The following is a 71,863-nucleotide window of genomic DNA, read 5'->3' on the forward strand; positions in this document are numbered from 1 at the left end:
GTGTCCCCAGCTCTGTGAGTCTCTCCCTGTTCTTCACAGGGACCTGTGGTCCAGCTATGAGGTGTAATGTGGACTCAGAGCAAGGCTGTGCCTGTTTGCACAAAGCAGCTGGTACTCACCCAGGTCTCGGGAGAAGCCCCTACTTCAGAATTCTGTGCGGTTCCTGAACTTAGGGAGGAAAAGAGTTACATCTCCATTGTCAGTAACCTCTACATGAAATTCAGTATCTTCTTTCACTATGGATGCAGGCAACAAACCACAACGGTATTAGCATTTACCTGGGTTTGTCACCAATAGAAAGAGAAATAGAGTAGAATAGAAATAGAAGTCAATCGAAATCAGGTACATTTACACCACATTACAGTTGAGGCAAATAACTTGAAATTTTATTTATACTCTTTACTTCTTGAAAAATCACAACTACTAGATCTATTTAATGCATTAATGAAGAAGCCCTTACATCACCATATTTAAATTGGTTTTAATATTTTGATAAGTGTATCACAATAGAATTATCATTTCATTATAATCCTATGTATTCTACTCTATGATTTAAAGACATTATTCTGAGATGGCGTCTATAGGCTTCAGCAGACTGGTGGGGGGTCCATGGCACAGAAAGGGTTAGGAACCCCTGCAAGTAACGTGTGCATTAGCTCGGGGGTAAGAGTGGGAACTGCCAAGTAATTCTCTGGCTGGAGTGAGGGAAGGATGGTGCCAGGTGAGGTTCAACATGTAGGAGAGGCCAGATGCCCTGCAGCCTGGTAAGTTACTCCATAGAAGAGCAGGAAGGGTCAGGCCCAGAAGGATTTTGGCAGGGGTGTGTGTGTGTGTGTCTGTCTGTCTGTCTGTGACAGGGAGACAAGCCTGGAGGGAGGGAGGAGGTTGCAGCAATCCAGGTATGAGGTGATTTGAGCCTGAACTGTGGTCATAGCAGCGAATCAGTGGCTATAACTGAATGAGCAATGATAAGGTGGTGGAAGGCAGGGGAGGCTGGAGGAAGGCAGGTTTGCTAGGGGTAAGAGTTGGGGTTTTATATTTGGATATGTTGACTCTCAGATACGTATTGTGCAGGGTTCCTGGAAGAAACTCCACTCCATCCAGCTTGAGCGAGAAAAAAACTGACTGGGAAGTCCAGGGGCCAATCCTACAGTCAGGCCCGGATTTAGAGATGCAAAAGAAGTCAGTCACAATGCCTCGCTCTCTCCATATCTCACCTCTTCACGGCTTTTCTCTGAACATTTGGAATTTTTTTCTCCTGGAGTAGGTTTAGCTGCACATGGCAGAAACATGGCCAGTGGTGGACTTGAGTTTCTGGTTTATTAGTTTATTTTCCAAAAGTAAGAGAGACTTTTTATGAAATTTTAAGGAAAAAAACTCGAATTGGTCCTGCTTGGGTTAAGTGCCTACCTGTGGACCAAGGACTGTGTCCAGAGGACCTAGCACCCTGCTTGAGTCCACCCAGACCAGGTGAGCAGATCACATGAGCCACCATCCCATGAAGACCACGCAGAGAGGGGAAGCATGGGGTTCTCTAGGAAAGACATTCTGGGAGACAAAACAACATGCCCACAATGGGGTGGCTATGGAACATGGGGTGGGGGGGTGGAGATGTCCAATGGGCAGATGAGTTGGTTCCGGAGTTCAGACCCCTCTGAGGCAGAATGGTGCTCAGAGTTGATCAGGAGATAAGGCTTCAGTCATCTCCTGGGGGCAATTACAGGCTCACCTCAGTCCACAGCTTTTAAAAGGAACCTGGTCCCTCAACTTCTCCCCTCCAACCCCAGAGGGCAGACACATAATAATGGTTTTCTCTTCAGGATCCTTAAGAGGGTAGTTAGGAGTGGCAGGGCAAACCACAGACCTCAGGATATCTATTATAATTCAAAAGTGCCAGAACAGCAAAAAGCAATCACAGGCAACCATATGGGCAACACGCATTCTGGTTAGGTGACTTTCTATTTCTGCCCAACAGGCTGACGGCACTTGTCTCCTAAGTCAGTTTTAATTATATAGCTTCCCAAACATGCCATTCCGATCCTGTTTTAGCTGTGCCCATAACCCTGGGCAGTGTTTCTGAACTCTGGGGAAGTGGGAAGGCTCTGGGCTAATTAAATAGCTGGTCTGGCAAGAGGCAGAGCAGACACCTGTTAAGTATGATCCCCAGGGCGGACAAGACCAAGTAACCCCACATAGGACCCCGACCCCCTTCTTCATCTTCACCAACAGCAATGTGGCTTGAGGATAGCAAGAGATCTAGATTCCAGTCCAGCCTGGCCTACCTAAATAGCTGTGTGGCCTCAGGCAGGCTGCTTCGTCCCCAGGAGGCTCAGTTTTCCTCACCAGCAGAGTGGGTATAATACTTCCCTCTGAGGGCTGGTGTGAAGTCCAGCACATGAGAAAATGTGAAACACTCGTGTATGTTCACAATTAGTGGTTCTCTGTTTCTTTCTCCCATAACATTGAATCTGAGGCCATGGTGCCTCTTCTCCCAGGAGATGGCTGATGCAGGTGGTCCAACGTGTGACCTTGACTTTGGCATGCTAGGACATCATCTCTGTGATGTTCACACACTTCCTTCCTAGGAGGCTCATCACCACGGGGGCCAATCCACTGGCTGGAATGAGTCAGGGTGGGAGATGGCACTGGAGCAGGGGTGCCCCTGATGGTGCCCATAATCCCTGAGGACGTGTGGCTCACCGGTGACACTTCACCTCCAGCTGATCTCTGCATCGCACCAGGCGCGCCATCTTGCCTCCTGTCTGCTGGCGTCACTTCTAAGGATCTTGCTGTGATGGAGTCCCCGGGTCTAGCTTCTGAAGCCCCCACGCCATCTTACCTCCAGCCACCACACTGGTTCAAGAATTTCCACCACATATGCCCCCGTCTGAGGCCGGGAGCGGCAGTCAGCCAAAGCCTCTCCACCCCATGATTCAGAGAAGGGTAGCTAATTATTTAGTCTTCAAGAAGGAAAATCTGAGGGTGATTTAATAATGGGCTGCAAACATCTGAGGAGCTATTGGCAGGGCGCTGGTGACCACCTGTTCCTCTCTCTGCCACAGCTAGGAGAAACAGAGATGGAATTTAGCTGCACAAATAGAACCGAGAGCTAGGGTAGGCACCCATGTGATAGCACATAAAATCTACTTTTCTAGGACTTATGACAAGGAAAGAGCTTTGGGCCTGATGTGTCATTTCCCCCCAGAGGCCAGGAGCAGGGTCTGATGCTCTGCACAACTTCGAGGGAAGGACTTTGTCTTCCTCGTCCCTGCACCCCGGCACCAGGCACACTGTGAGCCAGTGGTTCTCAAAGCGTGGTCCCTGGACCAGCAGTGTCAGCGTCTCTGGGACCTTGCTAGAAATGTGGAATCTCAGTCCTCACCCTGCACCTACTGGATCAGAAACTTCTGGGGGATGGGGGAGGGGACCGCAAGCTGTGTTTCAACAAACACTCCAGGTGATTCTGACGCTGGCTGCAGGGTGAGAACCACTGAGGTTCCAACTGTACTGTGCATGCCATTGGCCTGGGGATCTTGTTAAATGCAGTCTCTGATTCACTAGGTCTGGGCTGGGTCCTGGGATTGTGCATTGCTAACAAGAGTTAAGGGTGATCCGCAGACCACAGTTGGAGGATCGAGGATCTAGAAGAAATGTCAGCTCATGTCATTCCTCTGCTCGGAACCCTCCAGTGACTCATCTCACGTAAGGGGAAAGTCAAAAAGGTGCCACATAACTTGGCCCCCCATTACCTCCTCTGCTGTCCCCATCTCTACTCCCCTACCCCTTGCACATTCCACTCCACACCAGCCTCCTCACTGTTTCTTGAACACTCCAGACAAGCTCCTGGCCCAGGGCTTCTGTGCTTGTTTTTTCTGCCTGTTACACTCCTCCCTCTGAGTTCCCCCATGGCTCAGTCTGTCACCTGTATGACAGGCAGCATACAAGACGGTCCATAATGATTCTGCCTCCTGGTATGGACCCCCTCACATAATCTCCTCCCATTGAGTATGGGCAGAACTTATCACAGGTGATGAGACGTCACTTCTGTGATTAGGTTAGATAAGGCAGTAATTTCTACCTTGGTAGCCAACTCTTTCTGTATGACCCAAGCTCCCATGTTGGAGAGACCCATATGGCAAGGAGATGAGGGTGCCCTGCTAGAAATTGAGACCCCAGCCCAATAGCCCTAGAGGAGCTAAAATTCTGACAACAACCATGTGAGCTCGGAAGTGTATCCTTCCCTGGTTGAACCTTCGTGTGAGACCCCCACCCAGCTGACCCCTTGATTAAAGACTTGAGAGAGACCCTGAAACAGAGGATCCAGCTAAGCCGTGCCCAGACTCCTGACCCATAGAAACTGTAAGATAATAAATATGTAAGATAATAAATATGTAAGATAATAAATAATTATTTTAAGCAGCTAAGTCTGTGGCAATTCATTAGTGCTTTAGATAATACAACCTCCTTTAGGTTTTGCTCAAATGTCACCTTTTCTATCTGATCTTCACCAACTTTCCTCTACAAAATAGCAACCTCTCCCCTCTCCCAAGAACTCCCTGTTCACCGTCCCTGCTAAATTTTCTCCATAAAACATATCACCATGTTACATATCTTATATTTTTCCTCTTTTTAAATGGTCTGTCTTCCCAACTAGAAACAAGCTCTATGAACTCAGGCTTTTTTGTAGTTTTTTGGTCTGTTTCTCCCACACCTCTATCCCTAATACCTAGAGCAGTGCCTTGCATATGGAAGGTGTTCAACAGTATTGTTGAATGAATGAATGGATTTTGCCAACAGTCTCCTTCCATGTAGAGGACAAGGGGCACTCATGGGCGCCAACTTTACATTTTCTCAGCATCGCCACCCCAGTGAGAAAAGAGATTTTTCCAGACATCCATACGTCTGTCAATCCAGGGAGAAACTAATGGGCCCCACCTGGGTCTTATCCCACCTTGTTAAGAGAGACATGGGGAAATCTCCTGTATAGGGACTGAGACCTTCTGATAGTCCCTATAACAATTTTGCCTTCTTTGGGGTAGCAGATGAGTTTGAACACGTTATCCATTATTCAAGGCAAGGTTCATGAAGGCCTATGTACTCTTCCAAGAAAGAGCCTGTTTCTCAGTGGTGAAGAAGAATTCAACATCATCTAAAGGGCCATTGCTCTGCATGGAAACTTATATGTGATCCTCCACAACAGCATTTTTCATAATTGCCCCAAAGTGGAAACAACGCGAATGCCCATCAACGGGTGAACGCATGAACAAAGTGTGGTAGAGCCATACAATGTAATACTTTACAGCAATAAAGAGAAATGAACGATCGGTACATGCCACTATGTGGGTAACCTCGAAAACATTTGTCTTAAGTGAAATAAACCAATAAGCAAGACCATTGATATGATGTGACTCCATTCATAGATGTCCAGAAAGGGCAAATCTATAGAGACAGAAAGGAAAGTCATGGTTGCCTGGGGCTGGGGGTGGGAGTGGGAATGTGCAATGGATGCAGATAGGCACAAGAGAGTTTTGGGGAGTGACAGGAATGTTCTAGAAGTGCTTTGTGGTGACAGTGGCATGACTCTGTGCATTACTGGAAATCATTGAATTGTACACTCAAAATGGGTGAATTTTACAGTATGTAAATTACATATCAACAAAGCTATTTTTAAAAAGAAAATAAAATGAAATCTCTTGCCTAAAGGTTTTTTTTTGTTGTTGTTATTGTTGTCCTATGTCTAAAGGCTCTCCTCTCAAATTCACTTTGAGAATTATGTTTCCTCACTTTTTAGATATATATTTCTATGAAAGATCAATGATGGGGCGCCTGGGTAGCTCAGTTGGTTAAGCATCTGCCTTCGGCTCAGGTCATGATCTCAGGGTCCTGGGATCGAGCCCCGCATCGGGCTTCCTGCTCAGCGGGAAGTCTGCTTCTCCCTCTCCCTCCTGGCTTGCACACGCTCTCTCTCCCTCAAATAAATAAATAAATAAAATCTTAAAGAAAAAAAAAAGATCAATGAAAATACCCATTGGTGTCCCAGTTAATACAAATGAAGGGTTATAAATAGCCTTATTTCTGCCCTGAGTAAGACACAAAAGGGTTCATAACATTCTGACATTTTAAAGTGGTCTTCTGGGGGGTGCCTGGGTGGCTCAGTTGGTTAAGTGTCTGCCTTCAGTTCAGGTCATGATCCCAGAGTCCTGGGATCTAGTCCTGCATCAGGCTCCTTGAGCAGCGGGGAGCCTGCTTCCCCCTCTCCTCCTTGCTTGTGCTCTCTCTCACAATCTCTGTATCTCTCTCTCTCTCAAATAAATAAATAAAATCTAAAAAAAATAAAGTAAAATAAGGTGGTTTTCTGGTCATGTTTGCAGACCCTTGGTTGTCTGACCCCATCACTGAGTAAACCGCACCAGCCCCAGGGATCTGTGCGCATCAGAGCAAGGGATAAATCTCACATTCATGTGGCAAGTAGGAATAGTATGAGTAAAATCTAACATGGTGGGGCACCTGGGTGGCTCAGTCGGTTAAGCGTCTGCCTTCGATTCAGGTCATGATCCTGGGGTCCTGGGATCGAACCCTGCATCAGGCTCCCTGCTCTGCGGGAAGCCTGCTTCTCCCTCTCCCACTCCCCCTGCTTGTGTTCCCTCTCTCACTGTGTCTCTCTCTGTCAAATAAATAAATAAAATCTTAGAACAAAACAAAACTTTAAAAATCTAACATTGTGATGCGGGGAATGGAGGAAGCATGAAATACTCCGATTGGTCTGTTTCCAGATGACCTGTCATTTCCATCTCCATGCAATCAGAGTACGGAGGTAGTTTCAGCTTTGGTGGCTCCTAAATGGCCACCGCAGGTCCATCGGGTCCATCGCAGAGGTGAGGGCGGATGGAGCACTCTGAGTGGCCCAGCCCGGGTCACGTGCCCATGCCTGTGGGGGAAGACAGGACACCACGAGTGGTAGACCCACTGGAAACACATGGAAAAGCAAAAAGCAGTTCCCACAGAGGCAGTAAGAATGGTAGAAAGGCAGAAACACCAGATAGCCATTATATTACCCCATTGGGTGGAAAAATCCTAACAGGGCATGATGGCCCATGGGGGAGGGCAGCCAGCGTGGACTTCAGAGTATGTAGGTGACAGTCTCACCGGTGTTCATAGGGAAATGCCTTCCTGGTTATATTCACATCCACTCTGATCAGGGGCAGCAAGATCTTCCCTTTTTAAAGACAGTGCCATCCATGTCCACATCCTCTCTCTTCAGTCAAGAGGACTTACAAGTGTTGAGTGATTCTGGGAAAGCACGTGATCCAAAGGGGACGGTCACCAGATGGTCCACATGGACAGGCAGCTCGGCATCTGCTGAGCCCCCTCCGCTCCTTAGCCCTCCGCTTATACGGGACTGGCCGTGCATAATTTTCAGGGCTCAGTGCAAAATGAAAATGTGGGGCCCCTTGTTCAAAATGTTATTAACAATTTCAAGGTGACAATGACAACAGATCTTCAAACCAAGCTCAGGATCTTTCCGAGCATGGGGTCTGTAGCACTGCCCCGAAAGCCAGCCCTTGGGACATAAATCTCTTTTTCCTTGTCCCGCCTGGAGGACGCCAGTACACCTCTCCTTCTCTGAGTCCCTCCTGCGCCCCCTCCTCCTTCACCCCCACCCACACTCCTATCCAGGATTGAAAGCTGAAAAACAAAAAACCACCTTCCCTTGCAAGCTTAAATCCAAATGATCTCTGAGGCTGGAGAGCTCTAGGAGGAGAAAGAGATTTTTATTTTAAGAGTTTTATTAAAAAAGAAAAAAGTTTTATCCTTAAAGCGTGTCTCATGGTGTTTACTCTCATCCTTGCCCAGAAATAGCCCCAGTATCTTTCATGGGCCTTGGGTTGAAAATATCAAGTATTTGATACAACATCCCAATCACTAGGACTTTCACCGTGGGATGGTATTCAATAACTATTTATTGAGCCCTTATTATGTGACTAAGCACTGCCCTAAACACTTAAATATGTGTCTTCCTTACCATCCTCACAACTCTGTGAGCCGGACACACAGGCAGTACCTAGTTTTCAAGAAAAAAACTGAGACCAAGAGATACTCAGCAAATCGTTCCAGGCCAGACAGCTACTAAGGGGCAGAGCTGGGATCTGAATGGTGTCTGATAGTGAGCTCTTTCTGTTATACCAAACAATGCCTGATCATTCCATTTCTGACCCCACAGAATCCTGGAGACTGAACATAGGACGAATGAAGGCATTATTATCTTAGGATATTCATGTCTTTTACAGTGCTCTAATTCCATTAAACCCGATCAACTTTGAAGGTTATCATGGGAAAAAAAAAAAATCAAAGATGGGCCAACCACAGTGCTTTGGGTGAGGACCAATGTCAAACCCTAGTAGATGACCCATTGTTCTAGGTATTTGTGGGTTCAGCGATAAGATCTGTGAAGCCTGAGCGGCTAATCTCCCTGAAAAAAATCGAATGTGCGATCAGTAGAAATAAACGCAAAGCATCCTGCAGAGGAAGGGTGGGTTGGAGATTGCTTTAGGACAGTGGAGAAAGAGGCTGTGCTAAAATAGTGGAAACTCACCCAGTTCTTCCTAAAACACTGCACAGGTCATTTATTCTACCAAGCGTATTGAGTACGAATTTCTACAAGCCAGGCATGGTCTGGGGTGAAGGTATGGGAAACACTAGGCATGCCAGTGCCCCGCTCAGAAGCCTTCCGTGGCCCCCACTGCCTGCAGGATAAATACCAACCCCCTCCCTGGCACGCAAGGCCTCCCCTAACCTGACTTCCTCCCGTCTTGCAGAGGGAATGCACACAGCACAGGGAAAACTGGAGAAGGGGAGAGATCATCCAGGGAGAGCTGAATTTAAAAAGTGAAGTCAGGCATTAGGATGGGGAAGTGTCTCCTGCCTGTCACACCCAGGTTAACAGTGGATCCTCTTTGTGGCCGGGCTAATTTCACTCTCCTGGGGACCACGTTTTTCCTCCCTGACTCCCGGAGCCACAGACTTCCCTGAGAAGGGGATCAGGTGCCTCACCAGAGTCTCAGACACCCAAACGTGTGCCCCTTTGGAGGGGGGCTAAGTTCAGCTGTGAAGTCTAGGCTTCCCCCGCCTCCAATCTGGCATGACCCAGAGAGTGTCCCTGCCCATCAGGCCCCCTCCCTCTCCAAAGTAAATGCTGCAGAGTGAGTAACAATGTAATTACTGGGTGGGACTGGTCCCCTCAATTCTAGACCTGTCTTCACTCTGTAGGTTCAGCCAGTTTCTCAGAGAGAGGCGTCTACCCACCCATTGCCGGGCTTCATCAATCTTAACGGATCTCCATGACGCCTCTGAGCCTCCTACCCAGCCAAGTTCTTATGAGGCTCAAACCCTTTCTTTTTTTTTTTTTTTTTTTTAATATTTTATTTATTGGGGCGGCTGGGTGGCTCAGTCGTTAGGCGTCTGCCTTCGGCTCAGGTCATGATCCCAGGGTCCTGGGATCGAGCCCCGCATCGGGCTCCCTGCTCAGCGGGAAGCCTGCTTCTCCCTCTCCCACTCCCCCTGCTTGTGTTCCTTCTCTCGCTTTGTCTCTCTCTGTCAAATAAATAAATAAATAAAATCTTTAAAAAAATAAATATTTTATTTATTTGTCAGAGAGATAGAGAGAGAGAGAGCGCACAAGCAGGGGGAGCGGCAGGCTCCCTGCTGAGCAAGGAGCCCCGATGCAGGACTCAACCCCAGGACCCTGAGACCATGACCTGAGCTGAAGGCAGATGCTGAACCAACTGAGCCCCCCAGGCGCCCCTCAAACCCTTTCTTGTCTCAGACAAACCTTCATTAAAAACTTTTGATGGCGTGTATGCCAACCATGAAATATCCCGGAGCAAACTTGACAGTATGATTCAGTTGTGCAAAACGAGCAAGTTTCTTTGTTTCCTTCCATTCTTCTATCTGGATCTGACATTCCCTTTCTGGTTCAGGAAATTTTACCTGTTAATGATAACCTAGTCTCTTCTGATCTCAAATAGTCTTTTTCCAGGAAACGGAGTGAATAGAACTCGTTCCCTCAGCTGTGAGCCTTTTCCATGATGGATGCAGGGAACGTGTCAGGATTCTCAACAGTAGGGTGGGCAGACTGTGAAGTCTGTGGGACCTCAGTGTAGGGGGGTTTCATTCCTCTTGTCTTTGAGCAGGGACTGGGGCTAGGGTGAATGCTGACCCTGCATTTGCACTACCCTGAAATTTTGTGTCCCACGTACCTCCCTCGCCTGACCTTAGTCCTGGCCCTGCTTTGCAAGTGGGCTTCTGTGCTTTCTCCTTTTCGCCGAGGAGTGGCAGGTCTGTGCTGGTCTGGACTGCGTTCATTCCTGGATTTCCTGCTGGAAGCCGTTCCCCATGACAATGGGTCCTGTTCGTGTTCCTGTGATCGCTTTTGCTTCTTCCCAACCCGACTTCGAACGATCCATAGTAACCTTGGCACGCCCCCAACCCTGGGAAGCGGGGGATTGTTGTAGACCCCAGGGGATTTTTCCCATAGCAGGCAGGACTCTGAGAGGCTGCCCTCGAGGCCACCCTCACCCCAGATCTTCCCTCAGTCTTGGTTAAGCTACCATTCCCATGCCACACTGATGTGGTACCATGCCAAAGTGGGTTTCTCTAAGAGAATTGCAATCTCCCTAGGCTGTGTTATGCTAAACTGAATACCACCTCCAACTCTCTCAGATTCCCCAAAACTGTGCTGGCGATTCCTACAACTCACTGTCCTTTGCTACTTCCTCCAGGAAGTAAGAGTGAGGACTTTTAAATCTAATCTCTTACCTCACTTCCTCTTTCTCTCCCCTCCTCCTCCCAGCCCAGATGGAACTTCTACTTCTCTATCCTGTCTGGTAGGAATCCCCACTCCCCATTACATCATAACTGTTTTCTTCCTGCTCAGTAGTTCCCAAAGCGTGGTCCCCAGACCAGAACATCAGCATCACCCAGGAACTTGTAAAAAAAAAAAAAAAAAAAAGCAAACTCTTAGGGCCTAAACCTTCTGAATTGGAAAGTCTGGGGGGTGAGGCACAGCAATTTCTATTTTGATAAGCTCTCCAGGGGGTTCTGATGCACGCTCAAATTTGAGAACCACTGCTTTAGGGTCTGAATCAATGGTTCTCCATCCTGGCTGCATTAGGATCACCTGGGAGCTTTTAAAATGTATTGATGGCTAAGCCCCATCACGGACCAATTAAATTTGAGGCCCATGAAGAGACACAGTCAAAATCTACCCAGCCCAGTCTAGATCAGCAAACTTCCCAGATGACCCACAGACACGTAAGCACGATTGTTGTTTCAGGTGACTACGTTTCGGGGGTGGTTTATTATGCAGCAGTAGCTAGCTATGCAGCGTGATACACACGCATATGAACATCTGCTGAGATGGTGATGGATCTCTTTTCTTTCCTCAAACCTAGCCCTCACTTCCGTTCCATGCCTGCTCTCCTAGCTGCTCCAGCCTCCAGAAGCAGACCCTGGCATAGGTCCCCAGAAGTAGGTCCCTACTTCTCTGCCCTAGCCTTGGCAAGGGAACCCGACTGGTGGCTCCCAACAGGTGCTGGCCAATAGAAATATAATGCAAGCCACATATTTAATTTTAAATTTTCTACTAGCCACCTTTTTGAGAAGGTGAAAAGAAACAGTGAAATTAATTTTAACAATATACTGTATTTTATGACATAATTTCCTTATGTATTTTACATGTTTTCTTTAACCCAGTATATCCAATGTACTGTCATTTCAACATGTGGCACTAGGGACATTGCAAGTGTTGACGAGCCACATGTGGCTAGTGGCACGCATATTGGATAGAGCAGCTCCATGCAGATCCCTACATATGTCCCTTCCAGAGTAAGAATGACAGCAGGACTAAGAAGCAGAAGGAGCTGAGTCTCTGCCAACCCCACATCATACCAAGTCTTGACACGAGAACAATTACGCCCAGCATGCAGCCGGTTGTAAGACATCTGCTCCTGCTGTCCCCCAACACTTCTTCCCGTTCTGCCTGACTCAGCTCAAGTGACACCACCTCCATGAAGCCTTCCTTGAATGCCTGTAGCACTAACTTCAGAATTCTAAAATAGCTCTTAATAGCCTATCCCAGGGGTGCCTGAGTGGCTCAGTCATTAAGCGTCTGCCTTTGACTCAGGTCATGATCCCAGGGTCCTGGGATGGAGCCCTACGTTGGGCTCTCTGCTCAGCAGGGAGTCTGCTTCTGCCTCTGCCCCTCCCCCTGCTTGTGTTCTCTCTCACTTGCCTCGCTCACTATCTCCCTCTCAAATAAATAAATAACATCTTTTAAAAATTTGCTTTAAATCCTGCCTGGGGAAAAGAGCAAGAATACACTGTGCATGGCCAACTCAAAAACATCTGTCCGTGTCCTCCACAATAGCCTGTTCCATTTTTTTTTTTTTTAAGATTTTATTTACTTATTTGACAGAGAGACATGGCGAGAGAGGGAACACAAGCAGGGGGAGAGGAAGAAGCAGGCTTCCCACCGAGCAGGGAGCCCAATGTGGGGCTCGATCCCAGGACCCTGGAATCATGACCTGAGCTGAAGGCAGACACTTAACAACTGAGCCACCCAGGCGCCCCTAGCCTGTTCCACTTTAAAAGCACAAGGTATGGCAATGTTCTGGAGTTCCTGGAGCCTACAATAAATGGCACCAGTTACAGAGCTAATGCCCAAAATCTGTTGGAAGGCAGGCCGGGGAATCACTGTGCCATTCTGTCTGCTTTTCAAGAAAGTATTCTCTCTGAATGGAACTCATTCTATCTTAGAAAGTGTTAAATCTTTAGGGGCTCCTCAGCAGAGGTAGTCCCAGAATTTTTACACAAGGGGGTCTCTGGAAGGAAGGATGACTTGAAGATGAAGATGTTTAAATACTACATCAAATTAAGACAATGTCGGGGCGCCTGGGTGGCTCAGTCAGTTAAGCATCTGCCTTTGGCTCAGGTCATGATCCCAGGGTCCTGGGATGGAACCCCGTGTCAGTCTCCCTGCTCAGAAGGGAGTCTGCTTCTCCCTCTCCATCTCCCTCTGCCCCCGCCCCACCCGCTGGTGCTCTCTCTTTCAAATAAATAAATAAAATCTTTTTTTTTAAAGGCCAATGTCAATTGGTCATATTAAAGAATGGGCTGATGGAAATTGAGGGATGGGGAAGACTAAAACTCCCCAGTGCTGTCCCCTTGGAGCCACCACTGGTTTTCAGGTCTCAGGAAAGGAAACCACAAGCCATTGTGAGGATGGAATTTGGGGGTCAGTGTTGGTCTCAACCAACGTAGGAGAATTTTAGAACATCAGAGCTGGCTGTGACATGGCACAAAATGGGTGTTTCAGAAATAGTTGTTGAAAGTTTAGTAGGAATTGACTTGGGTTGGGATTTTGCTCATCTTTTTGATGCCACTGAGACCGGGGATCTGGGAATGCCTGAAACTTAGCGCTGTCAATTTCCTTACACCCCCTTCCTACTCTGCCCAGCTCTCAGATTTCCTTAGGGAGCCATATACAAGGAACTGAGGCTAGACTGTAATCGAGACATTTCTTTATCAGGAGTTGAACTTGAACCTAATAATCACCAATAGAAGTCCCTTAAAAAAGATCAGAGCACTCAGTTTGAACATTAGACTAAAACAGGCTTCCTAGCTCCCTACCTCCAACATGAATATAAATCTTGAGGTCTTACCAAACTTAATACAGAGCGCAATCAAATGGCCACCAGTTTCCCAGTAGGAAAGCATGAGAGTTCAGGCAAGCACTAGATCGGAGCCCTGCCCAGCCTCGTGAAGCGGGGAGAGGAGGCAGAACAGGGCTGCAGCTATGGCAACATAGTGACCCCCTCCCACTACTGAGGCATGGCCCGGAGAATGTCCTGGACCCTGAAGGAACCAGCTAGCACCTTCCCCTTGGAGAGGAGCTAAAAGGTTGATGGGCTGTGGGTGGTTAGGCATGAGGACTGAAGGGTCCTCTTTGCCTATGTAAACGAATAAATAACCTCTCAGGCACCATCCAACCCCCCCTCTTCCACTTTACAAGAGAAAACTGAGATCCTCAAAGGCGAAGTGGCTAGCCCACAGTCATACAACTGGACCACTGGCCCCCCGGAAGGAGAAAATGGGTCTGTGATTTCTGATTCAGAGCTTAGGTGGATTCTCTTCCCAGATGGATGCACACAGCCTTCAAGAACTATGAACTCTGGGAAAGAATGACAGGGACTCAAGTATAACCAACTATCCTAGAAAGGGAAGCAACACTCCTCCTGGCCAGAACAGGATCACATGGCTACCCCTAGGTGCAAAGGAGTCTGGGAAAGCAGGGAATGGATTGCCTGATTGATTGGCTTAGTGATCAACCATGATCCATACATAGTCTAAGTCCACTCCTACCTGGAACAAATTCACAGTATGTAAAGAAGTAGGGGGGGGATGGGCAATTTGTAAGTAACATTGTCCAACCCAGTGCTAATATTATGTTCATATTACAAATGTAGAGCCCGATACTAGAGAAGCAGAAGGAATTTGCCTAAGGTCACAGCTAATTAATGATCAAATCACATTTCTTCCTTGATTCCCGAGTCTGAACTCTTAGCTGCAATGGAACACTGACTTCCAGAAAGAAAACAAAAATATGAGACTCTTCGAAATGTGAGAATCATACTTTGCAAAGCTATGCCAATCTTCTTTAAATAATACGTTGAAAGGTACTTGAAATTTATACACATTTTTCATTCAAAGCCACAAGAGATCATCTTTTCTTCACAATAAAGGCTTATAGGATGAGTGATCGGCACGACCACAGCAGGTGCCATTCACATGGAGCCTGCATTAACAGCATCCTCAAAGTTGTGCAGTGCACAACCTGCCCAGCCACAGATACTAAACCGTGCTAAATTCACCCTGCATGGTCGCCAATTTCTTCATCTGCAAATTGAGCTGGTGGTTCTAGAATGATTCTGAGGTCCCCTGTGAGAGCCTAGGATACTGTGACAAACCACGTGTATTCACACAGGAGGATAATAAACAGGCAAGAACACAAAGTGTCTTTTGCCCTCCCAGGAAGACTTGCTGTTGCTTTACCAATGTACAGAATGGAGATGGCTCTGAAATTTCCCATATTGCCCATAAGACAGCCTTTTAGAACGTAGAACACCCTTGTCAACAATCCAGAACTGTCTCGAGCTTCATTCGTCAGAAACAAAGTACGTACTTCGAATCATGTGAAAGTATTCCTTCCTCCTCCTCAGACTGACAGCGAATACGGCGCTGATCCTTGAAGGACACTATTTATGGGCATTATGCCCGCTATGAATCGGCGTGACCTTTCTCCCTCCGATCTGTTTATAGTCTCCAGAGGGATAGGCCCTCTTATTACATTTTCCCAGCCTGGAGTTGAGCTCCACAGGCAACCTCCTGTCATTCGTTTGTCTGATGGGTATTATTTCTTCTAGAATCTAATTAGGATCTTTTAAAGGATTCAGCCTCAGAGTGCGGGAATTAAATATGACTCAGAATGTGTGCTTCCCAAAGCCAGGCGAAAAGTGAGATGATCATTCATTTGATTTATTTGTACATTATTCAGCCTACAAACCCTACAAGCCTGACAGTACACCTTTTTTTTTTCTTTTTTCTTTCTTTCTTTTTTTTTTTTGGTGCCAACCTATGCTGGGAGTTAGGCAAGTGGATAGAAATGGATGATCTCTCTCCACCTTGGAATCATTTAGCTACGTATCACATGTATGCTACCATGGGTCGACCTTTCCCCTTTCCTTTCCCTCTTTTCTTAGGTCAAAGAAGATTTCACTCTACAGCCCCTCTGCAGCTACGTGATGCCATGGAATTAATTCTAACCAAAGGGCTGTAGCAGACACGACCAAGGTCTTTAAGAAGCAGGCTACAAGCTTCAGTTCTCTCTTACCATTGTTTTGGGGACCAAGAATGCAGAGGTTGAGGTATATGAACATCTGTCAGCCTGAATCTCTGAGTGACTGACTGGTGCAGAGCCCCAGCCCTCCCCCTACTCCCCTAACTTAGATAGGTAGCAGGGATAAGAAATAAACCTCCATTTTCTGAAGCCACTGAGATTCAGGGACTCATTTATTACGACAGCATAACTTAGCTTTATCTGCCTAGTTGAAAATCTAGACTTTTACACCATTTAAACTGGTGGTGTTGGATTTGGGGAGAATACTTATATACTTCATTTATTTGGTAAATGTTTGCAGAGCACCTACTGGATTCCAGATACCATGCTGGGGTTACAAAAATGACTAAAAGATCGTCTCTGCCCTCATGGGGCCCATGACCTGATGGCAATAATACATCACAATACCTGGCACATAGTAATTGATCGATAAACAATTCTACTATCATTGCCCCTCAGATGCAAAAAGACATGAGCACATGCAATGCACGCCTATCAGCGTGCCCAGATGGTAATAAACGCAAAACTTGTTCGGTAGTAATCAGTGCCTCAAAATTTGTTCTTCTTTTTTGCTGTGGTTCTCCCACAAACATTTTGCTAGCCTACAAACACTTAGAGTCATTTGCAAAATCTCAGGAAGTTGCCCTTTTATAAGCAAAGGCAAATAGACACACCCAGCCTCACCTCCAAAAATAGGAAATGTTAGAAGAAAATCAGAGATATTAAATGCAATGCAGTATGCTGGATTGGATCCTGGAACAGAAACAGGACATCCGTGGAAAACTTGGTAAAAACCAAATAAAATCTGGAGTTCATGACTACTAGCATACCCAAGTGAATTCTTTAGTTTTGATGAGTGCACCACAGTTTTGTAAAATGTTAACATCAGGGAACTAGGTGAAGGGTATACTAGAACTCTCTATACTATCTTTGCAACCTTTGTGTAAATATAAAATAGTCCAAAATAAAAAGATTTTTAAAAAATCAGTGCTAATGTTTTCCAGGTAATATATGTGAGGTGAGTCTACGTGGAGGCTTGCCACATAAAATACAGGAAGCTCGGTTAAATTTGAATTTCAGAGAAACAACTTTTTTTAGAGTAAATATGTCCCAAATATTGCATGATATATATTTATACTAAAAAAAATTTATCGTTCATCTGAAATGCAAACTCAACTGGCTGTTTTGCATTTTTATTTGCTAAATCCAGCAAGCTTCTCCAGATGTACTATTGATAAAGAAGCATGAGTAAATCTTATTTTAGGGGCACTTGGCTGGCTCAGTTGGTAGAGCGTGCAACTCTTGATCTCAGAGTCGTGAGTTTGGGCCCCATATTGGGTATAGAAATTAGTTAAAAATAAAATCTTTTTCTTTATAAGATCTCTTATTTATTTTTTTAAAGATTTTTATTTTTTTATTTGACAGAGAGAGACACAGCGAGAGAAGGAACACAAGCAGGGGGAGTGGGAAAGGGAGAAGCAGGCTTCCTGTATGCAGGGCTCGATCCCAGGAACCTGGGATCATGACCTGAACCGAAGGCAGACGCTTAACGACTGAGCCACCCAGGCACCCTTAAAAATAAAATCTTAAAAAAAAATCTTATTTTATAATTTAAAATGTAGATTTTAACATGTGATAATTAAAATGAAAAGCATCATTGCACATTTCACTTATTTGATATTAATTAATTATAATGGTGAGACATTCTATATGAACGAGTGATTAAAGTAGTTCATGAAAAAAAGAGGAGGAAGAAAGGAAGGAAAGAATGACTGGGTAAATAAATAAATGAGTAAGTGAGTGAATAAATGAGTGGTATGTGTCCCCAAATTCCAAAAGAGAAAAATTTACAAATATTAGAAATATGATAGGGCTCTCTCTAAAATACCTGCAATCCAGGATGCCTGGGTGGCCCAGTCAGTTAAACGTTCGACTCTTGGTTTCGGCTCAGCTCATGATCTCAGGGTGGTGAGATCAAGCCCTGTGTTGGGCTCTGCGCTGGGCATGGAGCCTGCTTGAGAGTCTCTCCTCCCCTCGCTCTCTGCCCCTCCCCCCACTTGCACATGCGCTCTCTCTTTCTCTCTAAAAATAAAGTACCTGCAATCCACTTTATAGATTGAGACAGATTGGGATAAATTGGGAGTCACAGCTGTGTCCGTTAAGGACGGCATCAATGTTGCAAGTCTTTAATCAGGAAGGAAATGAGAGGTGCCTGGCTGGCTCACTTGGTAGAGCATGTGACTCTTGATCTCAGGGTCATGAGTTCAAGCTCCACACTGGGTGTAGAGATTACCAAAGATAATAAATAAGTAAACTTAAAAAAAAAAAAGAAGAAGAAGAAGAAGGAAAAGAATCCCAGGAGCACCATGGAAACCATTCTGAAAATGTCACTTTAGGCTCACTCCCTCGCCCAGCCCTCCTACTACCTTGTTCAAGAAACCTGTGTATCCCCCTCTCCCCAAAAAGATAATCAGTGCTTTGCTCATGCTTTTTACATCCAAAATTTAATATAAAATTTTTCAAAGATATCAGGAAGTCTAAAGAATTTTGCAGTGATCACATAGGCTCTACATTAATATCTTACCTGCTTTATCGTGAATCTGTTTCCATCTGTTGATCCATCTTGAGGTTTGATGCATTTCGAAGAAAGTTGCAATTATTATTTTACTTCCTCCTAAATACTTCAGCAAGATTATCATTCCCTAGAGTTCAATATTTGTTTATAGGGGAAATTACATACAGTGATTTGCACAGATTTTAAGTACACTGTCCAGTGGGTTTTGACAAAGGAACACAGCTGTGCAACCCAACCCCCTCTCAAGATACGGAACATCACCAGCACCCCAGAAAGTGCCCAAGTTCACGCTTTGCTCACCTCTCCTGATCTACCTTAGTAAAAATACTCCATGGGTAAAATTAAACACAAATGCATGTAGTTCTAAAATAACAACTCAGGGCACCTGGGTGACTCAGTCTTTTAAGCGTCTGCCTTCGGCTCAGGTCATGATCTCAGGGTCCTGGGATGGAGTCCCATGTCAGGCTCCTTGCTCAGTGGGGAGTCTGCTTCTCCCTCTCCCTCTGTCCCTCCCCACCCCTTGTGCTCTCTCTCTCAAATAAATAAATAAATAAATAAATAAATAAATAATGAAATCTTGCCTTTAAAAAAATAATAATAATAAAATAAAATAACAACTCAAAGTCTCCCAAGCTGTGGATGGCAAGCTGCGGGGCGGGGGTTGTGGATTACTGTGGGTCCCAGAAGTTCTGGGGCTTCTGCGCAAATCTCTGCTTTGAAAAGCATCCTGCCATCTGTTCTTTTTTTCTCATACTCAGGAGGATACAATTGAAATAAATAATGGAGAGGGAGGTTACTTCCTCTATCCCTATGTTTGCAGACTTTGGTACTTTGTTATAAATAAGTACTACACCACCTGCCACATCACGGCCCCACAGTGAGGCCATTCACCCTCCCATCCAGGTTGTTAAGTATGTCAGGTCCTTTCTTACAACACACAACCATTCAACAAGCATTGGTCCAGCTACCACCTCCAGGCCAAGTCTGGGATGAAGGTGGAGGGCGCAGGAGTGACTCTGACATGATCCCTAGCATCTAGTATCTTCAGTCTAGTATGGGGACAGACACTCGGGTCCCCCGGTATATCCCAGCTCCTGGCACAGTGCCTGGTGCTAAGTCAGAGCACAGATACTGCTGACTGGTTCAGTGTATGCGTGACCTCATTCATTCAAGATACACTTACTGAGCACCTGCTGTGACCTAGGCACTGTGGATGCAGCAGTGAACAAGACAGACCAAAAAAAAAAAAAAAACAACCTGTTGTGTGCATATACCAGAGTGGGGGTGGGTGACAATACGCACATAAATCAGCAAATACATGAGGGAACACGAGCAAGGGGAGTGGGAGAGGGAGAAGCAGGCTTCCTGCTGAGCAGGGAGCCCGATGTGGGGCTCGATCCCAGGACCCTGGGATCATGACCCGAGCTGAAGGCAGACGCCTAACCAACTGAGCCGCCCAGGCGCCCCTGGGTTGCAATTTTAAAGAGAGTGATCAGGAAACCTTGCTCAGTGACAGCTATGCACAGACCTACACGAGGCCTACACGAGGCCCGCTGTACAGGAAAGTGTGAATAAAGGAATACGTGTGTCCTTCTGGAAGGGCTACCCCAACAAAATACCACAGACTGGTGGGGGGCGGGGCGGGGGCGGGTTAAACAACGGAAATTTCTTTCTCAAAGTTCTAGAAGTCCAACATCAAGGTGCCGGCAGGGTTAATTTCTCCCGAGGTCTCCCTCCTTAGTTGCGGATGACCACCTTCTCGCTGTCCTCACATGATTTTCTCTCTGCCTGTGTTGTCTGGGCCCTAACCTCTTCCACTCAGGAAGTCACACAACCCATACGATTTCATTTTACCTTAATTATCTCTTTAGAAGCCCTATGTCTAGATACAGTTACATTCTGATACACTGAGCGGTAGGACTTCAATATATGAATTTGAGGAGGTGAACACAATTCAGTCCATAACAGTGAGTGAATGAATGAATGAATGAATGAAGAATGAACTAGTCCTCTGCTTCGTTTCTGGGCAGGAGAGTGAGAGTGGTCAGAGAAACACAGAGACTGAAGGAACAGGGGACAAGGGACAAATAGGAGCGACATTAGGAGAAAAGCCAGGGATTTGACGTGTGTTGGTTTTTCAAATCCCTCTTGGCCAATTCAAATGTGCTTTTTTGGGGCGCCTGGGTGGCTCAGTCAGGTAAGCATCTGCTTTCGGCTCGTCATGATCTCAGGGTCCTGGGCTCGAGTCCCGAGTTGGGCTCCCTGCTCAGCGGGGAGCCTGCTTCTCCCTCTGTCCTCTGCCTCCTCCCCACTGCTCATACTCTGTCTCTCCCTCTCTCTCAAATAAATAAATAAAATCTTTCCTAAAAAATGTGCTTTTTTCCTGGTTCTGACTCTTAACTATTTCCGGAGATGGTTTTACTGACTGCTGGCTTGCAAAAACATGTGCCTGAGGAAAGCCCTGAACATGAACCCAGAAGAGCTGGGTTCCGAATCTTCTCTGCTGGGTGACCTTAAGGAAGTCACTTAACCTCTCTGAACCTTCTTTGCTTCATCCATAAAATGGAGACGAGAACCCTCCCACTCACAGAACTGCCAGAGAAGTGAAGTGACTGATGAGGGCTCATAGCAATAGGGCTTTGTAAACAGGAAATGTAATATAAATAAAAACAGAAGGTATTACTGTGAAGCTTGCGGTGAAAACCACAGCAGACAGCTCATAGCTGGGACCTTCCGGCCATTTCAAAGAGAGCTTATTTATTAAATTCCAGCCCCTGTCCTGGTTGTTTCCCCTCAACTCCCCCGCTCCCCGCCCCCCAGGGCAATCAGAGAGTGTGGGGCTGGGAACAGGGAAAGCTTATGACAAGGGGCAGAGGTGTTGATCCCACCCGAGGCGGAGAGCTGCATCGAGGATTCTTTATAACATAGATATATAGCTACAGATGTAGATATATACAAAAGCTGGAGCTATTTAATGTATGCAACTTGATGTGTTTGGAGACAAGTAAGTATACGCCGGTGAAACCGTCAACACTACCAATGCGTAAACTGACCCATTGCCTCCAAAAGCTTCCTCCCATCCCTTCTGTTCTTTTCCTTCTATGGTAAGAACACATAACATATGATCTACCTCTCAGCGGATTGTTAAGTATATGATACAAAACTGCTTAGCATAGGCCCCATGCTGGACAAAATAGATCTCCAGAACTTATGTATTTTGCATAACTGAAACTCTCACCCTCTGACCAACATCTCCCCCTTTCTCCTTTCCTCCAGCCCCTGGCAACCACCATTCAACTCTCTGTTTCTATCGGTTTGACTATGTCAGATTCCACACGTAACTGAGATCATGCAGTATTTGACTTTCTGGGTCTGGCTTATTTCAATTAGCATAACGCCCTCCAGGTCCGTTCACGTTTTTGCAAATGGCAAGATTTCCTTCTTTTTTAAGGCTGAATAATATTCCATCATATCTATATCTATAGATCTCACACATTTTCTTTATCATCAAGGATTCTTGGCATAGAGAGCTGACTTTGTCAGATTCTATGCTAAACCCTCCCCAAGCATCAATTTGTTAAGTCCTCACAGTACCCTCTGAGGTTGGGGCCATTATCTACCCATTTTTCAGATGAAGAAACTGAGGCCCAAAGGAGTTAAATTGCCTAGAGTCATAAGGCTCTTAGGAGGCCGAATTGAGCCTAAATCAGCTACTTGGTTAACTTTAACCTACCCCCCTCCCCACAATTGCACCAAAGGCCCTAAGTTATACCTGGCACTTCAGTGTTAAAGATATTTAAGGTATCTAAATTCTCCTGTTTGAATCCCCGCTCTGGCATTGTCCAGCTGTGTGACCTTGGGCAAGTTACTTACCTTCTCAGAGGACCATCCGGACCACCTATCAACTCTACTACTGCCCAAGTGGGAGTTGGGGGTTCGGGACAAGAAAATAATTATCTCAGCTAAAGATGTGCCATTTTCCTTTGATTAGGAAACAAAAAATTATGTGAAGCATCGTGTTCCCCTTTTTGCTTTGACAGCCAGAAAGCTCAGAGCTAAATTTAATCATTATTGAGAGTAACTGAACGAATCTGGGCTGTCTTCCTTTATGTCATGTGCATTTTAAATGTTTTGTTTTTTTAAAGATTCTATTTATTTATTTGACAGAGAGAGACACAGCGAGAGAGGGAACACAAGCAGGGGGAGTGGGAGAGGGAGAAGCAGGCTTCCCGCTGAGCAGGGAGCCCGATGTGGGGCTCGATCCCAGGACCCTGGGATCACGAACTGAGCCGAAGGCAGACGCTTAACAACTGAACCAAGGGCGCCCCCATTTTAAATGTTCTGTTCTATTGACTTCATTGTTCCTGTAACATTTATTTTTTTATTTTTTTAAAGATTTTATTTATTTATTTGAGACAGAGAGAATGAGAGAGAGAGAGCACATGAGGGGGGGAGGGTCAGAGGGAGAAGCAGGCTCCCTGCCGAGCAGGGAGCCCGATGCGGGACTCGATCCAGGGACTCCAGGATCATGACCTGAGCCGAAGGCAGTCGCTTAACCAACTGAGCCACCCAGGCGCCCCTGTTCCTGTAACATTTAGAGTTCATGTAAAAAAATTGTTAATGCAGCCGCTTGAAAAATAAGCAAGGTAGAAATGAGCAAGACATATTATGTAGTTATAGTTTAAAACAGTGCATTTGAAATCAAAGCACTCCCTTGACTTGAATTTTAGACGAAGATAAAAGACACTGAGATACCGGAGATTAATTTCAACGTGGAATTAGTTTAGATGAAGCATTTGGGAGGAAAAAATTGTAAATCATCGCAGAGCCGGTCAATCCTGTTTGCAGGCAGAGGGAGGTCAGCTCCAGCTCCCGGGGCCCCACCAGGGCCGGCACTCAGCTAGTTGAGTCCCAGCTCGCAGATGAGCCGAGGCCTGCCCCATGTTCCCATGCCTCGAGGGACTTCCTGTTTATCTTCCCAGATCGTGTGTCCACTTGTGCAAGATGTGAATCCGCAACAGAAGCCGAGATGACAGGAGCTATTTCTGTACGTCAAGTTCGCTGTTAAACATGCTGGGGGTGAAGGAAATTTACATTTAAATGAAACTTCGATCACGTTCCCATTGTCTGGCCTCTCCAGAAAGAGAATCTGTGGGGTGAAAGAGAGAGTGTGTACGTGTCTACATCCAAATGCAGTATTCTGTCCACATAGGCCGTTACAAGGGTTCTCCTCTGGCGCTGGTGTAGTGGCCAAAAGATTGGAAACAATATAAAGTTAATTGGTGGGAACTGGTAACACGACATGCCCACATGATGGGAAAGGATGCAGGTGTTACTAAAGAAGGAGAACACAACCACTTTGGAAAATAGTTTGGCGGTATCCAGTATATCTCAACATACACCTGGTCCAGGTTTCTCATCCTCTCTCTTAGAAGAAAATCCAGGGGCGCCTGGGTGGCTCAGTCGTTAAGCGTCTGCCTTCAGCTCAGGTCGTGATCCCAGGGTCCTGGGATCGAGCCCCGCATCGGACTCCCTGCTCCGCGGGGAGTCTGCTTCTCCTTCTCCCTTTCCCCAAGTCCCTCCCCCTGGTCAAGCTCTCTCTCTTTCTCTCAAATAAATTAAAAAAAAAATCTTTAAAATAAAATCTTTTAAATCTTAAAAACCCTCATAAACATAACGTTTAGCTAAAGAAGCTAAACAGGGGCGCCTGAGTGGCTCAGTCGTTAAGCGTCTGCCTTCGGCTCGGGTCGTGATCCCAGGGTCCTGGGATCGAGCCCCGCATCGGGCTCCCTGCTCGGCGGGAAGCCTGCTTCTCCCTCTCCCACTCCCCCTGCTTGTGTTCCCTCTCTCTCTGTGTCTCTCTCTGTCAAATAAATAAATCTTAAAAAAAAAAAAAAAAAGAAGCTAAACAAAAAACACAAAAAGAGTACATATTATTGGGGCCTGGGTGGCTCTGTCGATTAAGCATCTGACTCTTGATTTCGGCTCAGGTCATGATCTCGGGTCATGAGATTGAGCCCTGAGTCAGGCTCCACACTGGGCATGGAGCCTGCTTAAGATTCTCTTTCTTCCTCTCCCTCTGTCCCTCCCTGCCTACAAAAAAAAAAAAGGTACATATTATTTATAAATCCATTTTGGTTGGGAGAGGGGAGGGGTAAGCGGGGGGGCGGTTCTCTGATGAGAGTAACATTCTGTTTCTGGATTGAAGTAGTGATTTCTTTTTTTTTTTTTTTTTAAGATTTTATTTATTTATTTGACAGAGAGACAGAGAGACAGCAAGAGAGGGAAAACAAGCAGGGGGAGTGGCAGAGGGAGCAGCAGGCTCCCCGCAGAGCAGGGAGCCCGATGCGGGGCTCGATCCCAGGACCCTGGGATCATGACCCGAGCCGAAGGCAGATGCTTAACGACTGAGCCACCCAGGTGCCTCTGAAGTAGTGATTTCTTAGGTGTTTTTCACTTTGAAAATTCATTGTGCTATGCACTTTTCTATAATTATGATATCATTCGATAAAATGTTTTTTTATGAGGCATATCTAGATGGGTTGATATGGAAAGATCTCCAATATACATGGTAAGTGGAAACAAAGCAAGGTGAAGACTGAGCATATCACGATTCTGCTTGTAAAGGATATTACACAGCACAGGGAAAGCACACGCACGCCCCGTGGGAGTGTAGATTGTGAATCACTGCAGAGTACCCCTGGCCCTCAGTGACACTAAGACTGCCCACACCCTGTAACTCAGCACATCTGGACCCCAGGGATGTGCTAGAGAAGCTCCTGCCCATTGCCTAAGGAGACCCAGACAGGAATACTCACTACAGTGATGCTGGGATAGTGGACCGAAGCTCAGAGATGTTAAGTAACTTGCTGAAAATCACACAGCTTGTGAATCCGAAAGCCAGGATCTGATCCCAAGTGCCTGAGGGCTGCCCTGAGGGCTCTAACTCTCGGGCACTTTCTGCTGTCCTGCACCGGGGTGGAGGGCCCCACCAGGGCTGGCTAAGAGCCCCGGGGCCTGAGCTGCTGGTGCTCACAGGAGGCGGCCTTCAGAGCGGGAGTGAGCGCGGCCCCCCTACACGAGCTGAGGGTGACCTCTGCGAGCATATCCCCCCAGACCTCAGTAGGCACAATGTGTCTGTCTCCTTCCCAGCCTTGAGTTATACCACAAAATCCCCCCTTTTCCTTAGGAGGTACCAGCCTTGGGGAAACGATGGGGCAAAGGCAAAAAAAAATCCACCCTCCCCTGTGCCGTGGGCTGACCCGGAGTCCCCCCCCCTCAGTGCTTTGCCTGCCCTGCCCTCGGCCCCAGCCTGATGGAGGAGTGATGGCAGACAGCCCGGGTATGACAGGTCCCAAGGGCTCGTGGGGGGATGCCAAGGGTTGCTCTTGCCTTTGGGAAGGAAGAAGAGGTGAGTTGCCTGAAGAAGATCAAAGGCAGCCCCATCCTCTGTGAAAGCAAAGAGCTGCTCACACTTTAAAAGAGAGATGAAATCAACCTGGCAATCGTCCCTGGACTGACAAGAAAAGTCGCCCACAGGCATGATCACACCCGAGAAACTCTCGCTGGAGCCTGAGCTGTGCCCTGCTTTCTCTTCTTTTGCTTTTGGATCACCCACTGAAAAAGTCAAATTTCTTCCCGTGTTGAAAATAATGGTAATAGTCCCAATAACATCCGGGCTTTCACGGCTGAGACTGGTGGATATCACTTTGATAAGTGCTTTACATCTAGTAACGAACATATCTAATCTTTCCACTTCCCAAAAAGCCTAAGAAGGAGGCTCTATTGTTAGCCCCGTTTTGCTAATGGGGAAACTGAGGCTCAGAGAACACAGGTTAGGGGTCACAAGCTCGAATGCCTACAGGAGCAGGCAGGCAATATAAATGGGGGCATTGGGAGGATATAAGATATCAGTTGTGATTAGTGAGGACTGTGTGGACTGGAGACAGGCACTCATGCTGAGAATAAAGGGGACAGCTTCTTCTCACACCCATCCCCAATGTTGCTACTGGAGACCTTGGGCCCAGTGTAGCCAGATCTTATTTTTTCAAGTGAAAATAGAAATTTGTATTTGAATGTGATTATGACATCTTCCCATTTTTGTAGGCAGCTCAATCAGCTACGATTAGGTTTTCCTGCTTACAACAAAACTTCAAAATAACAAGTCTAAGATTAAAGCTTATTTCTCTCACACATAAGAAAGATATCTGGAGAATCATCAGCTCAGAGCTGGAATGGAGTCTCTAAGCATGAGCAGGGATCCAGACTCTATATTCCTGCTCAGCCATCCTCAGCTCATGACTTCCATCATCAAGATCACCTCATAGACCAAAACGGCTGCTGGTGCTCTGGTCATCTCTCCAAAGCGGGAAAATGAGCAATAGCTGAGCAGATCACTTGATTTTTCCTCCCTACACTTGGTCCTCTTAATTTATATTGTCTACCATCCTCAGTAGGCATTTGAATCTGTAAGCCTTGGTCTAAATCTAGGGTGGGAAACAAAGCCGAACTCCATCCAAGTCTCTCTTAATGGGGCTCTGTCTCACCCCAGATTGTTGACTAATTTGATTATTATCCATGAACCTGGGATGAATCTCCCATTGGCTAAAAGTCTGGGATTGAATTTAAGATCAACCTCTTTATCATGGATTGAAAAACTTTGCCACAGTATTTTGCAGCAGTCTCTAGACTCCAGTCAAGAGATGGAGTCTGTTTCTCCATCGCCTGCCCCTGGGCTTGCCACAGTATTTTCTTTGGCCAACAGAATGTGGCAGAGGTGGTGTATGCGTTCTGGAGCCTAGGCTACAAAAGCCTTTGCAGCTTCTACTTTTGCCCTCTTAGAACCCCGAGACTGCCATGCTGTGAAGAAGCGTGGGATGGAAGACAAAGTGGAGAGAGGCCCAGCCATCTGGCTGTCTCAGACAAATCCAGGCCCCAGTGGATCTGCCAATTGAAGGCAGCTGCATGAGTGAGCCCAGATAAGACCATCAGAAGAGCTGCCTGGTCAATCCACAGGATTGTGAAAAATGATAAATGGTCCTTGTGTTGAGCCACTACATTTTGGGATGATTTGTTAGGCAGCAATATCTAGCTGATATACTCTTCATCTCTGTCTACCCTCCTGTCCCACATCCTTGCAGGGGTCTATAACTTTGACTATGCCTCTGGGATAAGACGTTAAATCCTCCACCATCCCTCCTGATACCAGTTTGGAGACTTGAACGTGGTTGCTCCCCACTGCAGCCCCTCCCAGCTCCCACCTCCCACCATGGCCCTCTTCTCCAGTCCTGTGTGATTTGAGAACCTGTCTGTATTCGTTTGCTAGGGCTGCCATAACAAAATACCAGAGACTGAGGGGCTCAAACAACGGAAATTTATTTTCTTATCGTTTTGGAGGCTGGAAGTCCAAGATCAAGGTGCCAGCAGGGCTGGTTCCTCCTTGGCTTGAAGGTGGCCACCTTCTCATTGTCCTCATGTGGTCTTTTCTCTGTGAATGCACCCACCTGGTGTCTCTCTCTCTTCTTATAGGGACACCAGGCCTATTGGATTGGAGACCTACCCTGATAGTCTCATTTTAACGTCATCACCTCTTTAACAAACTATAGAAATGATCCCTGAAGGTATAGTCTTAACGTCATCACCTCTTTAAAGACCTTATCTTCAAGTACAGTTACTGGGAGTTAGGGCTTCAACATATGAATTTTGTGGGGGACACAATTCAGTCCATAATACTGTCCATCTCCCCCACTCACCTGCAAGCTCCTTAATGAAGGTTCAATTCATGTCTGGTCAGAGAAAGTCTTGTGTTTTTTATAAGTGAGTACAGGTATAATTGGTGGGATGGACATATATGGTTTACTTTTTTTTTTTTTTAAAGATTTATTTATTTGAGAGAGAGAGCACAAGCAGAGGAAGAGGAAGAGAGAATCTCAAGCAGGACTCCACACTCTGTGTGGAGCCTGATGTGGAAGTCGATCACACAACCCTGAGATCACGACCTGATCCGAAACCAAGACGCTCCACCAACTGCGCCACCCAGGCGCCCCTATGGTTTACTTTAGTAGGTGTTTAATGTATTCAAAAAATACATATAACCAGCACATTAAACCAACAATTTTACAGATATTGTTTGGAATAAGGCTAGAGAAAGAAGTCAACATTAAGAAAAAAAGATTAAATTCATAAGGTACACTGACATAGCAAAGACGATGAAGGTGGTACCTCAAGGGCTGGAGTTGAGGAAACCTGATTCTAAGAGCCGGCTCGGAAGGCAGGTGACCGTGAACTTCTTTCCTGGCACTCCTGCTCCTTAGCTGTATGACTCTGGGCAAGTCACTCCGCCTCTCAGAGCCCCGATTTCCTCATTTATCTGATTAGGATTCTAAACAGACCTGCTTTTCTGTCTGTCTGGCTCTTCTGAGCATCACATCAGCTTCTTGATGCCGAGCACGTGGCTTGATGCGGAGCACGTCCGCTGCTTACCAGCTGTGTGACCTTGGGCAAGTTATTTGCCTCTCTGAGCCTGCTTCTCTTCTATAAGAAGGGCAAAATGGGGGGGGGGGGGTGGCTGGGTGGCTCAGTTGGTTGAGCGTCTGCCTTCGGCTCAGGTCATGATCCAGGGTCCTGGGATAGAGCCTTATGTCAGGCTCCCTGCTCTGCTGGAGCCTGCTTCCTTCTCCCTCTTCCTCTGCGTGCCGCTCCCCCTGCTTGTGCGCTTGCGCTCTCTCTGTCAAATAAATAAACAAAATCTTAAAAACAAAAAAAACAAGAAGGTCGTAACGGTGCCTAACTGCTAGAGGTGGTCACAAGGATTCGATGAGTTAATTCACCCTCTGACTGATGTCTGGCACATTGTGAGTGTTCAGTCAATATCATTATTATTAGTCACTCTGGGGACAGCTCTGGACGCAAGTTGAAATGGTCCCTCACAGAGGCCTTGATCAGGGGAAAGTCCCAGCTCCAGGTCAAGCCCTTCCCAATGAGGCTGATGTCAGAATTTGTTGGAACTCCCTATCCTGCCATTGTCCCCAACACCCCAGCTCCAAGGCAGGAGATGATGTCATGGGAACTAATGTTTCTTTCCTGAAGGGATGGGCAAAGGGTGGTGGGGCGGTGCGGTGGGGGGGGGGGGGGTGCGGGCAGGGACACTTGCTAGAGCAGCCCTTCTCTCCCACTCTTGGTCTCATGGGGGAAGCTTGGCTCTGAAGATCTCCACTTCTTTCTCATAGGATTCTGCATTCTTTGAACTTTTTATTTTATTTATTTTTACTACATCTATGGTCACAAACAAAAAAGCTATTTTCATTTTGAAAAATGAATCCAAGGCCAGTGTCCACGCTTCTAGATTCCCAGGGTCGGTTTCTGATTTCTCTGGGTCACTTGCATCTTGGCCTGGCTCTCTGTGAAAATAATTTAACAGAACCAGGAAAACTTCTGGGGTTCCTTCAACTGCAGACCACTCTGAGTCTACAGTGGAAGTAAGAACACGAGCTACCTCCTAGGCCCAGACGAGTCATAGACTGAAAAATATTTAGCACACTATGGGCACTGGATAAATGGTACCTTTATTATTCTTCATGAGTGTCAATCATGTTCTGTGCCCAAAACTTGCATGCTTTATTTTATAGATAAGGAAAAAAGGGAGGCCCGAAAGGGAGGTTCCCATTTTATAGATAAGGAAACTGAGGCTCAGAGAGATAAAGGGACTTTATTCAAAGTTCTGAAGTCAAAGCACATTGTGTCTTCTGCGATGTCACTTCATTTGGGTGCCTTGCTTCATCTGCCCCTTCCCAGAGCAATCCCCCTGGTAGCTCATTCTCTCTTACCTTGCTCAGGGCTCTTTGCCCCTACCTTCACATGGAATCATCGAGGGAGCTTTGAATATTTATTTATTTATTTATTTATTTATTTATTTATTTATTAAGATTTTATTTATTTGACAGAGAGAGACATAGCGAGAGAGGGAACACAAGCAGGGGGAGCGGGAGGGGCGAAGCAGGCTTCCCGCTGAGCAGGGAGCCCGATGCGGGGCTCGATCCCAGGACCCCGGGATCATGACCTGAGCTGAAGGCAGACACTTAACGACTGAGCCACCCAGGCGCCCTCATCGAGGGAGCTTTAAAAAATCCTCAATTCCCCAGCTGCAGATTGATCAATGACATCAGAGTCTCTGGGGGTGTAACAGTCCCTTGGGAATGGGATGGAGTATAATACTGGGGCCTGCTAAGGGTATTTATTAATACTACCCAGGTGATTCTCATGTGCAGCTAACGTTGAGAACAGGCATTTTAGAGTGATTTGTGGGTCTGTCTTCACTTTCTTATAAGAAGAGTCAAAGTAGGGTGACTAGCTGTCCAGTTTGCTCAGGACTGAGGAAGGCTCCTGGGACACGGGATTTTCAGTGCCGAACTTGGAAAACCCTGGACAAACTGAGACACCTTGGTCACCTTGGCCAAAGCCAGGTCCCACGATCAGCAAGACCGAATGACTCCAGGTGCCGGGCCAGTAACTACATATGTGAAGTAGCCAGTGGTGAGCAGACAAATGAAGAGAGCATGTCCTGCTAAGTCTTCACATTTCATAGAAATAAACATACCAAACAGCGCTGCATTGGCAAACCAGACCCACTTGTTTTAAACTTCCAACGGACAACCTTCAACATCTACTCTAGAGCCACCAGAAGAATTTTCCACCTACAGTGGGATCCCAGTGGACCGGTGGTTTTCAAGCCCACATTAGAGTCACCTGGGTATCTTAAAAAAAATCATGATGCTCAGGCCCTAGTCCAGACTATTTGAATCATAGTCTTGGGGGGTGGGACCCAGGCAGCAATATTTTAAAAAATCTCCCCACATCACTGTAATGTCTGGCTAGGACTGAAGACGGCTGGGATAGACGATGACCCAGTGAAGGAGGAAAGATGGACATTTCTTCTCTACATCTTCAGTGTTTCTCTGACGTCCTTGCTGTCTGACTCATAAGGTTTGGGGAGCATTTCTGTTCTATCTGCTTTCTACAGTCACGAATAAGAATGAATACTGAAGCTGGGGCACGTGGGTGGCTCAGATAGTTGGGCGTCTGCCTTCGGCTCGGGTCATGATCTCCAGGTCCTGGGATTGAGACCCACATGGGGCTCCTGGCTGGCTCAGCGGGGATCCTGCTTCTCCCTCTGCCTCTCCCCCCGCTTGTGTGCTCTCTCTGTCTCTCTCTCAAATGAATAAATAAAATCTTTAAAAAGAAAATGAATACTGAAGCAACCAAGATGTCCTTCAGTAGGTGAGCGAATAAATGAACTGTGGCATATCCAGATGACAGAGTATTATCCAGCACTAAAAAGAAATGAGCTCTCAAGCCATGAAAAGACATGGAGGAAGCTTAAATGCATATTACTAAGGGGAAGAAGCCGGTCTGAAAAAGGACCACATACTACAGTGTGCACAGGATTCCAGCTATCTGACCTTCTGGAAAAGGCGAAACTAGGGAGACATTAAAAAGATCAGTGGTTGGGGCTCTTGGCTGGTTCAGTCGGTAGACCATGTGACTCTTGAACTTGGGGTGGTAAGTTCAAGCCCCATGCTGGGTATAGAGATGACTTAAAAAAGATAAAATCTTAGGGGCACCTGGGTGGCTCAGTCGTTAAGCGTCTGCCTTCGGCTCAGGTCGTGATCTCAGGGTCCTGGGATCGAGCCCCGCATCGGGCTCCCTGCTCATCGAGAAGCCTGCTTCTCCCTCTCCCACTCCCCCTGCTTGTGTTCCTGCTCTCGCTATCTCTCTCTCTGTCAAATAAATAGAAAAGAAAAAAAAAAAGATAATATCTTAAATAAATAAATAAACAAATAAAAAGATCAGTGGTTGCCAGATGTTATGGGGAAAGGAAGGATGAATAGACCAGACACAGAGGGTGTTTAGGGCAGTGAAAATACTCTGTATGATACTATAATGGTGGATATAGGTCATTATACATCCGTCCAAACCCATAAAATGTTCAACCCAAGAATGAACTGTGAGGTAAAAACTATGAACTTTAGGGGATTGTGCGGCATTAATGTAGGCTCATCACTTATAACAAATGTACCACTTCGGGGCCGGTGGGCGGTGGGGTGGGGGGGATTCGGCTACGGGGAGGGCCATGTCTGTGTGGAGGCAGGGGGTAGATGGAAAATCTCTGTACCTTCCCATCAAGTTTGCTGTGAACCTACAACTGCTTCTGAATGAATCAAGTCTCCTCCAAACAATCATTACTGAACAAGCGCTTCCAGCTCATCCATTTGTGGAGCAGCCCTGAGCCCCCCGCCCCTGGCCCAGCTGAATGGCAGGGGGTTAGTGGGCATTGCCAGCTCAGTGGCATCTGTTGGGTGACCCTGGGCGACGTACCTAACTTCCCTGTTCCTCACATCACACATCAACAAAGGTGTGTGGGTCTCACGTCCATGGCCATTCTAAGTGGGGCTAAGGGTCCAGGGTCCCGGGCCTGTGGGCCTCTCTGTGTAGAGAGAGACTTTGCACGACAGAAGGAAGACAGGGGGGTCGTCTGGCCTCAGAACACCTCGTTCAAAAGCGAGGAGGAAAAGGCCTCTGAGTCACTGGAGCAAATTACTGTGGTCAGCGGAGAAGGATCAGGCTGTGTGCATATGTGTGCTCATGCATGTGGATACACGTGATTACATAGGTGGGCATGGAGGGTGTGTATGCCCGGAGTGTGTGCATGGGGGTGTGTGTGTCTGTGTGTATCTGTGAGTGCTTACGTGCCAATATGCATGCACGTGTATAGGAACTTGCTTGAGGACTCGGTGTCTATAGGAGGATGTAACATGGGACCGTGTCATTCTGTATAAGGACGTGAACTGTGGATGTGTGTGTAATGTGCAACAGTGCATGCACGGGCGCATTTGTGTGAATGAGTGTGTATGAGGTCGTGTGTGTCCCTAGCTGGGTGTAGCTGGACAAGTTAATGAAGCATTCTGTGCCTCCATGCCCCAATGTCCAAAATGAAAAGGGGTACTTTGGTGGATCAAAGGTGGCTGCTAATTCTTTGCCAGTCTGGCCACCGATAGGTGGGGTCCCTGTCACTTCCCCTTGAACCTGGGCTGGACTTGTGATCTGTTCTGACCAATGGAATCTGGGCCTTAGAAGACCCGCAGTACTTCTGCATTTGCAAATGTGGAACGCTGCCTCTTGGAACCCAATGGCCGAGCTCTGAGATGCTAGAGCCCGAAAGTAAGGCCATGTGGCGGGAAACCAAGGCACGCCGTGGGTCACCAGTGGCCGCTGAGCTCACAGCCCACAGCAGCACCCACTGCCCGCTATGGGAGCGAGCCCTCCTGGAAGGGACTGTGGTCCTAGCTGACATTATGAGGAGCAGAACTGCAGCAGAGCTCAGTTAACTCACAAAATCGTAAGGTGTCATAATGGAGGTGGCTGTTTCTTAGCCATTAAGTTTTAGGGTGGTTAGCTATGCGGCAGTCATACCTTGTAGAATTTTTAAACACTTAGAACAGGAGTCGGCAAACTTTCCCCTAAAGGGCCAGATAGTACATATTTCAGGTTTTGCAGGCCACGTAGACGCTGTTGCAACCACTCAACTCTGATGAGTATTGCCAAAGCAGCCAAGGATAATGCATTAATGAATGCGCATGGCTGTGTTCCAATAAAACTTTATTTACACAAAGAGGTGGCAGCCTGGATTTGGCCCGCCAGCAATCAGCAGTCATTTGCCTAGACCTAGCAAACTGCCTGGCATACAGTGAGTGTTTCAAGGGTTAGCTATGCGTGTGTGTGTTAGAGTTTGCGAGTGGGTATGTCTGCGCACGCGTATGCGTTCACGCACACCTGCAGGGGCAGCACGTGTCAGAATGAGTGTAAATGTGTCCATCGGTTTAGTCGTTCTGTAAGACAAAGCAGTAGGCTCATATCAGCTAACGTTTCCACGCAGCTACCTCAGGCCTCCCTGCTTCTATTCTGGGGAGAAAGGGAAGAATGGTACAAAGCCAAGAGGACAAAGAGCTGGTATGTCCCTATCGTTTGCATCTGGGCTAAGTTTGGAGGGAAGCCATCATCTGTCAGTGGCTGAGCTACCGTAGGGCCGCCAGCCCACGCCTTCCCGTCTGCCGAAAGGAGAAGTCAGTCCTCTGGGGAGAGGGGGAGGGGACGCTGTAAAAATGAAAAAGGAACACTGGCGCTTTTAAGGAGGGGCTTGGGGAATGGGGAGAAAGCTATCCCCGCCCCCCCCCCCCCCCCCCCCCCCCCCCCCCCCCCGCCCTGCCTCGCTCCTATGGTGGGTGGCTTTTCCAGGCAACTTGTAAACATCTGCCTTCTGGTTTCACTTTGATCTCCCACTGTGGGCCTCATGAGGGGTGACTTCCTGCATGACTAACCTCCTTGGCTCAGTTTGCAAGGGCCAGAAATGAGTGTGAGTGTTGTAGCCACGCAGATGTGGATTCAAATCCCTGTTTGCACTCACTATGTGGGGCATGTGGCCTCACTTTGCTGAGCCTGTTTCCTCACTTGTAAAGTGGGGATGGAGGTAGTGGTATTACCTGCTAGGACTCTTGCAGTGGTCAAGTGGGGATGGTGTGTGTCAAGCATTTGGTACAGAGCTCTGCACTTAGTAAGTGCTCTGCAAGGTGACTCCCAGAGACAGACCCTCAGGGTTAGTGTGCAGGGCTTCAAAATTTCGGGGAAGCCTTCTCTAATCCCCTGGGCTGCTGTAAAGTCCCTTCTGATTTACAGAGTCATAGAAACCTCCTTCCTGCAAAGCATTCACCTCCCCTAGTTACTCAACACCAAGTGGCATGCTTGTTGGTCCAGCAGCTGTCTCATCCAGCAGACTGAAAGCTACAGGCAAAAATAAGATGGAGTCAGTTTTGCTAACCGCTCCATCCCCAGGGCCAGCACGGGTCCTGGCACGTAGTTGGCACTCAGTGATTCTTTACTGAATGAGTGAATGGAGATGGAGCATTTCATAATTGGGACGTCCCTGGGGTCCTGGGAGAGGGCATCTTCTTCCCGTCTAGTACAAACACAGGCGTGTGAGGGGCTTGCAATGGGTTCTTCCCAAATGGGGTTATGATAGGAGCCCTCTTCGGCATCCTGTTGCATGAACAAGTTCGGCTCAGCTTCTCCGCAGTCACAAAGAATCTCAATGTTTCAGTTAGGGAGGCTAACATCACAGAGGTTTATTTTTCCCTTACACAAAGGCCACCACGTGAGCCTCCCGAACTCTTTGTAGTGACTCGGTTCCATCTTGTGATGCCACCATATTCACGCGCGACCTATAGTACCTCTGCAGGATCGCGTCAGAAGTCCCTTGTGCTCCTTGCCCGGTGCTGGGAACCGGTCTGTTGACCCTGCCTGGCTGCAGTGGGGCGGGAAATACAGGGTTACTCATCGAGCAGGAGTGTCTCTGGCAAACCTGGGAAGGGCTCAGGCTCCTCCGCTGGTCTCATGCGTCTGGGTTTAATGATAGGACAGCCAAATGCATTTTGAATCCTTGGAAAATGGAGATCCCTACTGATTAGACTGCTTTTGGAAACCGGGTATTCATCAGAGGAAAAATAATCACTCATCACAAATCCTTTGCTTAAAACAGGGAGCAGTGTTTTCAGCCTGCAGTTTCTGGCCACGTAAGACCCTGAGGGCACCCCCACCTCTAAAGTCCACCCCATTTTTCTCCATGGTTGAAATATGTCCCAATGGTTTTATTTTGATAAGGATCGACAGTCACCCATCAGAGGCTTAGCTCCTAATTCGAGGAGACCAGTGATTAAATAAACCACGAAGATAAACATCTTCTGATGAGATAAGGTCATTAAAAGCTTCTAGCTTGAGTCTGGCATGCAGTAGGACTCCTAATCCCCCACCCCCCTCCTCCCCTCCCCCCGGCTTTATTGGAAGGTGCCTTGATGGACTTTAATTTTTTTTAAGTGCAAGCTCAAAGTCACTGCATCGAAGATGGTAGTGGAGGGAGGAGGGAGACGGAGACAACGTGTGGGCAAAACCCTGAATATTCATGAAAAGAGCCAGCATTTTGTAAAGACAGACTGTATATGATGTGTGTTTTCGCCAGGCTAGAAGACAAAAAGAACAAGGGCAGTGTGCCTCTGAATAGAGAAGCTTTTCTTTTTCTTTTTTTCCTGAGAAGTTTCAGGATGACTCTGATGCCTTTTATAAATTAATTTTTTTTAAAGATTTTATTTATTTATTTGACAGAGAGATAACGAGAGCAGGAACACATGCAGGGGGAGTGGGAGAGGGAGAAGCGGGCTTCCTGCCGAGCAGGGAGCCCAATGTGGGACTCGATCCCAGGACCCTGGGATCATGACCTGAGCCGAAGGCAGACGCTTAACGACTGAGCCACCCAGGCGCCCTATAAATTAATTTTTTTTCCTGTTTCCATCTCCTTGGGGTTGGAGAAAAGGGGAACTGCCAGTGGGATTAAATCCTATGCCTGTGTAGTGATATTTTGCCCTGTATCTCTCAGCTGAAGAATTCCATCCTGAACTCCTATAATTTCACCTCTACCACCGCCCTTCAGCTGTCTCTGCCCCAAAGCATTCCTCACACATACCAGCTGGTATTTCCAGGTTCTCTGACCTAAGGGCCATCTGACTGAAGGCCCTTATGGTTCACAACCCTGGCTGCATTCTAGAATCATCCAGGGAGCTGTAAAAAGCACCCCATACTTGGACTACACTCCCTGAGTTTGCTACCTCACTGGGCCAGGGTGAACTCTTGAGTGTGGACAATTTTCTTTTTCCCTTTAGAGAGAAAGAGAGAGCGCACAGGGGGTGGGGTGAGGGGGGAGCAGAGGGAGAGAAAGAATTGCAAGCAGGCTCCAAGCCTGACCCAGGCTCCATCTCACAACCCTGAGATGATGACCTGAGCTGAAATCCAGAGTCAGACGCTTAACCAACTGAGCCACCCAGGCGCCCCACTGAGTGTGGACGATTTTACAAAGCCCCTCATGGATTGTTATAGAGCCAGGACTGAGAACCATGAGCTTGAGCTTTCCACCTAGGACTCAAGCAGTGAAAATGAAATTTCATTTGAGCAATGAAAGAAAGAGAAAGCTTATAAGAAAATGACATAATTCAGAAGGAAGAGCTATGGGGATGGTGGATCCTCTCCCTGGATGTCCTCCCTCCTGGGAACAAAATTCACAACTGCGGCTCCCTCACAGGCCGGAAGGAGAGGAAGCTTGGTGGTGGGGAGGTGCTGGGCAGAGTGCCTGAGGGTGACCCTACCCCACTTAAGACATGGATTCACCTTGGGGCACCTGGGTGGCTTAGTGTATTGGGCGTTTGACTTTTGGTTTCAGCTCGGGTCATGAGCTCGGGGTTGTGGGATTGAGCCCCACACGCGGCTCTGCTTAGAGTCTGCTTGTTCCTCTCCCTCCCCTTCTGTCTCCCCGCCCCCCAAATAAATAAAATCTTTTTTTCAAAACAAGGAAAAAGAGATGGATCCACCTTCCTACTGTTCCAAAGATGCTGGAGCACTACTCCAGAGACAACAGCTAAAATTTGGATAGCATGTCTCAATTTCACAGGCATTAGTCTTTGATGCTCCAAACAAACCTATAAAAGGCAGGATTATCCCCACCCCCGCCATTTTGCAAATGAGGAAATTACCATCCAGACAAGTTAACTGACTTGCCCAAAAGATTACCGCCACTGAATGGTAGAGCTGGGACTTCGGTTCTAATATTTATTGAGCATTTACTATATGCAAGGACTAAGGCAACTATTTCATAATTACTTCTTCTTTGACACCATCTTGTGCTATTCCTTGTTAGCATTTCTGCAGCAAAATCTTATTTACCCACTGATACCCACTCTTCCTTCCTGTTCAGCTCGGGGCTGCTCCGTGCCACGCGCCAGGCTTTCTTTCCCAGCATCCCTTGCAGCCAGGGGTGGTCACGTGACACCGGCGTGGCCAACCACATGGAGGGAGACACGGGCTGCCTTCCGTAAGCCGTTCTCTCTTCTCCTTACACAATGTCTGGAGCTGTAGCAGCAACTGTGGGATCTCGAGATGACAAGTAGGAGAGGATAAAAGTGAAAATACCCAGAATGGCGGAGCAGAGAGATGCCTGGGTCCCCGATCCATCCCCGAGCTGCTGGCTGCCCACCTCCAGGCTCGGGCGGATGTAGAAGAATAAGCCGCCATTTGTTTAGGTTTTTATAAATCGCGGCCAAATGTACTCCTAACGGATAGAGTTTCCTACATGCCCGTCGTGGCTGCTGTTCTTTTCCTCTACAAGTGAACACACCGCCCAGCAGCTCAGCGGCAAGGAGCCGGCAGCCGAGCGCCGCTGAAGCTTGGCCACTCCGGGCACATCGGATCCCTACCTGGGGCTTGTCACCTGAATCAGCACTTTTGTTTTCCCAGCCTCTGTTTGCTTTTTGTTTTTAGAAGATAAGGGCAAATGCTGGAACACGGTCAAACAATGGAGTACACGCGTGGCGCAAAGACGGTGGCGTTGGCCCAACTCAACCACCGAATGGCAGGCCGACACCCGCTGCGGCAGCTGGTGAGGGAAGTCTGGATTCCTGCAGGCAAGGTGGTTTGGGGCATCAGTCAAGCACTCGTATCCAAGTCTAGCCGCTTGAAAGTCAAATGTACGGAAGTCAAGGACGGCCTGTGTGTACTCCCGCGGCAGCCCATGGATGCCAGACTGGTTTTTTAAGCTTCCAAATCAGTTAGCTATGGCTGAGCCACCAACTATCACTAACTCAGTGGCTTAAAACAATGTCTGTTATGTCTCGGAGGCTATGGACCAGCTGAGTGCTTCTGCTAATCTGGGCCAAGTGTGACTGGTCTGGGCTGGGCTCGGGCAAGTGTTTCAGTCCGTTTGTTGTCAGGTCGGTGTGGGATGGCTTCATTCGCGTGTCTTGCAGGTGGCTGGCTGTCCGCTCTGGTGACAGGATTGATGGGGCCACGCGGTCCCCCATCCTCCAGCAGGCTAGTTAGTCACACGGTGGCAGAAGGCTTGCAAGAGAACAATCAGAGGCAGACAAGGCCTCTTGAGCCCCAGGCCAGGAACTTGGGCAACATCCCTTCTGCCACAGTCTACTGACTAAAGAAAGTCACAGTCATTTAAGTTTCAGGGGTAGGCGAAACCCCAAAGGCATCAGTGCAGGAAGAGAAGGAGCATGGGGGTCATTTTTGTCATCAGTCCACCATTGTACCTGGAGTGAGAGCTTTTCCTTGAACGGATCGCCGTGGACATCAAGGAAAGAGAGAACAAAATCGGCGTAGCTAGAGAGATGGTTGTGTGGACAAAAGGGAAACCATCCTGTAGTGGAGACAGAATGAGCAGCACAGGGAACAGAGGAAGAGGTTGGAGACACAGACTAAATCAAACTTCCATTCCAATAATTACTTCTACACTGCCCGCCCGTTTCTGGTGCTTACTACGTGAAACACGATTCCACTAAATCCTCTCTCACTCCTACGAGGGAGGTTCTACTATGAATCCCATCTTATAGATGAGGGAATCAAGGTTCTGAGAGGATTAGGTAATTTTTTTTTTTTTTTAATTTATTTGACAGAGAGAGACACAGCGAGAGAGGGAACACAAGCAGGGGCAGTGGGAGAGAGAGAAGCGGGCTTCCCGCAGAGCAGGGAGCCCGATGCGGGGCTTGATCCCAGAACCCCGGGACCATGACGTGAGCCGAAGGCAGACGCTTAATGACTGAGCCACCCAGGCGCCCTGAGGATTAGGTAATTTGCAGAGAGACTCGCGGATGAGAGATGCGGGACACAAGACTTGAAGACAAATCTTTTGGTGTCAAAGCATTGGCCCTAGCCAGGGCTCTGTTCTGTCTTTAGGGCAACTTGTTTCTGTCCCCCGCTCAGGCCCCCTGCCCAGGCCTGGACTGCTGCAGCACCTGGAGACTTCCCAGTCTGATTACTTCCAGCCGATTTTTTTTCCTATAAAGGGCCAGAGAGTAAATATTTGCAGGATTGTGTTGCAATTATTCAGCTCTGCCAGTGTAAGCTGACTTGAGCCAGGGATGGTATATAAAGGAATGGCACAGCTGTAAAAACTTTATTTACAAAAACAAATGCATTGCCAACCCTTGCTTAATCCATCCTCCTCCACCTTGCAGCCAGAGTGAGCCAAAGGCCACCTGCCATTCCTTGCCTAAAGTGGTTTACCAGTATCTCCGGGGATCAGTCCAAACCTTTATCATGGTGTCCAGCCCTGTGATGGAAGTGTGGCCCCTGGGGCCACCGGCATCACCATCACGTGATGGAGCTTGTTAGGAAAGCAGAATCTCAGGTCCCCAGCTCAGACCAGCTGGATCAGAATGTGCACTCTAACCAGACTCCCGGGTGGTTTGCTCTTTCCGGTTTGAGAAGCTCTGGCTTCAAGACCCCCGTATCCTCCCTCTCCCACCTCATCCTTCGCCACTGGAGCCTCCTCCCTCCCGCCCGCCCCCACTTTCCAGCCAAACTGAAATGCTCCATTCATCTCTGTCCTCGATACATTGCTCTCCTGCCCAGCTCCCTCCACTTAGCGAGTTCCTACCAACCGCTAGATCTCAACGTAGATGTCACTTCTTCCGAGCAGCCTTCCCTGAAATTCCCGAACCGCATAAGGTGCCCCTCTTGTTTCCTTAGCCCTTCCTCACCACCACCCACCACGCTGCATGGAAACCACGGAACTGCCTACCTCTCACAATGAGTTTGCGAGCTCCTGACAGAGAGACCACATCCGTCTGGGTCACCGCATGTGTCCTCAACACTGGGGACAGTAACCACTCAACAGCTACTTGTGGAAAACCGAACAAAACATACCCACCACCTCTCCCCGGGCCAAGGATCCTACACAACACTGTTTCATCAGCCTGTGGCTGCAGGTTCTCTCAACTTTCACCTGGCTCCAAGACTTTGAGGAGTCCTGCCTCATCTCCAAGATTCCATCTTTCAGTAAGCCCTGTGGTTTTTCACTATTAGCAAATGTTTACCATGTGGAGAGGGCCCGAGGGCCTAAGAGATTTCTGAGCAAAATTCTTGAGCAACAAATTAGCTACAGGCCAAGACCTGAATTGTGTTATGGGGTGTGTGTGGGAGCCAGGCAGAAGGTTCTAGGCAAGGAAAAAGCCTTGAAGGCGGGACCCCAGGCTGCAAACCTATAGAACTGTGAACTAACATCCTTGCCTGCCTGTGTACAGCACCAACCGTATACAGTTATTCTAGCGTTGCTGAGTGGGAAAAGACTCCCGGACACCCAGATGCTGAAAGCGAGTGAGCTTGTATAAGGAATCACAAGCCAGGGCATCCACAAGCTGCCCTTCAGGAAGAGGAGAGCCCTCCCCAAATCTGACATTCAGTCCAGAGTTTTCTACAAGTTCCTTTATTAACAAAGCAAAGTATAAAAGAACAGGCCCCCCTCAAAAAACCCAAAAGATTAAAAGTGCAAATTTACTCCAACCTGAAATAGAAAACAAATGGCTGGCCCCAACTGTTTGGGCCATGGAAATGTGGTGTGATCTAAAACTTTTAATCACACCCCTGTAGCAGCGGGATCATATGTGATTAACCCTTTGGTCTCTGTTATCGGAACAAACCATATACTATGACTGCAGCCAGCAGACTGCATCAGAGTACACAGCTGGGGGTCAGAATACACATTTAAAATAACAATAAAATAAGAGGAATGTTTTAAAGTCAAGTCACTAAATCAAGGCACAATTTTTTTTTAAAGCAAAAGGTGCTAAAAATATTCCTGAATATCTGATACTTCAAAAACCAGATTACATATCATTTTTTAAGGCTATTCTCTCTGTATAGATGATTGCATATTCACCCTCTTCCAACTTATACTTGCTAAATTCCCATCAAACCATGTGCTATGTAGGTATAAAAGAAAATAAACAGTAGTGTCTAAGTAACAGATGTGTGATTAAAAAAAAAAAAAATTAACAAACACCAAGATGATAACACTGAACTTTTTTCCCTCTCAAGGGTCACTGGAAATGTTAATGAGGTTCATTTCCCCCACTACTGGGGAAGGCGGTAATAGCCTGCCTCCAGGTGGGTAGGGATAAGTTAAGTCTTCTTAAGTTAAGTCAAAGGCCACATTTTATAGAAAGAGTGACTTACTCCATGAGGTTAAAAAAAGAGATGCTTTGGAATCATGTTTGGTTCATCCCTTCCAAATGCGAGGTGTCAGTTTTGGTGGAAGCCAACAGTGTTCTCGGCGATGGGCATGGTAACAAGCCTAAGAAGCTTGGCCTGAAGACCCAGCACTGGTTTTCTGGGGTCCAAGGCCACCCACCATCACTGCTAAGCCACAGTCTGGGAGACTACTTAAAAAAAATGACTAATTTAAAAATAAGAACAAAATACAAATCAAAAAGAAACAAGTTATTCTGCAATCCTTCCTGATTACTCATCCGTGAACTCCGAGACAGAGCACCGACTCACCAGGAAGGAAATGCCAAGAACTGGCCCCCAGTGGTTTGCTTGGAGGGTGTGTAGCTGGACAAGAACAGCTCCGGGATCGAGGGTCCTTCTGGGAACTATGAGTTAAGTGTTATCTGTGGCCCTGTTATTTTTTTTTTTTTTTTTTTTTTTTTTTTGGTTTGTTTCTATAATAAAGCTTAGCTCTGAGAGATAAGGACTTGAAATATCACACCCCCAACTACGTATAACGACAACATCTCCAGAACAATAAATATAACCTTATATATACTTGGAGGATTAACCATGTTCGGCAGGGGTCGCAAACTGGTGGCCCCAGGCTCAAGCAAATGCTCTGTTTGGCCCACTTGGTGTGTGGGACAATTTAAAACGATTTTGTTTAAAAATGAGAAAGTTTCACTTTAAAAAAAAAGAATCCTGATTTCCGGCCCCTCCCTCCCTTTTTCCCAGCACAGAGCTGACCAATGGCTGCCCTGTTTAAGAGGGGCATAGCCCCCACCACCCACCCACCCCTTCCCGGACTGATCTCCCTGCCTTGCTTCCGCAGGCTGCTGAGTTTGCGACCCCTGGCTTGAAATAGCACATACCTAAAAATGTTTTTCCTACCCAAACCTCTTGCATCCTCATGTGATTCCCCCCCTCCCCCGGGGTTCCCCTTCTCGCCATCTCTTCCTTCACTTCCCTCTTGAGGCCTCTCTCCTGAGTTCTTCAGATTTCTCTTGGTTCCCTTGCTCTCAGTCTCCCTTCTTACAGCTTCTTCCATTTCCTCTTGCAAAAAACCGTCTCCTTTTCTCAGCCCACAACGAGCCTTCCAGGATGGCTCCCAAGACTGGTCAGTGGGAGTTACTGAAGGGTGTCTTCAGGCAAAATGGCTGAGTCATCGTCCCCAGAACTTTTCTTCCGGCACCGGCTGGACAGTTAATCTTTTTTTTTTTTTTTTTTCCACCACGAGCAATTTGGAGGCTTGTATAAGAATCTTTGCATACATTAATCTCTAGTACCAAGTATACACCAAAAATGTGTACATTTCAGATCAAGGAGGTGATGGAGCCCTGATAAAAGACAGAATTGAGCTTAATTTAAGTGCCTCGGGCAACCATCACACCTGGCTAATATGCCATATTATTTCATTTGTACACAGTACATGTTTGGGATCACTACACATTGATCAAAATTGATCGAAATCTCTAGGTTTTGGTTGCCATGTACAGAGAACAATCGCTCAGCATGGCGCTTAAATAAAACATTAATATTTTAACAATTCACAAACACAATGCCCCATTAATTAAAAAATAATAATAAAATTTAAAAATCTTGAGGATGGATGAGGCTTTGGGTAATTAACCTGAAAAAAAAAATAACAAAAACACTACAAGAACAAAAATGTTACCAGATTTAAACTTCAAAAGACTAGCAAGATAAAAAAAAAGGAAGCTATCAACTCAACTAGAGACATTTGGAAAGTTCAGCTTTTAAAGCTTTATAATCCTTCCAATAGCCTTGCTGTTCCCCATTTCAGTAGACTTAACAAGACTACAGGGGGAATTGGGGCTGATATGGAAACATTATAAATATATATATATATATATATATATATATAAAGATCTACTTACTCTTTACATCTGGTTTAAAAAGTAATTTTAAGAAACACTCTGCAGTTTATATCTTTGCAGGAAGTTGGTAGACTGATCCCTTTACTAAACTCAGTACCTTATGACCTAACACTGACCTTAAAAACTGGGAATGACTTTTGTGATATCAAGAGGAACTGTCCCCACAACAACCTCAAAGAGCGGGCATGACATTTGCAACTGTTTCTCTTACAGTCCAAGGTTGCAAAGGATCTAAGAAGTCTCTGCAGCTCCCGCAAGGATCCCCTGCAAATCATTTATTCACAATGATTTCCTGCAGTGGCCAAGTAGGTCCCCTAAAGAAACTTTAAAGAATTCCCTCAGAATAACCCCGAAGCTAAACAATGGCCCTATTCAGGTGGCTATTTCTGTCTTCCAAGTTTTACCTTTAAGAGTCTAAGGAAATACATGTCTTTGTCAAAAATATTAAAAAGTCCCAAAGTCTAACACTGGGTGGGACTGGCTGCATTTTCTATTAGGCAAGCAGATGATGGGCTATTCTGAACCTAAACCTAAAGCGAGTTGGGGATATTGATGTCCAAAGAGAAAAAACAGCAGACTGTTGGCCAAGAGCTGTCACCCGCACCTCGCTCTCCTCGGCTGACTGCTGATCCGTGGTCAGGGAGCACAGAGCCCAAGATACTGAAGTCTATGGGAAATGCTTTACAAGACCTGGGCCAAATCAACCGCTCCTCCAAGTCGGCCTTAGGACCACTTAAAGGCCGCCAGGGGGATGGGAGGGAAACGTGCTGACCACTAACCATCACTGAGCACTGACTCAGAGAGCTAACTACATGCTAGGCGCTACGGCAGGCATTTGCTCATTATCTCATGAAACTCAGAAAGACATTTCCATGCAGAGGAGTTTGTTCAAAAGGCTTCAAACAACAACAGTTTCCGTCTCCAGCCAGCAGCAAGCTCTGGTGAGTCACCTGGATAGGCAAAGACTGAAATGTATCTTTCTCAAAACCCAACCTGTTTTCCCTGCTCACTGGTATGGTCCTAAACACATATTTTTTGCTACTTGGCGCCCCTGGCTCCCGGTGCGCTCTCCATGAATGCCTGCTGACTGGTACATACCCTAGGGTGTGCCCGCAGGATGTGAAGCAAGCCTGCTTTTTAAGACTGCACATTTCTTTATAATAAAGGTAACTGGCCTCCCTTTTGGCTGCAACACTTGGCGGTGGCAATTACCACAAAATGAAAGGACTGATCAAAATAAAGTGCTATTTGCTCTGGAAGTTTCTCTAACCAACTCTTGACTGCCCCTCAACACATGTGACTTAATTCTTTGCAGTCCTGTCAAACACCCGTGATTGCACCACTTAAAAAACACATTAATATTAATTTGAATAGTGAAAACTGTGTTCCTCAGAACATTAGCCCCTAGAATAGAACTTCAATTCCAGTTGTAGATAAAGATTCTGACTTTTTAAAAGACAACCAGGAACCCAGGATGGAGCAAGTAATTATAGGGGAAAAAAAAAAAATAGCTTCTTAAAATTTGGGGGCCAGAGATCTGTCTCAAAAACTGACAGAGGGAACTTTCTCTGCAGCTAGTTCTTGTTTCCTTTATTGGGCTTCCCTAAAAGCTGGATCCTTTGCAGAATCATTCCACACAAACCAACATTTGAACCAACTCTTAGCTGCTGGTGTTGGAGGTCTTTCTGTAGCTTGCTAAGGATACGCTGGATTGTGGAGTCGGGGGGACATGTAAGCCACCACATGTCACCCGCCGAATTTTCCATCACCTTTGGCACCTCATTTCCTTGCATTAAACTGGCTTCGTTGCCACCCCCACCCCATCTGGCGGGAGAGGCTTTAGGAGCATTAGGCCGGGTGGGGGCACCGCCAAGGTTTACGGCTGATCTTCGGGGAACCCCTGCGTGCGCTGACTCCGGGGTGGGGGGCACCTGGCAAGGTAGCGAGGACCCCCGTAGCCCCGGAGAAGTTGGGGCAGCCTTCGCCAGGTGGACAGCAACCGCGCCGCTGCAAGTTCCCGGGCGTGCCTGTCGAAAGCAGCCAGGAGATCAACGGGGGCAGCTTCACGCAGGACCTTGGGCAGCGGGCCCACCTCGGCAGCCGCCCCACCAGGGCCCAGGACGCAGTGGAAGAGCGTGTGGCGTCTCAGCAGGCAGTCCCTAAGGAACTGCACTAACTCCTCCAACCGCTCGCCCAGGTGCGCCTCGTCCCAGCCTGAAGCAGGGGCCCCCTCCCGCAGCAGCACCGCCAGCAGCACTGTCTTGAGCATGTATGAGGACAGGATGCGTCCCCACTGGGTGGCGGCCGTCGGGTCCAGCCCGCGGGCGCCCAGGTCTCGCAGAGCTTTAAGCAGCTGCAGGCACTTGAGGTAGCAGGCACCTGGAGGGGCCCGTTCCTGCAGCCAGCTCAGCAGCTTCTGCTCCTGCCGAGCTGTGTTCACACCCCACAGTGCATCCGTGCGCAGGCCTCCAGGGAGCTCCGACAGAGGCCCGACGGGCGAGGGGGATGGTGGCGGTGCCACGAGGAAAACGCCGTCGCCCAAATGCACAGCGGGGATGAGACGCACCGCCATGGAAAGGCGGCAGCAGCCGTAGTCGGTGCGGCAGGGCAGGATGTGCAGGGTGGGAGCCTGCTCCAGGCCGCCCGGGGTCAGGCTGACCCGACAACGCCCCTCCAGACTGTAGCGCACGGTGGCCAGGGAGCGCTGCAGGTGCGCCTGGAACCAGCGCAGCACCAGCGCGGCAGAGAGGTGACGCCGCCCGAGCACGTCCACGCAGAAGCCGTCGGCGAAGGGTTTGCAGTCCCGCAGCCAGTGGCTCCCGGAGGCCCCGGGCGGCGCCTTGAGGGCGCACACGAAGCAGCCGCGGAAGGCGGGGGCCAGCGCGGGCTCGGCGCCCAGGCTCCGCGGCTCCAGCGCCACCAGCGGCGGGAGACGCAGCGGCACCAGCACGTCGAAGCCGTCGGGCCGCCGGATTTTGTGTTGCTCGTAGGCGCTGCCCACCTGGATGAAGTCTCCACGGAAGGCCAACGCCAGCGCCCCGCCGGGGATGGGGCCGGGGGACCCGCGGGCGCGGCCAGCCCGCACCAGCTCGCCTACGATTCGGCTCACGTGCGCCTTGCTGTGGCCCAGCACGTGCGGGGACAGGCGCACCTCGTGCTCGTAGTAACTCTCCAGCAAGATGCCAAGACTCGGCTCTCGGAAGTGTCTAGGAGAGAAGGTCGGGTGGCTCCCCAGGCGAGGAGACCCTGGCAGGAAGCGCTGCCGAACAGCGTGGCGACAGCGCAGGAGGATGTAGCCAAGGAGGAGCAGGACGGCCACCTTGAGCAGCGGGAAGCCGCCGTCCGCACCGTCGGGGGGGTCGGCCCGGGCGCCCCCGCTTCCCCGCAGGACATGGTAGAGGCACACGAGGGCCGTGCAGAGGCCGGTCACCAGGGGCCAGAAGACGCGCAGATTGAGGGTGTAGTGCACCGACATACCGGGCGCCCGGGGCAGCGGCGGCCTTGCAGCCCAGGGCGCGAGCCCCGGCGGCGCCCCCGGCCCAGCATGCGGGCAGCGCCCCGGCAGCCCCGCGGTCCCGGTCTCCTTCGCCTCCGCGGCGGCTCCCCCCTCGCAGGGCCGGGGGAAGGCGCCCTCCAGCTCGGCCTCCTCTCCCAGCTCAAGTTTTCCTTCCAGCTGCGGCCCGCCCTGCGCTCCCGGGCCCCGGGCCGCGCCCTGCGCCGGCCGCACACTGCGTCCCGCCCGGCGCCCCTCCCCGCCCGGCGGCCCGGCGCGCTGCCCGCGGCCAGCTTCCGACCCGGCCCGGCTCGCCTCCTACCCTGCGCGGCACTCCCGGGCACCCCCTCGGCGCTCGTTCCCGCTCTCCTACGCGCTTGTTCCCGTTACTCGGCCCCAGGAGCTTCCTCTTCCGAGGGGACAGGAGTCCGCGCCAGCGAGCGGGGAGGAAATGCCGAAGTCTGGAGCCGTGCGCGGAGCCGCCGGGTGGCGTGGCCCCCTCCCCGGCCTCCGCCTTAAAGCGACGCGGGGCGGCGGGAGGGACTTCAGGACGCGCCTGGAACTGGCTTCTCGCGGGTCACCCCCCGCCCCCCTCCCCGAAGGCAGAACCGGGAAGGGCCTGATCCCGGGGCGGTGGCCTCGTCCCGGGAGCCTCTGGAGTGGTGCTCACAGAAAGTTACACGGGGAAGTTGAGAAGGAGGAGAAAAGGGCTCACACTCAGGGTGTCCCTCCCCGCCCCCCAGCCAAGCGAGTCGTGGCGCTGGTGGCGTGGCAGGCTCTGGCACGGAAGTGGGGAAGTGGCCGCTGCCCCACCGTGCTGCCGTCCCTTATTCAAACCAGTATTTACTGAGCACCTACTACGCGCCAGGCAGTAGGCTAGGAGCTGGGGAAACGGCAGTGCGCGGGATGAGCCGAGGTTTGTGCCCCTCGTAAAGCTTACAGCCTTTCTAAAAAAGGAAACCAAAAGAGAAAGGATCCCGTAGCAGAAAATGCTCTGAAAGAAACAAAAGGGCGCGAGGGAGTGAGAAGGTGGGGGCTGCTCCATGAAAGCTGGAGGCTCACTGCGGGCTGACGTTTGGTCTGAGATCTGAACGAGGAGGAGCCAGCCTTGGGAATAGCAATTTCAGCTTTTACAGAGGACTGACTGCGTGCCAGTATTGTGCTAATCACCTCCCACATACTCCCTCCTCGTGTCAATCCTATGAAATGTACACTTGTTATTTTCCCCATTTTTCAGTTAAGGAAACTGGGACTTAGCTGGGTTCGGGGACTTGCCCAGGATCACACAGCTTTAGCAGAGCTGTGCCTTGAATATAGGCATCTAGATCCAGAGAAGCCAGGGGGCAGGACTCAGAGAGGGGGACGAGGGAGTCTCGTCCTCAACTGCTGGGAATTCATCTGTGTCCTTTGTCAGGACCTGCATTGAGACCTCAGTCCTCCGGAAGTTTTGTTTTGTTTTATAACAGGGAACACTCCCTGAAATAATCTGGATTTGTTTAGTTAAACTGGATTTATTGAAATAATTACCTTTATTTATTTATGCTCATTGCACCTTCCCACCCCCCCAACACCATTTAAGGAGAGCAAAGGTGAATGTATTAAAACTGTCATAACTGGGGCACCTGGGTGACTCAGTCGTTAAGCGTCTGCCTCGGCTCAAGTCATAATCCCACGGTCCTGGGATTGAGCCCCACATCGGGCTCCCTGCTCCACAGGAAGCCTGCTTCTCCCTCTCCCACTCCCCCTGCTTGTGCTCTCTCTCTCTCTCGCTGTGTCTCTCTGTCAAATAAATAAATAAAATCTTTAAAAAAATAAAAAAAGTGTCAGAACTCAGCTGCCCTCTAGGACTCAGGGCACAGAGGATGACTCCTGAGTTAAGCATTTGGATGACTCCCAGGAAATCCTGGGTTGAGCCTCTTAGAGCTAAGGATGCTTTCAGATCCCACCTCTACTTTTATTAGCTATGGACCCATGCTCTACTAGTCCAGGTTCTTCGGGTAGCAAGTGACAGAATCACAGCTTAAAAATATCTTATTGTGTCATGTTAAGTGAGACCTCTTTTCTAAGCTGGGGGCACTCTCTGCCAGGCCTTCCTTCTCCATAGGCCCCTGGCCGCTCTAACCTCACCTCCTCATATTAACCTCGGTGCCGAGGAAGAGAGCTGTGCTTGCCTGAAAATTGTAGCAGATGCCATGCCTAGAGATAGTTTTGAGAAATATGCTAAAAGTGACCAAGTTAGGGGTGCCTGGCTGACTTGACTGGTAGAGCATGCTACTCTTGATCTCGGAATTGGGAGTTCGAGCCCCATGTTGGGGATAGAATTTACTTTGGAAAAAAAATTTTTTTAAAATAAATAAATGGGCTCTGTGCTCAGCCCAGAGTCAGCTTCTCCCTCTCCCTCTGTCACTCCCCCTCGCACCTGCACTCTCTTGGTCTCAAATAAATAAAATCTTACCAAAAAACCCAGGGATGTCTGGGTGGCTCAGTCGTTTAAGCATCTGCCTTTGGCTCAGGTCATGATCCCAGAGTCCTGGGATCGAGTTCCACATCGGGCTACCGGCTCAGCGGGGAGTCTGCTTCTCCCTCTGCGCCCCCCCCCCCTTGTGCTTGCACTCTCTCTCTCTGATAAATAAATGTGGCCAAGTTAGAGAATGCACTGATAAACCTGGCCTGGGCTGGTGCTATGGACTGAGTTGTGTCCCCCCAAAATTAAAACCCTAACCCCTAATGTGACTGTATTTGGAAACAGCTTTTCAGTGGTCATTAAGGTTAAATGAGGTTATAACGATGGGCCCTAACGCAGCAGAACTGGTGTCATTATAAGAAGAGGAAGGGGCACCTGGGTGGCTCAGTCGATTGAGCCCGGACTCTTGGTTTCGGCTGAGGTTATGATCTCACGGGTCCTGGGATCCCACCCCAAGTGGGGCTCCTTGCTCAGTGGGGAGGCTGCTTGGAGAGTCTCTCCCTCTGCCCCTCTCCCCATGCCCGCGTGCATGCGCGTGCCCTCTCTCCCTCTCTCTCTCTAAAATAAATAAATCTTTTTTTTTTTTTAAGATTTTATTTATTTGACAGAGAGAGACACAGCGAGAGAGAGAGAACACAAGTAGAGGGAGTGGGAGAGGGAGAGCAGGGAGCCTGATGCAGGGTTCGATCCCAGGATCCCGGGATCATGACCTGAGCCGAAGGCAGATGCTTAACAACTGAGCCACCTGGGCGCCCCTAAAATAAATAAATCTTAAAAAAAAAAAAGATGAAGAGACAGAGGTCTCTCTCCATACATACACACACGCCAAGGAAAGACCTTGTGAGGACACAGCAAGAAGGTGGCCATCTGTGGGCCAGGGGGAGAGCTTACACCAGGACCCTCTGCACCTTGACCTTGGGCTCTCCAGCCTCCACAACTGTGGGAAAATAAATTTCTGTTGCTTAAGCCATCCAGTCTATGGTATATGGGGCCCCAGCTGACTAACACGGTTGGAGGTGGGGTGAGCCCTGCTCAAACCATGGGGACTGTGGGAGGGGTATCCCTCATGGGAAGTCACAACACTACGCTGGAAGAAGGGGGATGTTTGGCATGCAAAAACAACAGGTGGCCACCATTTGGGGATAAATCTCTTAATCCCTCACTTTGCTTCAATCTCCCCTATAATCTATGAAGGGGGGGTTTAAGAAAGTAACATGTTCTCCCTAGCGGAAATGGTGGTGTGCTGTCTTCAGCCATACAAAGAAGGGCAACTCTCGATCATAGGTCAGCAAACACTTTTTGTAAAAGGCCAGAGAATAAATATTTCAGGCCCTACAGTCTCTGCTCTGACGACTTGGGTCTGCTGTTATAGACCCAAAGCAACTGTATTCATTTCCTGGGGCTGCCGGGGGGCTTGAAACAACAGAAATTTTTCTCTCACAATTCTTGAGGGCAACGGGGCTATGCTCCCTCAGAAGCCTTTAGGGGAGGATCCTTTCTTGCCTTGTCCAGCTTCTGGTGGCCCCAGGCCTTCCTTGGCTTGTGGCCACATCACTCTGCTCTAATCTCTGCCTCTCTCTTCCTACAGGCTTCTCCTCTGTGTCTGTAACTTTTCTTTTTCTGGTTCTTGTAAGGACACGTGTCACTGGGTGTAATCCTAGTGATCTCATCTGGAGATCCTTAACTTAATTACGTCTGCAAAGATTCTCTTCCCAAATAAGTTCACATTCACAGGTTTCAAGGGTTAGGACGGGGACATATTTTTGGGGGGGGGTGTATTAGAAGAGCCTCAGTTTTCCTTCCTATGTGTCTCCTTTACTACTCACACTGCATACCCCGCTTCTGACATTTCTGGCCATCCAACGTTGGGGGGGGTTCCCCACAACAAGCAATTCTCTGCCACACCAGCTGGGTGTCCGACAATTTAACTCGATTCTGACACTATCTCCCTGGAGATGGTATCAGATCCCACAGGTTAAGAGCTCAGTCCCATAAGACTGGCCCCCCCGCACTTCAGACACCAGTCACAAGAAGTAGATCTCCCAGATGACCCATTATTCTATCCAACTTGGCTATACATTGGAGATTCCTATAACCCCCTCCTTGGGTTTGATGAATTTGCTAAAACAGCTCACAGAACTCAGGAGGGCATGTTTACCAGTTTATTAAAGGACATGATAAAGATACTTCTGTCCCTGTGGAGTTGGGGTGTCCCCCTTTTTACAGGGTGTCTTGTCACCCTCCCAGTACATGGGTGTGTTCACCAACTTGGAAGCTCCCCAAACCCTGTACTCCTGCAATTTTATGGAGGCTTTCTCACATAGGCATGATCAATTATTAACTCAATTTTAGCCTCTTTCCTCCTCTCTGGAGAAGGGGAGGGGGCTGCTGAAAATACCAAGCTTATAATCATCACTTGGTCTTCCTGGTGGAGCCATCCAGGAGCCCACCCAGAGTCACCTCATTAGAACAAAAGATTCTCCTAGTGCTGTTATCACCTAGGAAATTACAAGGGTTTTAGGAACTCTGTGCCAGGAACCAGGCGCAGAGACTAATATATATATATTTTCTATTATCTCACAGTGGGCCACAATTGACCCCACTACACTGAGCAAATGATGTAACACTGTTACTGTTTTTCCTGCTTATAATTGATTTCCACAGCTCATTTCCTCCAAAGAGTTCAAGGTACAAGCCTCAGAACTTTGCCCTTGGAAAATCTCCTGTATGTGTCAGAACAAACACAAAATCATTTATTATTAATTTATCACACACCTCTGTGAGTTCTGTGCCAGGCAGAGAGGAATGCAAAGGAAAACAGGGTGCTCTATCCACACAGTATGGGTAGATTCAGAAAACTGCCACCCTTTCAGTGACTTTAGATAATTATTTCCTTTTTTTTTTTTTTTTTTTTTTTATTATTTGAGAGAGAGAGAATGAGAGAGAGAGCACATGAGAGGGGGGAGGGTCAGAGGGAGAAGCAGACTCCCCACCGAGCAGGGAGCCCGATGCGGGACTCGATCCAGGGACTCCAGGATCATGACCTGAGCCGAAGGCAGTCGTCTAACCAACTGAGCCACCCAGGCGCCCTAGATAATTATTTCCTTAAAAATTTCCTTTAATGTTTAATATTTGACAAGGCCACTCCTGCTTTTTTTTTTTTTTTTTTTTTTATAGATCAGCAAATATATACACACAGTCCTTCCAGCATTTCTGATACGCCAGAGGTGTGTCCCCCCGTGGAGGAAGAATGACACACTGATGAGAGGAAGAGAGAAGGCCGAGGTGACTCATTTCTCACGGGAGGCTTGGAGAAGGCTCACGGGTACGGGGATGAGACACATGATCAGGCTTTGAAGGATGGGAAAGGACATTATGCTTGATAAATATCGCCTCCTGGATGCAACCCTTCCCAAGCAGCATTTCCTCAAATACTCAGAACAAGCCCAGTGAGGCAGATGCTGATATTAATGCCCTTTTGCATATGGGAAAAGTGCGGCTAAGAGAGGGAGAGTAACTTATTCCAAGTCACATGGTTGGCAAACCTGACGCTTCACTCCCTTTCGCATTGTAAAGGGTTTTACGGCACAGAAAGGGGGCATCCTGGGGATGCAGGTTAATTTGTGTGTCTATGTCCCTAACCAGGTGATGAGGTTCTTGGAAGCAGGGACTTTGCCAGATTCAACTTGGTATTCCCCAGCACCCAATGCCGTGCTCGGCACTTCAGAGATTTGTTGAATGAATGAATAAGATTTTGAGCCGCAGAAATGCAGGGAGGCCATTTGGGGTAATGGTGACAGAATGCGCCATGCGTTGGCGCATTCCAGGAGCACGTGACAGTGGTGGGGAGCAGGACATGAGTCCTGTTGTTGTGGGATTCTGGAGTTGGTGAACAGACACTGTGGCATTCACTGGCCATCCATGCCAGCCTTCTCCAGCAAGCCTTCTTTTGCATCTGGGGCTCGAAAGCTGAGCACATTCTTGGATTCTCTGGCACAGAGACAGAAGCTGCTCAAGACGCCCACGTTGCTAGGATGGCTGACGGCAAAGGCGGGGTGGTTCTGCCCCCCATGGCTGGGTCTCGATTCCATAGGCAGCTCCTATGATGGCCAAGTTCTGCTGTGTGGCTTAGGAATCTTTTCTGGAAGGTGGGCTCAGAGTCCGTTCCTGCAGCTTTCTCAGTGTTCCTCTGACTGTATATGATAAATGGTCTATCGCTGTTTCTTTAAAAGTTTCCCGTTGGTTCTCCGATGCATGACTATCACACAGCTCAACTCACAGTTAACTCAGAACACCCACGCTGGTCTGTCCTCTATGCAGAGAGACAAGCCCATCAGTCACACTTTTATGGATGTTACAGCAATGTCAAATTGATGCGTATATTTCTAAATATTTACTCTCCAGTGACTGCACCAGGACAGCCCCCAACAAAGGAGCCTGCCACACAGCTTTGCCCACAATGCCACCACCCAATACTAGATGGTGACTACATGACTCAAACCCATCTTTTCCCTTGGGGATTCTGAATGGGACAGAGAAGCCAAGAGGAAGCAGGATTCAGAATTAAGCGGAAGCCACAGAATACCCCAAGCCCTCGAGGAAATAGATACCATGGCAGGTCCGAGGAGGGTAGGAACGAGCAGCTGATCCAAGAATGGTGAGTGTCCGAGTTGATGTTGGGGCGCTAAAGCCGCCACGTGCCTGGATGATGTTCCAGACCTCGTTCCTGTTTGAGGGACCAGCCGTGGCCTCTTTTCCTTGGATCCTTATAATAATCCCCACTGGGGTCTGAGGTCATGTGAGTGTGCCTCTTCCTGGTAACCCTGCTGCCAGGGGTGGTGGTGGCATGAGGTGGGAAGGCATTTTAGCTCCCTTTCCTAGAAAACAGAACCTAGAATGGCTTGCATATGAATGTGTTACTGGGGATGCAAACCCCATGGGAAGAAGTAACAGGACAAAGGAAGGGCAGGACAAGGAATTCTCAACACAGCATTGACCATAACTTAGTCACCTGATGGGATGTTGTGATTTATAATAAGATATACATATATGATTGGGGCGCCTGGGTGGCTCAGTTGGTTAAGCGTCTGCCTTCGGCTCAGGTCATGATCTCAGGGTCCTGGGATGGAGCCCCGCATTGGGATTCCTGCTCAGCAGGGAGTCTGCTTCTCCCTCTCTCTCTGCCCTCCTCCCAACGCCCCTGCTTGATCCCTCGCTCTTAAATAAATAAATAAATAAATAAGAAATATATATGGGCTTCATCCCCATTCCTGGCACAGAGCAACTAAAACCTTTGGAATTTCTGGGCACCTGGATGGCTCAGTCGTTAAACATCTGCCTTCAGCTCAGGTCATGATCCCAGGGTCCTGGGATCGAGCCCCGCATCGGGCTCCCTGCTCAGCGGGAAGCCTGCTTCTCCCTCTCCCACTCGCCCTGCCTGTGTTCCCTCTCTTGCTGTCTCTCTGTCAAATAAATAAAATCTTAAAATAAATAAATAAATAAATAAAACCTTTGGAATTTCCTAAGTGAGGAAAGCAATCGAGGTGTCTTTTGTTATGTTAATGAGGTGGAGAATGGTTGCCAGAAGAATCAACCAAGTGATTAGGACATTGGGAACTTTTAGTCCCACCCCCCTGACCTCCAGGGACAGGAGCCAAGGGGTGTTGAATCAATCACCAATGGCCAATGAGTTAATCAATCATGCCTATACCATGAAACTTACATAAAAATCCAAAAGCTTGGGGTTTGGAGAGCTTCCAGTTGATGAACATGTGCAGATGGGGGAAGAGCAGTGCCTGGAAAGGACATGGAACACACACACACACACTCCACTGCCCTTTCCCAATACCTTGCCCCATACCTTCCAACTCTGTTCCGAAGTTATATCCTTTTGTAGTAAACCCGTAATCTACTAAGCAGAATGTTTCTCTGAGTTCTGTGAGCCAGTCTAGCAAATTAATCAAACCCAAGGCCAGAGGGTGGGGGTGTTGGAACCTCTGACCTATAGAACCTCTGATTGGTCAGAAGCACAGGTGACAGCCTAGCCTTGTGAATGGCATCTAAAGTGCGGTGGTGAGGGGCCATCTTGTGGGACTGAGCCCTTAACCTGTGGGATCTGACTCTGTCTTCAGATACATAGTGTCAGAATTGAATTGAACTGCAGGACACCCAGTTGGTGTTGGAGAATTGCTTGGTGGTGTGGGAGAAATCCCTTCCACACATTGGGATTGGTCCCAGAATCATACATGGCCACAGAGAACAGCAAAGGAGGCTGGGAAATGTAGTCCTTATCCTAGATAGCACGCATCCTGCTAAAAATAAGTGCTTTATTACTATGGAAAAGAAAGGAAATAAATATTAGGGGACGATTATCAGCCTTTGCAGTAGCAGGTGACCAACAGTATCTGCTCCAAGGGCTGCTGTTGGATCAGTTCTGTCCTAATTGTGATTCATTATTTGTGTGATTATTAAATAAATGTTTGTATTTCTAAATCTACTGTAAGAGTTTTTGCGAACAGGGACCATAACTGTCTCGTACACACTCAATTGTCACCCCTCTCTCCACCCATCAGTTCCAGCTCACTTTTTGGTACATTTCAAAGGCACAATTACTAATTGTTGAATGGCTGCCTGAATGAAAGAATGAATCTTATTTCAGAAGTCCAGCAAAGTATCCCTATATTGATAAAGAGCTTTCCACTGGAAAATGTCCTTCCCTGATCTCCGTTTTCAGAGGCACTGTTTATTTAAGAGTCCTGAATAATGAAACCAACATCAGTCAAAGGCAAGCTTTGGTCTGGCAGAGATGAAGGGCCAAGAGAGAGCTAATGAGTCTGTAATGCAATTTGGTGCCAATAAAATGGCGCAATATTAAATTCAAGGCCATGAGATTTACACTAAAACCCAACACAATTAGAGAGTAAGAACCCAATCCCCCACCTGCTCCAGTTCTAGTTTGAGTCATTTTATGGACACAGACTTCCCACTGACATTGTCTGGTGATGTCATGGTGAGAATTTTGACAGTCATTAAATTTCTGGCTGGAGGGCCAATGCGGCCAGAGAGACTCAGAACCGAGAGGAACATAAAATCACTGAGTTCAGAAAGCCACTGTCTACAAAGTTAATGAATCAGATAGGAGACCTCCTCCTCTCTGTCTCCTGCTACCAATGAATGCGGTGATAAGGGTCAGTGTGTCCTCAGTGTTTGCTGCTTGGCTGGCAATGTTCTAATTAAGCTCTGTATGTAATTTAACTAATTCAGCCCTCACCACACAGAACAACCTTATGAGGCAGGTTCTATCTTTATTTTGTCGATGGGGAAACTGAGGCATACAGGCAGGGTACATACTTTGCCCTAGTTCATAGAGCCAGAAGCCAGCAGAGTGGCTGTAAGGCATGGAAATGGGAGACAACAGAGAGCCGTTGTAAGGCATGGAAATGGGAGACAACAGAGAGCCATTCAACAATTAGTAATCCAAACCTGGGATTGGAACCCAGGTTTCGTGGGCTGATAACCTGAACCACCCCCCAAACTGTCTCGAGTCAATTGTTTCCAAATGGGCATCTGATGATGTTTCCCAGGGTCTGGGGCAAAAGGGCAAACTAAGACATATGACGAGAATTTTTCATAAAGTTCAATTTACGGTGGAGTCTCTTCTTACAGGGTAGGGACATTTCAAAGTCAGCACATAGCAAAAGAAAATTGTATTTCGTTCAAATTACCCTTGATAGATCAGCATAGGGATTTGGATTACACACTTGTCAAAACTCATTGAATAGTCAGTTCACTCCAGGCTTGTGCCTTTCACTGGATCTCAGTTTTACCTCAAAAAATCATAAACGCAAATTGGATTCTAGTGAGTGATGTGCTTGCTGGAGTGTTTCGGGGTGATGTGTCCCGGCCTCAGCTGTTGCCTTTGAAATGTACCAAAAAGTGAGCTGGAACTGATGGGTGGAGAGAGGGGTGACATGAGGAAGTAAGTCAAGTTAAACATTCAGGGTAGAATCTAAATGGTGGGCAGATGGGCAGGCTTTGTACAATTCGTTCAACTTCTCTGTCTGCTTGAACATCTTTTTCAATATGATGTTGAAGGAAAAAAAATACATTTGCAAATCTGCTTGCTTAGGAAGTTGCTATTTTGGAAATAGATATTCTGTCTCTCATTTGACCATCACCGTCCGATTTTTCTCCAACATTGAAACCATCCGTTGAGCACCTGATGAAGGAGTTGGTTTGAGTTATGGGCCACGTTTTATGAAAAATACGTATCTTCAGGCGTTCAGCCTGGTGAGGGAGCCGTTGTAAGGCATGGAAATGGGAGACAACAGGAAGCCAGCTCTTTAAGTAAAGGGGTGAGCCAAATTGTCTACACTATTTAAAGTGTTCTCTCCCACACCCAAAGCAGTTTTGTTTATGTAGCTGAATCCCAACAACTGAAATTTGCATACGATAAGGTTCCTTTTAAGGAATGCTCTTAAAATATCCTTTTAAGAGCATGCCCAGGGGGTGCCTGGGTGGCTCAGTCATTAAGCGTCTGCCTTCGGCTCAGGTCATGATCCCAGGGTCCTGGAATCGAGACCCGCATCGGGCTCCCTACTCCGCGGAAGGCCTGCTTCTCCCTCTCCCACTCCCCCTGCTTGTGTTCCCTCTCTCACTGTCTCTCTCTCTGTCAAATAAATAAATAAAATCTTAAAAAAAAAAAAAGAAAAAAGAATATGCCCAGGCATATTCTGGCTGGCTGGCTCAGTCGGTGAGGCATGCATCTCGGGGGTTGTAAGCTTGATCCCCCTGCTGCGTATAGGGATTACTTAAAAAAAATAAAAGCCTTAAAAAAAATAATAAGAGGGGTGCCTGGGTGGCTTGATCAGTTAAGCGTCCGACTCTTGATTTTGGCTTAGGTCATGATCTCAGGGTGGAGAGATCAAGCCCCATATTGGGTTCAGGGTGGAGTCAGCTTGTCTCTCTCCCTCCCCCTCTGCTCCTCCCCCTACTTGCACATGCTCGCTCTCTCTCACACAAATAAATAAATTCTTTAAAAAAATATTAGTTTTCTCTTTCTCTCTGTTGAATGTTAAAATAACCATTTTCTTCTATGGAGAAACTGATAGCAACGATGATCATGGGAGGTTTGTTTTTCTCCTTAAGTCCTAACTTAGCAAAATGACAAGTGGGTGATCCTAGGTCAGAGTCCCAACTCACTCACCTCTGCCACTGGAATGTGGGCAGGGTTTTTATCTGCTTTGTGCCCCCATTATCTCCTCAGTTCCTGGCACAAGAATCACTCAATAAATAAATATTTGCTGAATATATTTTACCAGCCCATGAAAGTTGGGGAGAAGAGAAGCCTGAACCAAGATGGGAGAACTTTTCTGACCCCACGAATGCTAGACGGATGTGCCTGTGCTATGGCAGAAAGATGGGGGAGCAGGGAATGGGGAGAGAGAGAGAGAGAGAGTTGGGGGGTATTAGAGTCCCAGTATAAACATTCATTGCAGGAAAACCACCTGTCTACTGCTGACTCGATCGAGCACATGGCTCATGGTTAAGTGCAAGATGGAAACTGACAATCTGCTCCTCACCTCACTCTATCCAGTTCCCACCTGCCGGGTGCATCTAATATCCAAAGATTGCTATTTCCCTTCAGTATGGTCCCAAGAAACAACTTACTGAGCTCAACCAGAGAAATGCAGTGATCCGTTCCAGCCCTGGAAAAAAATAAACTAGATGTATAGGGATGGTACAATGTTGTATATTCTAGGAATTTAAGAAATTATTTCAAGGGTATCTTTGATACTATGTGCCTTTTCACCATCTCTTCTGACTCTGGAACCTCCCCATCCCATCCCGAGGCTGCAAGGGATGGGGAGAACGAACAGGCCACTCGCTGTCTCTGAAACATTCAGCAACGTCATCCTCCGGGATGTTGTAGTCAATCAAGCATGGGATCCTCTTACTGGAGGGTAGGACACCCTTCATCCTACTGGGTTGAGCTCATCGCAAATGTAGATGTGATTTCTAAGCCCTTGAGAGTTAGCTTTGTCAATGATCTCAGACTCCTGGCTCTGGAGCTCTGGAGCTCTCGAGCTGCTTCCTAAACCGCCCCCCGCCCCAGCCTGACGGTGCTGGAGGGCTGGCGGGCAAGGATGCCCCTCTCTGCTGGCAGCCACACCGTCCGGCTCTTGCCTGGCCGCATCAGGCTGTCCCAGTCTAAGCAGCATCTTGCTTGCCGCTCTGTGCTCTGGCCATCAGCTTGACAAAATGCCAAGTTGCCTTTGTGTACCTTTCACTTGAACACAGAGATCCTTCACTTCTCTTCCTTTGTGAAAGGTGCCTTGTAGGGAAAGAAGGAGCGAATGTGGCTGTCTTTTTATAGCCCTCTCCAAAGGTCAGGCTTTCTTCTGCAGCTGGAAGTGGCCCACGACATACTGTGTGAATAAAAGGGATGGGTTATCAGCTCTGCCTTCATGTCAGGGCTGTGCCGAGCACATAATCTACCCCCCTTTTCTTTGGCAAAGCCACCTGGGGCTCAATTTCATGTGTTTAATTTCTGACCCTGAACAGGAGGCCCCTTCCCCCCGGGGCCCCTGTTCTTTAGGCGGCCTTGAACAATACTCACCTCATTCATCTGGGATGCCCAACCTGGACCATATCCGGTATGAAGTGGGTGTTCAATTTTTATCACTAAAATCCCCCAAACCCAAACGAGGCAGTTTGCTGTAACCACATAGAGGCACCAAGAGCCAGGTATCCAGGCATGTTCAGAGTTATTTTAATAGAACAGTCCTCTTTCCACTGTGTGGTTCTTGTTCACCTGGCAGCTACCTGTGTGGGTTACTGACTCAACATTCCATTGATTCAACACAGTTATTGACCACCTACTATGTGCCATATTCTGTTCTAGGTGCTGAGAACACTCAGTAAACAAAACGAAGATCGCAACCCTCACTGAGCTGATATTTGAAGGCTCGTACATTACAGTGGGGACCATATTGTCCAAACTCATGCCTGAGAGGGAAAATGGCTGCCGTGGATAAGTAAGTTGGACAATACACATTGACCAGGACTGTCGTGCACAAACCACAGGTGAGGTGTGCAGTGGTCCAAGACCTTGCCTTGAAGTGGACACAGCTCAACGGTGAGGTGCTGCTCTCACGGAAAGAGCATGTGCTTTGGGGGGAAGCAGCAATGGATTTGAGTCCCAGCTCAGACTTACTAACGGTGTCACTGACTATGCATCCCTTCTTTCTGAGCTCCAAGATTCCTTTCCTGGGTAATAAGACTTCAGTGAAGTAACACATGGAAAGCATCTATATCCCACACCTGGTGCATAGTAGGGGCTTGACAAATATTGGTTTCCTACCCTCAACTCGGTGCCAACTCCCCCAACACACACACACACACACACACACATGTTTACTAGATTTGGAAACTATTCTTTAATTTCTAAAGCAATTTACTTGGATCTGCAAAAAAAAAAAAAAAAAAATTAGTATTTATTAATTAGCTACAGGGAAGTTTCTACTGGAAGACAAGAGAATAAGATCAGTGACAAAGTCATAATGATTACCTTTGTTTATGGAGGGGTTTACTATAAAAGCTAAGTAGTTTTTATGTTCATTGTGTTCCATAATCCTTACAATCCCTGTGAACTAAGGCATGTTTCTGTCAACCCATTTTTAGAGATAATGAGAGCAAGGCCTGGATCAGGGGTCACAGGTGCTTTCTGTAAAGGGCCAGTAGGTAAATAATTTGGGTTTGGTGGGCCATTCGGATTCTGTTGCAGGTATTAAAGTCTGTCTTTGTAGGGGGAAGGCAGTCATAGACATGCAAATGAAGGACATGGCTGTGTTTCAATAAAAACTGATTCACAATAACAGCTAGATTTAGCTCCTTGGCCATAGTTCCCTGACCCCTGGCCCACCACCTCATCAGGCTAGTGGAGTGCTTTAGTTGGGATTTGAGCTATACTTATACACTGTTCTGCATCTTAGTTTACTCCCATTATAGTCAGTCTTGGAGATGTTTCCATATTAAACAAATAGAGCCACCTCATTCTTCTTAATGGCTGCAGAGTAATCCCCGGTGTGGCTGAATCGTAAGTTGTTTGGCTGGTCCCCTCCTAGCAGGTACTGAGATTAGTTACAATTTTTTGCTATTATGAATAAGGCTGCAGCAAATATTCCTGTACACATGTCATTTTGCCCATGTGGAACTCTGTCTTCAGAATGGATGCTGGAGTTCCAGCCATCGTATCCACATCCCAGGTGGAAGCAAGATTTGGGGGAAGGCAAAAAAAGCCAGTTTTAGCTGTCTGCCCCATTCCTAAGAAGCTTTCCTAGAAGTCCCACCTGAGAACTTCTGCTTATATTTTACTGGCCCAAATGTAGTCACGTGGGCACATCCCATTGCAGTGTGGAGGGAGACAATGCTGGCTGCATAGAGCCCAACTTGGAGACTGTGGCATCAGGTAAAAGATGATGGTGGCCAATACTTGTGAAGAGATGATGGGAATGCAGGGAAAATGGCATGGGTTTGAATTTTTATTTTATTTTATTTTATTTTATTTTTTTTAGATTTTATTTATTTATTTGACAGAGAGAGAGACAGCGAGAGCAGGAACACAAGCAGGGGGAGTGGGAGAGGGAGAAGCAGGCTTCCCGCTGAGCAGGGAGCCGGATGTGGGACTCGATCCCAGGACCCTGGGATCATGACCTGAGCCGAAGGCAGACGCTTAACGACTGAGCCACCCAGGCGCCCCGGGTTTGAATTTTTAAAAACCTGATACAAGTTCCAAATACTCTCTGGCTTTGCTCAAGGCTGCTTAGAAATCAATACCAAAAGCAGAGTCTCTTGTAAAGTGATTTATTCCCTCTTTTATCTCTGTTCATCTAGAACAAAAAGAAGGAAAGGAGGAAGGGGGAGAAAAGGCTTCCTGCTGTTAGATTCATCCCCTGGAGAATGGACAAGGCCCCACCCCACCTCACCCAAGATGATTTAACAGTCTGAGCGCCTCCCCTGGGCTCCCACGGAAATGGGTGGATAAACAGGAGGATGCCCTGCACAATTCCAAAGAGGCAGGGGTGGTCCAAGCTGTCCCTCCTTGCTGTGGCTCTTAAAGATCCCTTCCCTTAGAGGGGGATAAAGTATGAAGTATGAAGGGACTCTCAGGAGGCGGGACTCCCAGGCTCAGCCCTCACCCAGGATGGATGTCTTTTTCCTTTCTCTCTGGAGATGCCCTCTGTCCCCCAACTCATCTTTCTTCTACTCTGAACCCTGTTTCGACTAATGGCATTTTATAGAATCATTGCAGATAATTTTTCTTCAGACACTATCTCACCCCCCAACAAACACTTAACATTGTTAGCAACACCCTTCCTATCACCTTAAGTAATATGGAATTTCAAAATATACTTTATGTCCATGCACTTTGATTAATCCCAATGACTTTCTCTTTTCCGATTCCACATACAAAAGCTCTTCGACGACCTCGCATATGTCCACGGTCCTCCTGAACCCTGAGTGAAATCATTTCAAAATGTTATGGATCTAAAAGGATTGGTGGGGAGGTGGATGGTGATTCCGATGGAAGCCCGCTCTACCTCCAGCGAAATGGATTTGAAGGCAATTCAGGGAGGTAAAATTACAGATCTTAAGATTAATTCAATGTTGAGAGTGAGGCTGAAGATAGAATCAAGGATGGATTTGGCCTCTAGTGTAGTCAACTGGGTGGATTTTTTAATCCCCAGTGGCTGGCAGTCTATCTGGTACAGGACAGATATTAAATGTTTGTGAATGAAAGAAAATAATTTCTTCTCCCCAAACCAACCACTTCCCTTGATTTGGTTTCCTTATTTCTGTCCTATAGTTTGGTAGTTTTCCTAGTCATTCAGCCTGAAACTCACCATTGACTCATCTTTCCTTTGGGTCCTGTATTAGTCAGGGTTCTCTGGAGAAACAGAACCAAGAGGATCTACATATAGAGAAAAAGAGACTCACGTGAGGAGGTGAGTTAAGTCCCAAGATCTACAGTCAGCAAGCTGGAGACCCAGGAGAGCCAACGAACGGTATAGCTCCAGTCTGCAAAAGACCAAGATATTTCAGTTCAAGTCCTGAGTCAGGAAAAGACCAATGTCCCAGCCCAGCAGTTGGGACTGCTTTCCCTACTTTCAGGAAAGTCAGACTTGATGTTCTAGCCAGGTGTTCAACTGATTGGGTGAGGCCCACCCACATTTAGGAGAGCAACCTGCTCTACTCAGTCTACCAATTCAAATGTGAACCTCAACCAAAAACACCCTTACAGAGACACCCAGAATAATGTTTGGCCAAATGTCTGGGCACTCTGCGATCCAGTCCACTGAACACATGAAATTGACCAGTCCTTTCTGAGTAGCCCACAGGTCCTGCTCTTCTTCTGAAAAGGTGGTCCTGATGCGGTCAGTGTCCTGGTGGGAAAGCGAGGCACACTCAAAAGGGGATAATACAAGCAAGGTCAGGATGAAGGAAACTTCAACTTGAGGGCCGGTGAAGGGCCCCCAGGGTCTGCAACAGTTGGAAGCCACTGTGACCTCCGGGCCTGATGGGGCAGGCAGAGAGGATGTGCCAGGCACTGTTAAAAGCACCCGACACATATTACCTCTAAAAAAAACCCCTACAGTTTTATTGAGGTATAATTCACATATCATACAATTACCCAATTGAAGATGACAATTCAATAGCTGTTAGTCTATTCACACAATTGTGCAACCATCCCCACAGTTTTAGAACATTTTCATTACTCCCAAAAGAACCCTGAACCCCTTAGCTATCACCCGCGCCAACACCTCCTTTGCCCCAACCCTAGGCAATCACTAATCTACTTTCTGTCTCTATAGATTTTCCTATTCTGGACATTTCGTGTAAATGAAATAATAATCTGTGGTCCTTTGTGATTGGCTTCTTCCATTCAGCATGTTGTTTTTAGGTTTGTCCGTGACAACCCAGGGGCCATCATTTTACAAGTGGGGAAGTTAAGGCACAGAGAGGTTAGGTAACACCTGGTAAGTGGCAGAGCGAGAATTCACACCCAGGTGGTGTAGACCATCATGCTATGCTGCCTGTCGCCACAGAGCCCTCACCCAGGTCCTCATCCACCCTCAAGGGGAGCGCTATAGTAATGTCATTCCCGCCCCCATGTCAGTCTTCCCTGCCACAGTTCATCCTAAACCCAATGCCCCATTTAAAACCACTCAAGTTCCGTCCACATCATGACCTCCCGGGAACATCAGGCCCTTTTCGCTGCCCAACATCTGTTCTCCCTCGTCCTGGTGAGGGAACTCTGGCTTCCTTTGTGGGAACCACCCTCACCCCACTCTTGGCCCACGTGGCTTGGGTGGAGTTGGATGGAGTTGTCTCTACTCTACTGGGTTCAGGAGCAACCATGTGACTTAGGTTGGCCAATGAGAGCACCGCAATCCCCTGGGCCCACAGTGATTGGTTGATGGTGAGGGACGTGACCTGATTGGAGAAAAATGAGGCTAAAGGTGGGGGGAGGGGTATGTGCTGTGGATTCTGGGAAATCAACGTTTCCTCGCTTCTGCAGAAGCTAGAGGAAGAGATCCTCACCTTTCTTGTGGGTGGAGGAGTGTTAGGAGGTGATGCACGGAAGTGCTGCTCTAATTCTGCTGCCACACATTAGGAGGGCCACTGGGATGGGGGTGGTCATTGTGAGCCTAATGTTGACACTGTGCAAAGCATAGAGGAGAGAGAGACAGAAGCCACATATTTGGTTTGAGCTCCTGGATCAAACCATACCTGAAGAAAACATCTGGGTTCTTCATTTAGGAGGATTAATACTTCCTATTATAGCAAAGGTGAGATGTTTTATGTCTCTTCTAAATGCTATAAAAAAGGCCTGTGAAATTCATGTTCGAAAATTTTTCCATTCCACAGCACTTAGAATACTATGCTCCCTTAAAACCAAAAAATTGAGATAATTATTCTTTTCATGACCGTGGCTTATTTAAACATAAATGCATGCACAGAGCATCAGCGAGCAAGTGCAACAGGTGGCATCTCCACACAATTGTTTTTATTGTTGCAATAAAGCTGGTTGGAAGCTAAGCATGGAAAATACTACACAAAGGCTGCTCTTCCCGCCCCCCCCCCGCCCAGCAGAACAGGGAGCACTGCTTTTCAGCATTGTTCCCAACCCATGAAGACAACTTGGTCTGCAACACGTTTCCAGCTGTCATGGCCCTAAACGGGAGGGAGAAAACTGGAACAAGAAGTTACATCTTAGCAGAAAATAGTGCAGGAAGAGAGGGGAACAGAATGGAAATCCTCAATCAGCCCAGAAAAATAAAATGTAAAGCAGGGGAAAAGCATCCATTTTGGGGGCAGATTTAAAATAAAGCCCTTGGGGAATGAGACCACTGATTCTTAGCCAGGCAGGCACATCAGAGGCCCATGTGAGTTTTTAAAATATATTCATCCCTTAGGCCAGCCACGTAGCTTCTGTTTCAGTAGGACTGGATGGAGCAGGAGGAACCGCAGATTTTTTTTTTAAATCTCAAGAGTTGATTCGGATGCGCATGCCCAGTTGGGTATTTCAGGAATAAGACTTAGAAAATTCTATATAACCCTAGAAATAGAATTGAGATTTTAAAAAAGGAAGAAAGTATCATGAAGGGAAATTCTCAAAACAAAACAAAACAAAACACAGCAGCAATAAATAAAAGGCATTTGAGGAAGAAGAGTTGAGACATGGTCGCGGGTTAAATATTTGCCAGGCTCACGCCAGGTCTGGGATGCAGATGGACAAGAGGACTGAAGGACACTCCAAGGTTGACCGTCCTTTCCCAACTTTGTACTTTCATGCAGAAGTTTCTGTACAGGCTGGTTTTGGGCAACAGGCTTGAGCAATGGAAACCCGTGTAAGGTCAAAGGGCCCACACTAACCACTGGGCTGAAGGCAAACAGGCTCAGTAGGCGACCCACCTCCAAATATCCATAAGCCCTAGCTGACCAATGGGCTCCTTACAACCGGGCGCAGGTACCAAAAAAGGAAAATTCCTTACCTCTCCTCACTTCCCCCCTTAACTACAGCCCCCCACCTCCTCCTTGCAGACAGCCACTCCTCCGTGGTCCTGCACTCTGCTCCCTTGCCGTGTAGCCAATAAACTTCTATCTCCTTTGTTCTGCCTCGGGTGAGTCCTTTCCCTTCATGCCCTTCCGGCCTCCACCGGATCAGGTCCCCCTACAGTTTCTGGCTATGTTTATGTTGAGATCAGGAGGATTGTCATTACTTGTGTCAATTCATTTTGTTTCATTTTATGAGTTCACATGGGCACTTTTTTAAAGCTAAAATTAGTTTATCAAGGGCGCCTGGGTGGCTCAGTTGGTTGGGCGTCTGCCTTCGGCTCAGGTCATGATCCCAGGGTCCTGGGATCGAGCCCCACATTGGGCTCCCTGCTCAGCGGGGAGCCTGCTTCTCCCTCTGCCCCTCCCTCCTGCTCCTGCTCACTCTCTCTCTCGCGCGCAAAAATAAAATCTTGAAAAAAAAATAAAATTAGTTTATCAAACATTGGCTGAGGGCCAGTGAGGGGTGGGAACAGCCCCTGCCTTTAACAGGGTCACACTGTGTTGGAGAGATGGTAGGAAAGCACGTAACACCCGGCCGATGATAGAATGCGGTACCAAGGCAAAAAGCTGAAGTATGGAGAGATAAGGGAGAGGGTGTGGGATGACGTCACTTACGAGATAAGCGGGCAAATGGCCTTCCTCAGTAAAAGGGCCAATCATGTGAATCAGAAGAAGGTATGTGTGAGCAAGGTGTGTCCAGGGAGCAGCCTGAACTAATGAATAAATATTCAACGCGGCCCCTTGGATACTGCTTGATGCTTGAAGCTGGTTTCTCCATGTGGTACCCCTGGAGAGAGACTAATCTTCCTCCCCTCTGTTTTCCTCTCTCCCTTTCCTAAAAAAGAAAATGCATCCTCCCTGATAAGGATGCTTTCAAGTCAGTGGGCCAGCGCAGATCGGAACAGCCAGCTAAGCCCTCCACCTTTTTTTTTTTTGCGGTGTGCAAGTGTGACAACCCATTCCCGTTCACCAGCGGAGATCAGGAGGTGGGATTATTGGGGCCCGATGATCACAACACGTAGCAATGACCTCGCCTTGCTCACCAGGCGTTGTCCTTGTGACATTCTGGACGTGACTAGCAGGGACGGCTGTTGGGGGTGGCGGGGCCGACTCGGAACTCAGGGCGAGGGTGCCCTCTGGTGGCCGCAGGCGGGGGTCGTGAAGCCCAGGACCTTCCTTTGCCCTTGGCGCGCCGGGGAGCCCAACTTCCTACACTATCCCAGATCAAAGGACCCGTCGTGTTCTGTCACAGCCCTGCAGGGCTGCCATTTCGGGAGACAGGAGTGGGAGGAAGCACGTCCCCGAAGGCAAGAGGAGCCTTTTAAACCTTTGAAAACATATTCAGCAGTAGAGTGCTTTGTGCTCTGGGCAGAGCCAGGAAAGAGCAGTTTTGAGGAAAGGTTTCTTTTGTTCCCTCGGTTGGGAAAGGTCACATTTTCTTCTCCTCAAATCACCAGATCAAGAAGTTTTAAGGAGGGCCTTAGGCCCTGGGGTGAGGATCCAGACTTCTTATCACATTCTCAAAAGAGTACTGAATCTCCAAAAGGGGTTAAGAACCCCGAGAGGTTTTTCCTCCTGAAATTCCACAGAGACTGTATTCAGTGGTGGTCCCCTGAAGTATTAGAGATCCCCAAATTTTGTGTTAATAACCCAAATGTCCACCGATAGAGAAAGAGGGGAAATTAGAGGCCAACTGGCCTGGTGGTTAAGTTCAAGGCTCTCCAGCGCCTGCGGACTGTTTCCGTAAAGGGGGTGAGGAGAGCACGGGCTCCGAGGGGCCGTGGCAGGAACTGGGTGGGTGAAGCAGTCAGGGCAGGGTGGGAGGGAGGCAGTGTCGATGCGGGCCGTGGCTCAGCTGTGAAATGGAAGAGTATTGCAGCCAGCCAGAGGAATGTGGTGGATCTATACACATTGTGTTGGAAAGATGGCCAATAGAGGTCACCAAAAGAAAAATGCAAACTGCAGATCAAAGATGCACAGTATTATTCCATGTGGGGAATGATCCAAACCCAAAGGTGTACATGTATGGATAAAAGATTTCTTTTTAAGAGTCTGGGGAGGTACACGATGAATTATTAATAGTGGTTACTTCTTAGGGATAAGTTTGGAAGCAGTGTTTTGTGTGTGTGTTTTAACCTATATGTAGTTTATATTATTTCATTTCGAGGCAACTATTTCTTTGGGAAGTGGGAAGGGGGAGAAGAAAGAAAACAATGCGGGGCGCCTGGGTGGCTCAGTTGGTTAAGCAACTGCCTTCGGCTCAGGTCACGCTCCCAGAGGCCTGGGATCGAGCCCCGCATCGGGTTCCTGGCTCAGCAGGGAGCCTGCCTCTCCCTCTGTCCCTCTCCCCTCTCATGCTGTTTCTCACTCTCTCTCTCAAATAAATTAATAAAATCTAAAAAAAAAAAGAAAGAAAACTGCACTGTCTTATGTGACAGATTGCTAATAGCTAATCACAAAGTAAGGCAGGTGGTCACAGTTTCCTGATAAGCAACAGCAGTCTACAGAGAGATTTACTTGTCACTGTAAATACCCTTTAGCACTGTTGGAATATTTCACCATGCGAATGTGTGCATTACTTTTTACAAAAAGCTTTCATTTAAAAAAAAAAAAAGCTTTCATTTCTTAAAAAAAGAAAAACAACACCAGGGCAATTTAACCTTGTATTTGGTCCAACAAAAATCTACTGAGTGTCAAGCACTTGTGCGAAGCTCCAAAGGTATGGAAATGACTAAAACGGTCTCTGCCGTCCAGGAGTTCGTGGTCTAGTTCAGCTTCTTGCACTAATGTGCTTCCAAATCACCTGGACGTGTTGTGTATTGGTTAATTACTGCTGTACAGCAAATCACCCCCAAACTCAGCAGCTGAAAACAGTAAACTTTTATTATCGAAAGTAGTTGCTGAGGGCGCCTGGGTGGCTCAGTTGGTTAAGTGACTGCCTTCGGCTCAGGTCATGATCCTGGAGTCCCTGGATCGAGTCCCGCATCGGGCTCCCTGCTCGGCAGGGAGTCTGCTTCTCCCTCTGACCCTCCCCCATCTCATGTGCTCTCTCTCATTCTCTCTCTCTCTCAAATAAATAAATAAAATCTTAAAAAATAAATAAATAAATAAATAAAGTAGTTGCTGAGAGTCAGGACCTGAGGAGTGGCTTAGCTGGGCGATTCTGGCTCTGGGTCTCTCATGAGGTTGCAGGCAGGATGTCACCCGGGGCTACATCATCTGAAGGTAGGCCTGGGGCTGAAGGATTCACTCCCAAGATGGTGCCCATACATGGCTACTGGCAGGCGATCTCAGCTCTTGGCCATGTGACCCTCTCTACAGATTAACTGCTTGAGTGTTCTCACCACATGGCAGCGGGCTTTTCCTAGACGGAGTGATCCCAGGGAGAAAGGTGAAAGCTGCAATGTCTTTTATGACCCGGCAGCCCAGGCGGTCACACTCCATCATTTCTACCACTGGTGAGAAAGAAACAAGTCACCAAGTACAGCCCACTCAAGGCAAGGGGAATTGGGCTCCACTGAACAGAGGAGTATCAGTGAATTTGTGGACATAGTCTAAAACTACCACATCTTGTTAGAATGCAGATTCTGATTCAGAAGGTCTGGGAAGGGGCCCCAAGTTTTGCATTTCTAACATTCTGCCAGGTGATAGCACTGCTGTTGGTCTGTGGATGACACTTTGAGTAGCAAGGGGATCAAACACATGCAAAGAACCGTACCTTCCTTGGGTTGCCTCTTTGGAACTATGCTGCTTGCAAGAAAAACATCCTCTGTCCTCCTGGCATCATCTTGGGATGGTGTCCAATTTTAAAATCACATTTTCCCTGAAAGGTCGGAGCAGTAAAGTAAGGGAAAGACAAGGTTACCTTGTTAATACACGAGGACAAGCTGTAATGGAATTAAAAACAACCACAGGGGGATTCAGAAAATCTCTCTGGTCTTGTTCTGGAAGCTCTCAGAAGCATAAACCATCAGCCATCAATTCTGAAGGGGGTGCTAAATAAACAGCAACAAATCTGGGCTTTTAATAAGTATTGTACAAAATGTCTTTATATGACTAAGATTCCTGACTGTAATGCTTACAAAATTAGCTTTGATACGAGAGGGCAAGAAACAGCACCAGCATCTCAGAAGATCAAGGCTTCTACATGCTTTGCTGACTTGAAGGGTGGCACGTTAAAGAAATAATTTCCCCATTCAATAGACGGAATTGAAAT

The 71,863-nt window shown here is 47.7% G+C and overlaps 1 protein-coding gene across 1 annotated transcript; it reads right to left on the minus strand.

Moving 5' to 3' along the window:
- Nucleotides 1–43,080: 43,080 nt before the first annotated feature.
- Nucleotides 43,081–48,313, minus strand: LOC116628064 (inositol 1,4,5-trisphosphate receptor-interacting protein-like 2). The gene has a single exon (XM_032398127.1). It carries the CDS (start codon nt 48,042–48,044, stop codon nt 46,446–46,448), a length of 1,599 nt encoding a protein of 532 aa, XP_032254018.1. The 5' UTR covers nt 48,045–48,313; the 3' UTR covers nt 43,081–46,445.
- Between the last annotated feature and the right edge of the window lie 23,550 nt (nt 48,314–71,863).

Source organism: Phoca vitulina, unplaced genomic scaffold, assembly GCF_004348235.1.
Source record: "Phoca vitulina isolate PV1807 unplaced genomic scaffold, GSC_HSeal_1.0 scaffold110, whole genome shotgun sequence".
NCBI lineage: Eukaryota > Metazoa > Chordata > Mammalia > Carnivora > Phocidae > Phoca > Phoca vitulina.

What these genes read in the sequence shown, in the direction of transcription:
- LOC116628064 (XM_032398127.1), bottom strand. Translation starts at nt 48,044, where the DNA reads ATGTCGGTGCACTACACCCTCAATCTGCGCGTCTTCTGGCCCCTGGTG.